The sequence below is a fragment of the Nicotiana tomentosiformis genome, chromosome 1 (genome assembly GCF_000390325.3).
Source record: "Nicotiana tomentosiformis chromosome 1, ASM39032v3, whole genome shotgun sequence".
In the NCBI taxonomy this organism is placed as follows: domain Eukaryota; kingdom Viridiplantae; phylum Streptophyta; class Magnoliopsida; order Solanales; family Solanaceae; genus Nicotiana; species Nicotiana tomentosiformis.
Window position 1 is genome coordinate 51,750,678 of NC_090812.1, and position 72,089 is coordinate 51,822,766.

Consider the following 72,089-nt stretch of genomic DNA (forward strand, 5'->3'; position numbering starts at 1 on the left):
ATCAGTTGGTATTAAATGAAATAATGTGTTCTTAGAACCTCATTATAAGTTTAATTGTTATCCAATTTAAGGGTAAACAGATTTAACATCCAGAAAAGAGAAATTAATCCTCTTAATGTTTATCTGACTGAATTTTATATAAGTATGGTCCCACCTTTCTTAGATTTATATTGACGAGGTAAGGCCTCACCTCCCTCTTGCTTGTATAAATGATAAATGAATTATTTTTAATAAACAACAACGGGTTTGCTTAGCATCTTCACAAGCACGAGCTAGCACTAATGTAGTAGCATTCTATAGAGCTTTTGATTAGTTTCACCGGTTTTGGGATATGAAATTGTGAAATTCTATTTACAGATGGTTCTATCCATTATTTAGCCACTTTCAGTATCTTGTATTTATACATTTGTTCAGTGGTTGCTATTTGTTAGGCTTACCTAGTCGTAGAGACTAGATTCCATCATGACATCCTTCAAAGGGGATTTGGGGTCGCGACACAAGCAAGAATGTTTTGGTTAACTAAGAAGAAAGGAAAAAGACTATCATTAAGTATGTATACGGTCGAAGTCGAGCTCGACTACAACTTGGTGGATTAGGCTTGGAACGTGGCGACCAAGAACTGAAGATCGACCTCGAGTCCCGTCGAGCTAGAACCCATGGTCGGAAAGCCTGCCTTCGAGGAACATTAAGTCTGGTGTCGTCCTTATCCTCGAACAAGCTCGGAGAACTAACAAAAATAAAAAATATTCGCGACAGGTCGGATATTACGGCGAGAATCTCGGCACGTATCAGCAAGGAACTGAATATCAGCGAATCATAAGATTTCTACCTTTTATAGGAATGTACCTAGAGTATGACTCCTCTACTATATAAAGGGGATCTGATAATTCATTCAACACACTATAACACGCATCACAAAGAAATATATTATTATTTCTAGTTCTCATTATCTTGTCATTCTGTTTCGGCATCGATAAAAGCATTTCTCACTCGAGGGTAACCAATCTTCAAGGCTAAGATCGTTCAACTTGTGTGGTTTGCATTTACTTCCTCATCATTTATTTTAATATTAATCCGATTTCTCATTTTGTATCAAGTTAGATCACGTATCCTTAAAACCACGTAAAAATTTAATTGTTATCCGATTTTGAGGGTAAATAGTTTGGTGCCCGCCGTGGGGCTAAGGATAATAGTGGTTATTTGATACAAATCTCAAATAACACACACTACTTTAGACTTGCCCTTTGAAGTGACTTTGATTCCAGGCTAAAATACAAAATGTCGAACTCTCAATCAGCACCCCTGCATGTTGAAAACAAGTCCGGTCATTAAGGTGAAAATAACAACATAGCTCCCATAAACGAGGTACCACATGCTACTCCCATTGGAATTCCGATCGCATACCCGATTGACGCTAATTCACATGTGGCTATCGATGCAAACTCGCCTACCAACCCCGAAAATAGCATTCGTGGTGGAGCCCAATCGGCAACTCGAAACACACAAAATGTTGAAGGAGATAGAATCAGTCTACAGGTATTTTCAAAATGTTGCAAGCTCAACAGGCGGCGATTGCTCAATTACAGAACCAAAGTCATGCACCGAGCAGGGTTGAGCCTGATCCGCCCCGAAAAGTCACCTGTAGGGATGGTCATCGAAAGGTCAAATGAACATGAATCGGGGGCTAACCCCTAGATTATAAATATGCTCGAGGAGCTGACAAAGCGGGTAGAATCAGGGGAGAAGAAAATCGAAGTTAACCACAAAAAAGTGGAGACCTACAACTCCAGGGTAGATCAAATCCCAAGAGCACCTCCCATATTGAAAGGACTGGATTCCAGGAAGTTCGTGCAAAAACCTGATCCTCCGAGCGCGACTCCAAAACCGATCCCCAAAATATTTCGTATGCCCAAAATATCTAAGTATAATGGAACGACCGACCCAAATGAGCATGTGACCTCTTATACATGTGCCATCAAAGGGAACAACTTTGAGGATGACGAGATCGAGTCTGTTCTGCTGAAAACATTTGGGGAGACACTGTCAAATGGAGCTATGATATGGTATCACAACTTAACTCCTAATTCTATTGACTCGTTTTCTATGCTTGTAGACGCTTTCGTAAAAGCACATGCTGGTGCCATCAAGGTCCAGACCATGGAATCAGAACTTTTCAAAGTTAAACAGAGGGTTAACGAGATGCTCAGGGAATTCGTGTCCCGATTTCAAATGGAACGAATGGATCTGCCGCTGGTCGGTCATGATTTGGTTGTTCAAGATTTCACTCAGGGAATCAATATTCGAAGCTCGGTGGCTTCACACCAGCTGAAGCAGAACCTGATAGAATACCCGGCTATTACATGGGCCGACGTGCATAACCGATATTAATCAAAAATCAGAGTCAAAGTTGATCAACTCGGGGCCCCTTCGGGGTCTATCTATCCCGTCAAAACCCTCGACAGAATCAAGAAAGACATTGATCATGAACTGAGGCCAAAGAGGGATCGGTACCAGCCATATAATGGAGATCAGAGAAGCAGTGGGTCTGGGTGTAACTCCATGAGAAACGAAAGGAGAAATGACCGAGGTTAAATCAACCGGGGACTTATGACCAAAATTGGCTTCGACAGGTCCGTCGGGCCTAAAGAAGCGTCGAGGCTATCGGAAGGTCCTTCGCCGCCATTGTATAAGCTATCGGTCGCATCAAAGATACCAAATGGCCTCGGCCCCTACAATCCGATCCAACCCAAAGGGATCCTAACTAGATGTGTAAATATCATGGCACTCACGGTCACAGAACGGAAAATTGTCAACAGCTGAGAGAGGAAGTAGCCTGACTATTCAACAATGGGAACCTTCGAGAATTCTTGAGCGACCGAGCCAAGAATCATTTCAGGAACTGGGATTCTAACAAACAAGCAGAACAAGAAGAACCTCAGTACGTCATTAACATGATCATCAGTGGGATTGATGTCCCACAGGGGCCGATGTTGAAACGCGCCAAAGTATCCATCACTAGGGAGAAACGAACTCGACACTACATACCGGAAGGAACTTTATATTTTAGTGACGAGGATGCGGAAGGGATCATACGGCCCCACAATGATGCACTGGTAATATCTGTACTCGTAAATAAAATTCAGGTGAAACGTGTGTTAATTGATCCAGGTAGCTCGGCCAACATCATTCGATCGATGGTCGTGGAGCATCTCGGTCTACAAGACCAAATCGTGCCTGCAGTTCAAGTTCTAAACGGATTCAACATGGCATGTGAGACCACTAAGGGCGAAATAACGTTACCAGTAAACACTGTCGGGACCATCCAGGAAACTAAATTTTATGTTATCAAAGGAGACATGAGATACAATGCTTTATTTCGTAAGGCCATGGATCCACAACATGAGGGAGGTGCCCTCGACACTGCACCAGTCACTGAAATGCCCAACACCTGGCGGAGTCAAAATATTATATGGTGAACAACCGGCAGGAAAGGAAATGTTCACGACCGAGGAGGTGATACCGGCATCTACAGTCTCAACATCGAAGGACCCAAACTAGATGGCTAGAAACGGGGCCAAATAGCAATCACCGGTACCATCCTCGGCAGATATGGACAAACAAAAGGAAGGCGAGGATGATGATTATAGGGTTCCTAGATCCTTTATAGCCCCCGATGATTCTGATGCCACTAAATCGATGGTCGAGGAGTTGTAACAAGTCATATTCCGAGAACGCTTGCCCGATCGAAAAGTATGCCTGAGCACGGGGTTAAGCTCCGAGCTCATGAAAAAAACTCATTCACTTTCTTATATCTAATGAAGATTGTTTCGCTTGGTCCCACCTTGACATGACAGGGATCCCCCCAGAGATAACCACTCACAAGCTAAGCCTGGACCCAGAGTTCCACCCGGTCAAACAGAAGAGGAGACCCTAGTCGAGATCAAGCATGCTTTTATCAAGGACGAGGTATCTAAACTCCTTAAAATAAGGTCTATTCGGGCGATTAAATACCCGGATTGGTTAGCAAATATAGTGGTAGTCCCTAAAAAGGGGAATAAACTAAGAATGTGTGTAGATTACAAAGATTTAAATAAGTCATGTCACAAAGACTCTTTTCCTTTGCCCAACATCGATCGTATGATCAATGCCACGACCGGCCATGAGATCCTTAGTTTTCTCGATGCCTATTCCGGATACAACCAAATACGGATGGACCCAGGTGATCAGGAAAAAACTTCCTTCATCACTAAATACGTCACATTCTGTTATAACGTAATGTCGTTTGGATTAAAAAATATCGGCGCCATATACCAACGCCTAGTAAATCGGATGTTCGAAGAACAAATAGGAAAATCAATGGAAGTTTACATTGACGACATATTAGTTAAGTCCCTGCGAGTAGAGGACCATTTAAAACATTTGCAGGAAAACTTTAGCATACTGACGTAATGCAATATGAAGCTGAACCCGAAAAAATGTGCGTTTGGAGTTAGGTCGGGTAAATTTCTCGGATTCATGGTATCTAATTGGGGAATCGAGATCAATCCCGATAATATCAAAGTCATCAAAGATATCACAGTCGTGGACAATGTAAAGGTCGTGCAAAGGTAAACTGGGCGCATAGCCGCCCTGGGGCAATTTATTTCGAGGTCATCCAATAAGAGCCACCAATTCTTCGAACTATTAAAGAATAAGAATAACTTCTTATGGACACCGGAGTTCCAATGAGCTATGGAGGAACTCATGAGGGACTTATCGAGCCCACCACTACTTCACACACCAAAGACAGACGAACAACTGTACTTGTACTTGGCGGTCTCGGAGATAGAGGTAAGTGGATTCTTAGTTCGGAAAGAGCAAGGTACGTAATTTTCAATTTACTATGTTAGTAGGACCTTAGGTGAGGCAGAAACTAGGTACCTTCACCTAGAAAAATTGGTGCTCGCTTTGCTAAGCGCCTCTAGAAAGCTAAAACCATACTTCTAGTGTCACCCCATATTTATTGTGATTACTTACCCATTGAGGAACGTTATGCATAAGCCCGAACTCTCGGGCCGATTGTCCAAATGGGCTGTAGAAATAAGTGGGTACGATATAGAGTACCGACCACGGGATCAAAACAGCAAAGCCGATGCCCTCGTTAATTTGGAGTCGTCACTCGAAGATAACGAGTTCAACTCGGGAGAAGTCGTATAGCTTATAAGATCGGTGGTGGAAGAAGGACACATCGAGATCAACTCAACGAGCCCAACTTTGGACTGGAAGAATAAGTACGTGAAATATCTCAGGATCGGTAAACTGCCCTCGGATCCAAAAGAATCGAGGTCCCTACGCACAAAGGCAGCCCGATTTAGCCTGTCTGAAGATGGAACATGTTCATAAGAACATTCAATGGCCCACTTGCAATATGTTTCGGGCCGGGGGGATACTGAGTACGTTTTGAGGGAAATCCACGAAGGTACCTGTGGAAATCACTCGGGCACCGAATCGCTAGTTCAAAAAATAGTCAGAGCCGGTTACTAATGGATCGACATGGAAAAAGACGCAAAGGAGTTCATTCAAAAATGTGATGAATGCCAAAGGCACGCTCCAATGATTCATCAACCCAGGGACCTGCTGCATTCGGTTTTGTCGCTATGGCCATTCATAAAGTGGGGAGTGGACATCGTTGTCCCCCTTCCATGTGCACTCAGTAAGGCTCAATTTATATTGTTTATGCTTGACTATTTTTCTAAATGGGTAAAAGCCCAGACGTACGAGAAGTTCAGGGAGAAGGATGTCATCAATTTCATTTTTGACCACATCATATGCTGATTCGGAAAGTCGGCCTAGATTGTATGCGATAATGAGAAACAATTCATCGGCAACAAAATAACCAAATTCCATGAAAACCACAAGATCAAAAGGATCCTGTCAACACCCTACCACCCTAGTGGGAATAGACAAGCTGAATCTACCAACAAAATCATACTCCAAAACCTTCAAAAGAGGTTAACCGATGCCAAAGGAAGATGGAAGGAAATACTACCCAAAGTCCTATGGGCACACCGTACGACCTCAAAGTCCAGTACCGGGGATACCTCATTTTCTTTGGTTTACGGCACTAAAGCTTTAATACCGGTCGAGGTCGGAGAACCAAGTATCAGATTCCGATATGCAATAAAGGAATAAAATAATGAGGCTTTGAGTACGAGCTTGGAGCTATTAGATAAAAGGCACGAAGCCGCCCTTGTCCGGTTGGCTGCCCAAAAACAGCGGATCGAAAGGTATTACAATCGAAGGGCCAACCTTTGACACTTCAATACCAGAGACTTGGTACTAAGAAAGGTCACATTGAGCACCTGAAACCTGAACGAAGGGAAATTAGGACCGAACTGGGAAGGACCGTATCAAATTATCGAGATCACCGGAAAAGGATCCTACAAACTCGGAACAATGAGCGGCGAGCAACTATTGAACAACTGGAATATAACTCACTTGAATCGATATTACTGCTAAGGTACGGCCCCGTTCTTTTTTTTATTTATATTTTAAACTAACTCTTGCAGGTAGCCAACAAGGGACGATACGAGATTTTAGGTTTTGTTTTTTAGCAAATCCACTAGGCAAGTTGCCAAGGGCTAGTTTTTTTATAAATAAAATCAAAAACAAGATAAAGTGCCATGAGGTCTTACAAGATGAAAGAAATAAACTTTGACGAGTACATAATTCCTATTATCACTGTTGAGGATTGTACTCAACACTGATATCACAATATGAAAACTACTAATAAATTTAGTAAAATAAACTAGCCATGCTAAATCTTGACAATTGAGTCCCATATGAATTCTTCTTGTTTTGCATCTTTGATCATCTTCCCATTGTTGTAGCCATTGTGAGAGCATAGAATCCAGTAGTAAAACATCCAACTTCTTTTGTAAACCTTCATCTGCATCTTTCTGGAGTATGTATCTGCTAAACTATCATGTATCAATCTCTAGTACAAACTTCTCTGCCTTGTCGTGTCCTTGATGTTTTCCTTCTCTTTTTCGCACATCATTTCCTTCTATATGCAAAAACTCCCCATATACTTCTGCATCTTGTTGCAACGACTTCCAAACATTAGCTGCATTCACATAATTGCTAGTACAACTATATGCACTCCTCAGTGAAGCTAAAGTCCAGAATTTTCGAGCATGTGTTTTGAGGAGTGATTCGTGTGATCTCTAGCTTTCATCTGTTGATTTTAGTGGTTAGCACCATACTTGGGATGTGGAATTAAGGAAATGCATTGGGGTAATATTCCATAATGCATCCATTGAGCCCATTTTTGAGTTCCAAAAGTCCAGTCATAACTGCATTCGACCAAAAAATTGGGGAGATTTCTCTTGTCTATGCCCTGTTTGATCACGTATTCGTGTGATCCCCAGCAGCCATTTGAGGTATCCATTTATTGGTACCATTCTTGGTATGTATATCCAATAAGATGCACTGGTGCTTTTTTATAAAATGTACCCAATGTTCCCATACTTGAGTCCCAAAAGCCCAGGTCATACAACACGATTCTGGGCAATGTTGTCCTTGCTTCCATGCTTGTGCCACCTATTAGTACTCCTTCAAGGGACTGAGCATCAAAGGCTAATACCATTCTTTGGATTTGTAGCCAATAGTAGGGCATGGATATAATATCTTTCCCTGCAAAAAAGAACCCAAAGTTAGCATAAACAATGATCCTCATGTCCTCCTCCGAAAGGATTTGGCTATGATGATCTGCAGCAAAGTGTTGTTCTGCACAGTTCATTATCTGGCTCCCTGTATGTGATATCCAAGTTATTGGATGTAGTGTCTTTTTCCACAACACACCCCTTGACCCTATTAAGTCCAGACTGCCCCAAATCCTCATTTGCTTCCAATGCCAAGCAAGTGTGCACCTTCATGCATTGTTGGTTTGCTAATGTTTTATTGAAAATTCTGGGCATCCTTCTGTAGTTTTTGATCCAGTAGAAGTTGTTGATCCTTTGTATACTGTTAATCCTCCAATCTTCCATGATTATGCTCACTAGTGACATCTCTTCCTGGGACTGATCACCTAGTGCTAATACCACCCATAGAAGATAAATCAATTGGTGAGGCATGGAGACAATATTTTTTCCTGCAAAAAAGAACACAATATTAGTTAAAAACCAGTGTACTATGACCTCCTCCAAAAGGATTTGATCACAACATTCCATAATATCTCCTCTCCCCCTTTTTATTCCAGAGTGAAGATAACGAGGATGCCGGGGGAAAGAAGGACGCATTATAAGGTGAAACGGCTCTATGAGATAAGCAATAGCTTGTGAATACTCTTTTTTTTAATACAAAATGGTGATATGCAGATAATGTACATATCCATAATGCTTTGTATAGTCTTGTATGGCCATAGGTTGGGTTTAACTGCTTGCAAGTTTGGCTAGTGTCCATTTTATAAGGGAAACTCAGCCGGAAATCTCCGTCGGAATCCACGATGAGTTAGACACCCCATAAACCCTTACATTCGAGGACGAATGTTCCTAAGGGGGAGAGGATGTTACAACCCAAATTCGCATATCATAGATCACGCCGTAAGGTAGTCGACGTAAATCCAAGAAGAGATTATCTTTGAGATGATAATAAGTTAATCCTATTGGTCTTAAACGATACAAGGGTGTATAAGAGTGGTTAACAAGTATTTGAAGTTAAGCTAATCAAGGATGTTGTAACCCGTATTTTCGGGTAACACTAGAGGTGATTAATTGTCCCAAGAGGTAATGTTTTAATGTATTTAAATCATATAATATCCGTATCATAAGTTTTGAAGTCAAGCAAGTTATGAAACAAAAGTCGATAAAAGTTGTCGCAACTTAGGTTTATAATTTAACTTAAACTTTAGGTTAAATGTTACTGCATTTTACTCCCAATGTGCTTGGAATTATGGGGTGATCTACCTATCAAATTGAATATCTATGAGTCTAGTTTCCAACGCATTAAACCGTTCGTCGATACGATCTCGGAATAGAGAGATATTCGCGTTTTCGCGAGAGTGCGCCAAGCTGCTCTCTATGGGGCCCACAAAGGCGGTTTAAGACATTTGGACATATATAAGATAACTCAACCCCGTTTTAAGTCATTATTTTTCAGTATATTCAGACCTTATAACCCTAAAAATATTCTCTCAAGGTTCTCTCATGATCCAAGACCCAAACAAAGGGCAAACAACACAAATCAAATGTCGGGAATCCCGTGGTGCTAGTAAGTTTCTTGTTTTTCTTGTTGTTGCTGATTTTTGTGTTGTTCCAGCTCGTGTGGGAGGTTGTTTTAAGTGCTTTATGTTCTGTAAATACACCTTCAAGTTTTTAATATCAACCCTAGGTGATTTCAAGTCTTCTAAAGTAATTCTAGTGCCGAAAAACCCGAATTAATTGCTAGTTTCGCTTCCTTGTTCTTGTGGCAGAATTGAAGGGATATTTCGTGGAAAATTAAGGTCAAATTGGAGTTGTTCTTTCTGTTTAAAGGTAATGAACCTCTTACTCTATATATATTTAAGATTATCCAAGTTGTGGCTAAGTCGTTGATGCTAGAACTTGTGAAATATATATCGAAAGGCTTGGTAGTAATGTTGTTAGTTGGTGGACTGTTTTGGAGGCTCAATATGATTATTAATGATGTTGTTTGGGCTGTTTGGTGATTGTATTGACTTGTGTGAAGTCATATAAATAGGGGAGGTGCTGTCCGTTTCATCGTAAAATAGGTTGCGGTCGATACATAATAGTTACGACGCTTAAACGATAATGATAGTGTCATTTCTTTTATTGTAGACTAAGGAGTCATGACATTTGCATAGCTTGAGGTTGGGCAGTATATACAAGGTATGTGAGGCTATCCCCTTCATTCTTTTGCACGACTCCAATTGTACATAATGTAATGAACGAGCTCCCAAAGATACTCTACTCTTAGAAGCTAGCAGTACTTACATTGCTGCCCTTCTTATGAAACGATTGATATTGATGTTACTTCTCTTATTCTTATATTATCAATGTTGTTGGTAGTTCCTGATTCTTATAAGATTCTTGATGAAGAGTTAATCCTAATAACGTGTATGAAGGATACCGACCTTACGTCACTCCGAAAGGTTCAAAATATGATTCCAACGAGTCCAGCATGCATCATATATATGTATCTATTTTACTCTACCGAGCCGCGCTATAGTCGGCCGGGTATGGCACCTATTGTGCAACCACTGATCAGTTGGGTTTTACCGAGCTCCACATGGCCGGGTACGATTCTACCGAGCCCTATGATGGCCGGGTACGTTTTACCGAGCCTATTATGGCCGGGTACGATATGATGATGATGATGCCCACAAAGGCATATGTTTTAAACGTTTATGTATATATATATGTATGTATCATGTATTTCATGTCAGTAGCCCTCAGAGGTACCCAGATGTCACAGGTTGTATATTCCCTATCACTGTTTACATTATTGTTCTTACTTATGCTATTCTGCCTTACATACTCAGTACTTTATTCGTACTGACGTCCTTTTTATTTGTGGACGCTGCATGTCGTGCTGCAGGTCCTGATAGACGGGTAGACGCAGCTCCCCCATCACAGTAGGCTATCCGGTTCAGCGTTATTGGCAAGATCCTTTCTCCGGACTTGCCGTGGTCTTGGTATGCATTTTTGTTATAGACATTATGGGTATGTCGGGGCCCTGTTCCGGCAATGTTGTAGCACTTATGTTCTTTTAGAGGCTCATAGACAGGTGTCGACTCATGTATGGTTTGGAATGCCTTGTCGGCTGATTTTTGTTGTATAGTCTTTCATGGCACCATGGTAGCTCGTACCTTATATATAGTTTCTTGACAGTCTTGTCGTCCCATGTTACGTATGTTCATGACATTATCTTTCATTGTTGGATGTTCATGATCCATGTCTTTCATTTATATTGGTCTTGTCGGCCCTTAAAGATAATAAGGAAGGTTAGATAAAATGTACGTTGGTGCTCGGCAAGTATGGCCCGGGTGCTAGTCATGACCCTCCAGTTGGGTCGTGACAAACTTGGTATCAGAGCAAGTCTATCCTAGGGGTTGTCTATGAGCCGTGTCTAGTAGAGTTTTGATTATGGATGTGTAGCGCGCCACATTTATAATCAGGAGGCTACATGACATCTAGGGTTGTTACCTTCTTCCTAAATCTAGATCGTGCGTAGAGTTGAGTTGTAAGTGTTCATATCTAATATTCACATTGTTTTCTTTCAGCGATGCCTTCGACTAGGAAGCAAGCGATTAGTAAACGGCTTGATACAGCTGTGGGCGAGGGTAACATTCAGGTCCCTCCAGCCAGAGCAGGCCAAAGTGAGGCTCAGAGTGAGATGCCGTCTCATACCTCTCCGTCTCCTCCAGAGGATATTAGGAGGCACCCAGTACATCCAGTTCCACCGTCTGGCACTACAGACCACGATATGCGCAGTGCAGTGCAGTTGTTGACTAGCTTGGTAGCTGCTCAGGCTCAGAGGCAGAATACCGGTGTTGCTGATAAACCGGTTAGTGCGAGAGTTCGTGATTTTATTAATCTAGACCCTCCAGTGTTTACCGGATCAGATCCCAAGGAGGACCCACAAACATTTATTGATCAGGTTCATCGTACATTGCGGGTTATGCATGCTAGTGATACGGAGGCAGTAGAGTTGGCTTCTTATCGGTTACGGGATTTAGCGGTTTTCTGGTATGATAGTTGGGAGAGATCTAGGGGTCCGAACGCTCCTCTAGCCGTGTGGAAGGAATTTTCTGAGGCCTTTCTTCGTCACTACTTGCCAGTTGAGATACGACGAGCAAGAGCTGATAAGTTCTTGAACCTTCGACAGGGTAATATGAGTGTACGAGAGTATAGTATACAATTTGATTCTTTAGCAAGGTATGCTCCCCATATGGTGGCCGAAATGAGTGATAGGGTGCATCTGTTCGTGAACGGGTTGGGACCACATCTGATAAATGAGTGCACAACAGCCTCCTTGGTAGAGGGCATGGATATTTCCCGTATTCAGGCTTATGCCCAGACCCTAGAGGATCGTAAGCGCCAGCAAAGGGCAGATAGGGAGCAGGATAGGGGCCAGCATAAGAGGGCGAGATTTGCAGGGTATTCTGATGAGTTCAGAGGCAGTATCAGGCCCCAATCTTCGAGGAGTTCGGCGCCACCTGTAGCTAGTGCTCCTCCACAGTTTCAGAGGCCTCGGTATGATCGATTTACCTATTCTGGTTCAGGTCAGAGTTCGAGGGCATCAGGTTCACAATTTCATAGAGATACGAGTTAGACGAGACCCCCAACACCTCGTTGTGATCAGTGCGGCAAGGCCCACTTTGGAATGTGCCGTCGAGGTTTCGATGCGTGCTATTCTTGCAGACAGCCTGGCCATATGATGCAGGATTGTCCTAACAGAGGAGGTGGTGGTATGGCTCGACCGACTGGATCTGTGTCTGGTTCTTCCTCATCAGTTCGACCTCCAGCACAAGGTTTTCAGCAGTCGACAGGTCGTGGTAGAGGTAGAGGTTCAGTGCCGAGTTCGAGTGGTGCTCAAAATCGAACCTATGCTCTAGTAGGTCGACAAGATCTCGAATCGTCTCCGGATGTTGTTACAGGTATATTGTCTGTGTTTTCTTATGATGTATATGCGCTAATTGATCCAGGATCTACCTTATCATATGTTACACCCTTTGTGGCTAATAAGTTTGGCATTGAACCTGAATTGATAAGTAAACCACTTGCGGTATCCACTCCGTTAGGAGATTCTGTGATTGCTAGAAGGGTATATAAAGGTTGCACTGTGATGATTTGTAGTCGTCAAACCTCGGCAAATTTATTTGAGTTAGAAATGGTTGATTTCGATGTGATAATGGGAATGGACTGGTTGGCCTCATGCTATGCAACTGTTGACTGTCGTACGAAGATGGTTAGGTTTCAGTTTCCGGGTGAACCCACCATTGAATGGAAGGGGAACATTGCTATGCCGAAAGGTAGGTTTATTTCCTATCTTAAGGCAAGGAAGATGATCTCAAAAGGTTACATTTATCATCTTGTTCGTGTTAGGGATGTGGAGGCGAAGCCGCCTACTCTACAATCCATCCCCGTGGTCAATGAATTTCCAGATGTTTTCCCAGATGAACTCCCAGGCCTTCCTCCTGAAAGGGAGATTGAGTTTAGCATTGATGCGTTGCCTGACACTCAACCGATCTCTATCCCTCCATACAGGATGGCCCCGGCAGAGTTGCGAGAGTTGAAGGCGCAGTTGAAGGACTTGCTGGATAAGGGTTTCATTAGGCCTAGCACTTCACCTTGGGGTGCACCAGTCTTGTTCGTGCGGAAGAAAGATGGGTCGTTAAGGATGTGTATCGATTATCGACAGTTGAATAAGTTTACAATAAAGAACAAGTATCCACTTCCAAGGATTGATGACCTGTTTGACCAACTCCAGGGTGCCAAGTATTTCTCCAAGATTGACTTGCGTTCAGGGTATCATCAGGTAAGGGTTAAGGATAAGGATATTCCAAAGACGGCCTTCCGGACAAGATATGGGCACTTTGAGTTCTTGGTGATGTCGTTCGGGCTAACAAATGCCCCAGCAGCTTTTATGGATCTCATGAATAGTGTATTCAGGCCCTATCTTGATGTGTTCGTGATCGTATTCATTGATGACATTCTGGTGTATTCTCGTTTGGAGGCGGAACATGCGGGCCACTTGCGGATAGTATTACAGACCCTTCAGGATCATAAGTTATATGCTAAGCTCTCTAAATGTGAATTCTGGCTGAACTCAGTAGCATTCCTTGGCCATGTGATATCTGATGAGGGTATTAGTGTCGACACTCAGAAGATCGATGCAGTGAAGAATTGGCCGAGACCTACAACACCGTCAGAAGTCCGCAGCTTCCTGGGGCTAGCAGGATATTATAGGCGGTTTGTAGAAGGGTTTTCCTCTATATCAGCACCATTGACTAAGTTAACACAGAAAGCTACCAAGTTCCAGTGGTCTGATTCTTGTGAACATAGTTTTCAGGAGCTAAAGAATCGATTGACATCTGCGCCAGTGCTCACTCTCCCAGAAGGAACAGAAGGTTATGTGGTATATTGTGATGCCTCAGGTATAGGTTTGGGGTGCGTATTGATGCAACGTGGGAAGGTGATTGCTTATGCATCACGACAATTGAAGAAGCATGAAAAGAATTACCCGACTCATGATTTGGAATTGGCTGCAGTAATATATGCTTTGAAGATATGGCGGCACTACTTATACGGCGTCCATGTTGACATCTACACAGATCACAAAAGTTTACAATACATCTTCAAGCAGAAGGAGTTGAATTTGAGGCAGCGTAGGTGGCTTGAATTACTGAAAGACTATGACGTCGAGATATTGTACCATCCTGGTAAAGCCAATGTTGTGGCAGACGCTCTCAGCCGTAAGTCAATGGGAAGCTTAATACATATTGAGGCAGGTAGACAAGGGTTGACCAAAGAGCTTCACCAGCTGGCCAATATGAGAATCAGATTGTTGGACTCTGATGACGGAGGTGTTACTGTACAGAATACAGCAGAATCATCTTTGGTAGCCGAGGTAAAAGCACGGCAATATGAAGATCCTACCTTAGTAAGATTGAGAGAGGGAATTCAGCAGTGTAAGATTACAGCTTTCAAGATCGGAGGAGATGGGACACTGAGATACCAGGGCCGATTATGTGTGCCTAGTGTGGCAGGGTTGCGAGAGAAGATTATGATTGAGATTCATCAGTCCCGATATTCTATCCATCCTGGCTCGACAAAGATGTATCATGACGTTAAGGAGCAGTATTGGTGGGATAACATGAAGAAGTCTATTGCAGAATTTGTAGCCCAGTGTCCTAATTGTCAACAAGTAAAGATCGAGCATCAGAAACCTAGTGGATTGATTCAGAATATAGAGATTCCGACCTGGAAATGGGAGGTGATTAATATGGACTTCATTATTGGATTACCTCGCTCTTATCATAAGTTTGACTCCATTTGGGTGATAGTTGATCGACTTACAAAATCTGCCCATTTTCTACCAGTTAAGACAACTTACACGGCTGAAGATTATGCGAAGTTGTATATCAAGGAGATTGTTAGGCTTCATGGTGTGCCGGTATCTATTATATCAGACCGAGGAGCTCAATTTACGGCTAACTTTTGGAGGTCTTTTCAGAAGGGTTTAGGCACACAAGTAAATCTCAGCACTGCATTCCATCCGCAGACTGACGGACAGGCTGAACGTACCATCCAGACGCTGGAAGATATGCTACGAGCATGTGTTCTAGATTTTAAGGGGAATTGGGATGACCATCTGGCACTTATAGAATTTGCCTACAATAATAGCTACCATTCCAGTATTAAAATGGCCCCGTATGAGGCACTGTACGGGAGGAGATGTAGATCACCAGTTGGATGGTTCGAAGTCGGTGAGACAGAATTATATGGGCCAGATTTGATTTACCAAGCCATTGAGAAGGTGAAACTGATACAAGAGCGGCTGAGGACGGCACAAAGCAGGCAAAAATCTTATTCCGATGTCCGACGTCGTGATCTGGAATTTGAGGTTGGTGATTGGGTTTTCCTGAAGATCTCGCCGATGAAGGGTGTTATGCGTTTTGGGAAGAAGGGTAAGTTGAGTCCACGGTATATTGGGCCGTACAAAATTCTTCGACGAATTGGACAGGTTGCTTACGAGTTAGAATTGCCATCTGAATTGGAATTTGTCCACCCGGTATTCCATGTATCTATGTTGAGGAAATGTATTGGAGACCCTTCTCGGGTCGTCCCTATCAAAGATGTACAAGTTACAAAGGATCTATCATATGATGAACTGCCAGTGGCTATATTAGATCGACAAGTCCGCAAGCTGAGAACAAAGGATGTAGCTTCCGTGAAAGTATTATGGAGGAACAAGAATATAGAAGAAATGACATGGGAAGCAGAAGAGGAGATGAAGTCTAAATACCCTTACCTATTCCAGAGTGAAAATAACGAGGATACCGGGGGAAAGAAGGACGCATTATAAGGTGAAACGGCTCTATGAGGTAAGCAATAGCTTGTGAATACTCTTTTTTTTAATACAAAATGGTGATATGCAGATAATGTACATATCCATAATGCTTTGTATAGTCTTGTATGGCCATAGGTTGGGTTTAACTGCTTGCAAGTTTGGCTAGTGTCCATTTTATAAGGGAAACTCAGCCGGAAATCTCCGTCGGAATCCACGATGAGTTAGACACCCCATAAACCCTTACATTCGAGGACGAATGTTCCTAAGGGGGAGAGGATGTTACAACCCAAATTCGCATATCATAGATCACGCCGTAAGGTAGTCGACGTAAATCCAAGAAGAGATTATCTTTGAGATGATAATAAGTTAATCCTATTGGTCTTAAACGATACAAGGGTGTATAAGAGTGGTTAACAAGTATTTGAAGTTAAGCTAATCAAGGATGTTGTAACCCGTATTTTCGGGTAACACTAGAGGTGATTAATTGTCCCAAGAGGTAATGTTTTAATGTATTTAAATCATATAATATCCGTATCATAAGTTTTGAAGTCAAGCAAGTTATGAAACAAAAGTCGATAAAAGTTGTCGCAACTTAGGTTTATAATTTAACTTAAACTTTAGGTTAAATGTTACTGCATTTTACTCCCAATGTGCTTGGAATTATGGGGTGATCTACCTATCAAATTGAAGATCTATGAGTCTAGTTTCCAACGCATTAAACCGTTCGTCGATACGATCTCGGAATAGAGAGATATTCGTGTTTTCGCGAGAGTGCGCCAAGCTGCTCTCTATGGGGCCCACAAAGGCGGTTTAAGACATTTGGACATATATAAGATAACTCAACCCCGTTTTAAGTCATTATTTTTCAGTATATTCAGACCTTATAACCCTAAAAACATTCTCTCAAGGTTCTCTCATGATCCAAGACCCAAACAAAGGGCAAACAACACAAATCAAATGTCGGGAATCCCGTGGTGCTAGTAAGTTTCTTGTTTTTCTTGTTGTTGCTGATTTTTGTGTTGTTCCAGCTCGTGTGGGAGGTTGTTTTAAGTGCTTTATGTTCTGTAAATACACCTTCAAGTTTTTAATATCAACCCTAGGTGATTTCAAGTCTTCTAAAGTAATTCTAGTGCCGAAAAACCCGAATTAATTGCTAGTTTCGCTTCCTTGTTCTTGTGGCAGAATTGAAGGGATATTTCGTGGAAAATTAAGGTCAAATTGGAGTTGTTCTTTCTGTTTAAAGGTAATGAACCTCTTACTCTATATATATTTAAGATTATCCAAGTTGTGGCTAAGTCGTTGATGCTAGAACTTGTGAAATATATATCGAAAGGCTTGGTAGTAATGTTGTTAGTTGGTGGACTGTTTTGGAGGCTCAATATGATTATTAATGATGTTGTTTGGGCTGTTTGGTGATTGTATTGACTTGTGTGAAGTCATATAAATAGGGGAGGTGCTGTCCGTTTCATCGTAAAATAGGTTGCGGTCGATACATAATAGTTACGACGCTTAAACGATAATGATAGTGTCATTTCTTTTATTGTAGACTAAGGAGTCGTGACATTTGCATAGCTTGAGGTTGGGCAGTATATACAAGGTATGTGAGGCTATCCCCTTCATTCTTTTGCACGACTCCAATTGTACATAATGTAATGAACGAGCTCCCAAAGATACTCTACTCTTAGAAGCTAGCAGTACTTACATTGCTGCCCTTCTTATGAAACGATTGATATTGATGTTACTTCTCTTATTCTTATATTATCAATGTTGTTGGTAGTTCCTGATTCTTATAAGATTCTTGATGAAGAGTTAATCCTAATAACGTGTACGAAGGATACCGACCTTACGTCACTCCGAAAGGTTCAAAATATGATTCCAACGAGTCCAGCATGCATCATATATATGTATCTATTTTACTCTACCGAGCCGCGCTATAGTCGGCCGGGTATGGCACCTATTGTGCAACCACTGATCAGTTGGGTTTTACCGAGCTCCACGTGGCCGGGTACGATTCTACCGAGCCCTATGATGGCCGGGTACGTTTTACCGAGCCTATTATGGCCGGGTACGATATGATGATGATGATGCCCACAAAGGCATATGTTTTAAACGTTTATGTATATATATATGTATGTATCATGTATTTCATGTCAGTAGCCCTCAGAGGTACCCAGATGTCACAGGTTGTATATTCCCTATCACTGTTTACATTATTGTTCTTACTTATGCTATTCTGCCTTACATACTCAGTACTTTATTCGTACTGACGTCCTTTTTATTTGTGGACGCTGCATGTCGTGCTGCAGGTCCTGATAGACGGGTAGACGCAGCTCCCCCATCACAGTAGGCTATCCGGTTCAGCGTTATTGGCAAGATCCTTTCTCCGGACTTGCCGTGGTCTTGGTATGCATTTTTGTTATAGACATTATGGGTATGTCGGGGCCCTGTTCCGGCAATGTTGTAGCACTTATGTTCTTTTAGAGGCTCATAGACAGGTGTCGACTCATGTATGGTTTGGAATGCCTTGTCGGCTGATTTTTGTTGTATAGTCTTTCATGGCACCATGGTAGCTCGTACCTTATATATAGTTTCTTGACAGTCTTGTCGTCCCATGTTACGTATGTTCATGACATTATCTTTCATTGTTGGATGTTCATGATCCATGTCTTTCATTTATATTGGTCTTGTCGGCCCTTAAAGATAATAAGGAAGGTTAGATAAAATGTACGTTGGTGCTCGGCAAGTATGGCCCGGGTGCTAGTCATGACCCTCCAGTTGGGTCGTGACAAACTTGGTATCAGAGCAAGTCTGTCCTAGGGGTTGTCTATGAGCCGTGTCTAGTAGAGTTTTGATTATGGATGTGTAGCGCGCCACATTTATAATCAGGAGGCTACGTGACATCTAGGGTTGTTACCTTCTTCCTGAATCTAGATCGTGCGTAGAGTTGAGTCGTAAGTGTTCATATCTAATATTCACCTTGTTTTCTTTTAGCGATGCCTTCGACTAGGAAGCAAGCGATTAGTAAACGGCTTGATACAGCTGTAGGAGAGGGTAACATTCAGGTGCCTCCAGCCATAGCAGGCCAAAGTGAGCCTCAGAGTGAGATGCCGTCTCATACCTCTCTGTCTCCTCCAGAGGATATTAGGAGGCACCCAGTACATCCAGTTCCTCCGTCTGGCACTACAGACCACGATATGCGCAGTGCAGTGCAGTTGTTGAGTAGCTTAGTAGCTGCTCAGGCTCAGAGGCAGAATATGATGTAAAGAACAGATGCTGCATAGTCTCCTCGTTTGGTTCAGTACAACACCAACACTTTGAAGCCATAAGATACCCCAATCTCCTGAAGAAATCATCCAAAGGCAGCTTGTTTTTCCACATTTTCCACATGAAGAAAGCAATCTTAAAAGGTAGTCCTTTCACCCAGATTTTCTTGTAAGCATTGGCAGGTTCATTTCTCCTTCTCAAGTATTCCCATGCTGATTTTACACTGAATACACCCCTTGTTTCTAGCATCCATTGAGGTTTGTCCAGAACATCGTGCACTAATAGAGACTTCATGTTCAACAGAATGTGATCTGCAAGTTCTTCTGGCAGTATCTCCCTTATCTTCTCCTCATCCCATTGATCATTCTCAACCACATTATATATGATGTGTATGGATTCATCACATAAAAAGTCTGGAGGTGTGACAAAGTATAGAGCTCCCAAACCTGTCCAGTTTCCAAACCAGAATAGTGAGGACCCCATCTTAGGCTGTCATAGTATCTGATATTCAATGATATCCCTACATTCCAACATTTTTCTCCAAACATGAGAACCATTTCTCCAAGGAACGATCATAGGGTTCAATTTTTTGCAATATTTTTGACTCATAAATGCACTCCACAAGCTAGGTTTTGTTCTAACGTTCCACCATAACTTATAAAACAAAGCTTTGGAGATATCATGTAGTGATCGAAAACCCACACCCCCCTCTTCACAAGGTAAACATAAAGTGTTCCAAGAGGCCCAATGCCTTTTTTCCACACCTATTGTATTGCTCCAGAAAAATTGAGCAAAAATTTTATGTAGCTTGTTAATCAAATAAGGTGGGGGATTTACAGAAGAAAGAAGATGTATTAACATACTTTGGAGAACATTAGAGATTAATACAACCCTTCCTCCTATAGACAACAACTTCCCTTTCCAATCATGCAGCCTATTCATTACCTTATTCATGAGATCTTGGTAATAATCCATCCTCCTTCTAGAATAGAAAATAGGACAACCAAGGTACGTAAATGGAAAATCCTGCTTAGTTATACCTGTAATCATTTGCACCTTATTCACTACTGCATCACGTGTTGAATGATGCATGTATATGGAAGATTTGTTCTTGTTTATGAGCTGGCCAGATGCACCCTTATAGGCTGCCAAAAATTCCATGATCAAACGCAATGACCTTGCACGAGAAGAAGTAAATATGATAGTATCATTCGTGTATGCTAGATGATTTATTTTGGGACTCCATTTGAGCAATCCTAATCCACAAAAGTATTGATTCCTATACAATGCATTCAACCCTCTTGATAATCAACAGCCAGTACAAATAAAGTAGGTGATAATGGATCACTTTGCTTCACCCCCCTTGTTGATTTAAAGAAACCATGCAGCTGCCCATTAAGTAACACTGAATACCAATTATTTGAAACAATTCCAAAAATCAAGCCAATGAACCTTTCTCCAAATCCCATCTTCCTCAATACCTTAGTTAAGAAAAGCCATGACAGTCAATCATAGGCTTTGGTCATGTCCAATTTGATCACTACATTAGGTCCTGCTTTGCTTCTAAGTCTGATGTATGTGATGATCTCTTGTGTTAAGAGAATATTTTTTACTATGCTCCAGCCTTTTACAAATCCAGCATGTTCTTCAGATATTAGATTTGGAAGCAACACTACAAGCCTTTCGTGCACAACTCTAGAAAAGATCTTGTTAACAAAATTACTAAGGCTAATTGGTCGCATATCAGAGAAAGTAACAACTTCCTTCTTCTTTGGTAGTAATACAAGATTAGTGTGAATGACATATCTGGGAAATTCATGACCACTGAATAAAGCCTTCACCATATCTACAATGTCATCACCAATTATATCCCAATAAGTATGGAAAAAACATCTAGTAAAGCCATCAGGACCCCCTGCACTTTCCCCATTTAGACCAAAAATAACTTATTTTACCTCTTCTTTAGTAGGGTGTTGTATCAATTCCAAGTTCTGAGCATTGTCAATCATTTTATGAATATGATCAAGGATGCCAAAGGATGTGGGAACAGTTTCTTCATGAAATTGGGCTTGAAAAAATCTCACAGCTTCATCATCCATCTCGGCACTATCCTCTAACCAATCACCATTAGAATTATGCACTCTCTTCAACTGCAATCTTCTTCTTCTGCTATTAACTTGTGCATGGAAGAATTTTGTATTCCTATCACCATCTTGGAACCATGACATTCCAGCTTTTTGCTTCCAAAATTCCTTCTCCAAAACTAAAAATCTGATCAACTCTGCTTGAACTTTCTGCAGCCTTTCTCTATTATGATATGTAGGAGACCTATCAAATTGAGCCTCATGCACTATCACAACCTCCTCCAGACTTGCAATTCTTTGAAAAATGTCCCAGTATGTTGCTCTACTCCATATTTACAAAGCTTTCTTCAATTTCTTGAGCTTGTGATTGAACACAAAAAAAGGATCTCCTACAAAGTCTACATTCCAGTTTTGTCCCACCACATCTTTGAAAGTCGGATGCCTACTCCAAAAATTCAGAAATTTAAAAGCCTTCTTGATTGGTGTAGCATCAGGGTTACTTTTCAATAACATGGGACTATGATTAGACCCTGTTTTAGATAAGTGAGTGATCTCTAAATTAGGCCACATCTGTCAAAACTTCAAATTGCACAGACATCGATCTAATCTTTTGAAAATGCAGTCATCTTCACCTCTACCATTCCACCAAGTGAAAATACTTTCGTTGAAGCATAGATCACATAGGTTACATGTGTTAATACAATGTCGAAAGTCATTTACCTCATTCAAAGACACTGGTAGTCCACCAAATTTCTCCTCCTCGCCCCATATAACATGAAAGTCCCCCCTACAAGCCAAGGTAAGGACATATCATTGGCCAAATTATACAAACTGTCCCACAGTTCTATACGCTCATTGACATCGCATTTTGCATACACAAATGTAACCATAACTTATAATTGACTATCCAGGTTTGTGAACTTCAAAGTAAGATGCTGCTCCAAGACATAAATTATATCAACTCCATGATCATCATCCACGAATACCCAGATTTTATTAGAAACATTAGAGAAGGCCTACAGCATTCCAATCCTCCTCCTATATCTTTCTAGCTTCTTCTTCTTTTGTTTTGGTTTCATGATTCCTATAAACTTAAAATGATGCTGCCTTTGAATGATGATAAGCCTCTCAAAGGCTTGCATTGTCTTTATTGACCTCACATTCCAAATGATGGCATTCATTATTAATTGTGAGATTTAGTTAGGGTCCTTCGAATTTGAACCCCAGGAACTATGCTTTGATTGTTATCTTTTGGTTGTTTCTTCTTCCCCCTTCCAAGTGATTTCCCTTTATCCATGTGCCTAGGTGAGAGATAAACATGCCTTGCAACATGCTTGAAGTTCTGATTAGTAGAATTAGATGTTGGTCTACAAAATGCATACACATAAACTTGCTACTGAACAAATTGATCTAGCAGATAGCTCTCAACTAGCTCTCAGCTTACTGAATGTTAGAGGAATTGTTAAGGATAACACCTTTATATTTGACCTGGAACCACTTCATGGCATCTTCCTTTGTAACCCTGTGCTGGATCCCAACCCGAGACTTGCACCTACGATGTCTGGCAACACGGTATCCTGGGTGTTCTAGGACAACATAGAAATTGATACCATAGATACCAGTCGAAGGGTCATACTTAATTCCAAGATCAATGTGCTCCTGAATACCAAATCCAAAGCAGCTAGTCTCACTGAAGTTCCTTCTCAATAACTCATACTCCTTGACCTTCAATCCACTCTCAAAGAGTTGCATAGCTTTATCCCCTCTGACAGTGACATAGTAGGGAATCTTTTCATTACGTCTGATTCCGAAGGATCGCACAGTATACCTTGCCTTGGAAAAAATAGGGGATTGGCCACTGAGTTGCTCCAATACCTTGGCAGCTCTGGTGAGACGATCTCCGCTTTCACTGATAGAGATGTTGAGAAAGAGCTTGTGGACTTTAATCTCCCTCATCGGATTGCTCAATTTCTACTCTGAAGCTATTGCGCTTCATTTGCAGCTACAGGGCAGGTAGTTAGGGTGCATAGGGAAGGGGAAGGGGGTGCATAGGGCAGGTAGTTAGGGTGCATAGGGCAGGTAGTTAGATTTTAGGTTTGAAAGCACACGTTGCACTCTTTTTTTCCTTGAACCGGTTTTGTCCCAAATGGATTTTACAGCAAGGTTTTTAACGAGACAACCAATAAATCGTGCTAACTTAGAATTGAAGGTCGGTTACGAACCGGTGACGATGATAACAATAGCATTCAATTCTTCTCTTCGATCAACCCCGAACACTGGGTGCATTACCCTCGGATATCAACTTTAGCATGGAAAGAGACTTCAGGATTGAAAGATCATATTGATCGGGGAGATTCATTGTAAGGGCCAAACAGTCAAATGAACTGTGCCCACATAGACTGCTCGAACCTTGGCACAAAGCACTAGAACCCTGGCACAAAGCATTGACACAAGTATAACTATTAAGCCCAAGAATAAAAAGAAGTCTCTTCCTTGCAAATATCTTATCCTTTAAAACATTTTCTTGCATTTCTTTAAGGAATTTCCAATATTCGATCCCCTAAAGGTATCGATCCCAAGGGCCGCCTTAACCCGAGTTCGAACAATCACTCTCTCACTCGGGTACAGCCATCCAAAAATAAACTCGGAAGGTCCAAGCTATTAGACCTCGGGGGCATAAGACCTATTCGGCAACGCCCGAATTTCAAAGGCCACAGCCGCCCTTACTTGGGGACTGTTATCTTAGGGAAGCCCGGATAACTTGGGATAGCAAGCCCATTGAGCAACACCCGAAGTAAAAAGGCTATGGACAAATTAACATGGCTCGAAAATGTCCGAGACCCGAAACAAAAACATGGCCTTCAAAAAATTTCATAACCGGTTCTAAAGGCTACCCTCGGCAAACTATAATCTAAACTACTTTGAGAAAACAGTTTCCAGTGATACCGAATCCCCACGATGCCTTAAAAAAATAATGTTAAAGAAAAGGTTTGTTTGAACCTTCGAACACAACCTAATTATTTCATGCTAAGGGAAAAAAGCTGTGAAAGGGAAAAAAGCCTTGTATATTCATATCCAAAATTTCTTTTTACAAGGGCTAAATAGCCTCGATACAAAATTTTACAAAGGCCGAATAGCCTTGAAAAGCAAAGACAAAAATATTTGAACGGATCCTAAGTGGCCTAGTCTTTGTCAGGGGACACATCATCATCTTCGGGGACTCCGCCACCTTCGGACTCACCCCGAATCTTCAAAACCCTCGGAATCTTCCTCCTTGGGATAAGCCAGCTTCCTGGCCTCAGCTTCGAACACCTTGGCATTCTCGATTTCAGTCAATAAGTCAAAACCCCAAGCATGAACTCCCTCGAGGGCCTCCCTTCAAGATTTCCACTTCGTATGCTACACTATATTTCACATTTGGTCCTGAGCCGCCTCGACATCGGCCTTGTGCTGGGCCACCCTCTTATCAGCCTTGGCCTTGACCACGATGACCTATGACTTGCCCGTATCAAGCTTCTTGGCCAGATTTTCTTGAGACTGCCGAGCTCAGCTCAGACTGGAGCTCCTCGATATTTTTGACATGTACCAAGGCCTTTTCCTTTGTAGACCAGAGCTTGACCTCAACCAAAGTCAATTATGCCCGGGCAATCTCTATTTCCAAGTCCAGGCGGTCCATGTTTCTTTTTCATTCTTCGGCCTCAGCTTTTACCGTATCCACCTCCACCTGGAGCTGCTAGATCTGGTCAAGTTTCTTTTGAACTTGCAGGTCCGGACCGTTAGCCACTGTGTTTGACTCATTGTCACTAACTTCAAAAACTCTTCTTACCTGCTCGACCAGGTCGGTATGCTCCTTCCGAGCCGCTCCTAACTCAGCCTGGAGTTTCTCACTAAGAAGCTTGTAAGCATCCCTTTTCTCAGTAAGCTCCCGAGTCTCGGCTTCGTGATGGTTTAACTCTTCCCGATATAGGAAAAAAAGTCTCGTGATGAAGCACCGAGGCCTGCAAGCACAAAGAAAAATACTACGATTGTTTACGACATAAACTAAGTACATAAAAGCGGCATCCAAAGTTACCCTATTTTAACACATGTTGTTCTTCGTTGAACAGGCAAAGCGCTTCCACCTCGTCCATCTTGGCTTGATCCTCTTCAATCACCAGGCACAGAAGATAACTAGCAACCCCCATGAGCGCGGAGAGAACCCGGGCACCCTACGGGACAGACATAATGATTGACCATTTTCGGTCAGGATCTGCACTCGAAGCTGGGAACCAATTAACTAATTTTGGACTTGAAGAAAGCCCGATTGCTCCATAGGATGATATCTTCTTTGGCACCGGTAACTCACCCAACCCGGTGACGTCCTCCGAGGTAGTAAAATCTAAGTCGTCAAAGAAATAGTTAAAAGACTCTCCCGCCCCTTGGGGCACCTCCTTTGGGCGTCCTTTCAGCATTCGGGCCTCGTTGATCATTGAATCAATAAATAAAGGTGACTCGGAGAGGTCTATCACCCCAAGTGCACCCTTCGGGGCATTATCCTCTGCCCAAAAAGCATCGGTCGTGGTCTCTTTATCGACCTCCCCAACTCGGGGTGAAACTACCTCGCCCCTTTCCGGCTCGGAGGCTTCGGCCACTGCCCCTTCATCAGCCATCCTGGTTTGAGGCAGTTCGATGCCACTTCTCATGGGGGTCATCAACTCGGAAGCTTCTTCTTCTTCCTCGGACACATCCCTCAGTCGATTGAGTGAGTCCGATGGGATTTCCCCAGCGCTGGTGTTTTCCTTGGATTTATGCACCAGCCTCTTTTTTGGTTTTTGCTTCTCCGAGTTCGGAAAACTCGGAGCCCTTTTCCTCACCCTATCTCGGAGCAGGGGACTCGGAGGGGCAATCCTCGCCACCAGATGGAGGCCTCATTGCAACATCCTTGGGAAGACCTGCAAAGAAAAGGAAAATGAGTAAGGGCTCAGGAATATGGGGAAAACCTAAGTGTTGTCCGCACGAGAACGGAATCTCACCGTGAGAATGGGCCTCTCATCGGTCATTCAAAAATTCATGCCATGCACGCTCGGAATATGGTTTTTGCGACACGATGCCCTCGACCCACTCCTTGAGTCGAGGAACTGCATTTGGCATCTGAGCAACAGCTGCACCACCACAAAACATCTATGAGAAGGGAGGAAAAGGAAAAGCGATAAACAAAATCTTAATGGAAAGATTATACTTACGTTTCATTTTCCATTTCTTAGGAAATGGCATATCCTCGGCCGAGATTAAATCCGAGGTCTTCACTCGAACGAATCGGCCTAACCAGCCTCAGTCCCGATCCTTGTCGATGCTCGAGAATGGGGCCTTACTGGCCCGACGGGCAAGTTTTATTAATTCCCCTCGATAGAGTCGGGGACTATACAGACGCATGAGATAATCGATGGTGAAGGGAAACCCCTCGATTTTGTTATAAAGAAGAGGAGGAGAAATACTATCCTCCAGAAAGAAGGATGAATTTGACCGAGGGTCACCTCGTACCTCTTACAGAAGGCGATGATGACCGGATCCAAAGGGCCCAATGTAAAGGGATAAGTGTAAACACTTAAAAAAAACCTCCACGTGGGTAGTAATCGCTTCCTTGGAGAGGAAGCTATAGGTGACCGAGCATATATATCTCGAGACCGGTTCACACCAACCCAGTACCGAGGAGGTTTTCTCGATCTTGAAATCAGCACCGGTCGGGCACCCTACAGGAACGAACATCTTTAGGGGAGGCTCCGATGTCGGTTCCTCAGTAACAGCAGACGAAACTTTTTCCTCTTCAGCCGGTCACGAGGCAGAGGGAGTTTCTTTTTGGGGAACAGATTTTGAGGTCTTCGCCATTTTGGAAAATGAAGGAAAAAGAGGAAGTTAAAAGAGTATGCTTGATGGTTTGAGATAAAAGAAAAACAAAAGTTCTTATAAAGGATTTCAGAGTAACCAGAAAATAGATGCTTGGGAGTGTTTAAATTTCTAAGGTACGAGGGCAGAAGGTTTGAAAGTAAAGTTTGAATGAACTAATGAGGGGATATTTATAGTCTCTCAGCGACTGGTCACATCTGAGAGTGGTCAACCAACAACTGACAGGCATTTAATGCCTTTAAGACTTGACTGACAAGCTCGGAAATAACTAACAAAAAATTGAAATATCCACAACCGGTCGGATATTACAGTGAGAATCTCGGCACGTATCAGCAAGGAAACGACAATCAGCGAATCAAGAAATTTTTACCTTTTATAGGAATATACCTAGAGTAGGACTCCTCTACTATATAAAGGGGGTATGATAATTCATTCAACACACTGTAACACGTATCACAAAGCAATATATTATTATTTCTAATTCTCATTATCTTGTCATTATGTTCCGGGATCGATAAAAGCATTCTGACTCGAGGGTAACCAATCTTCAATGCTAAGATCGATCAACTTGTGTGGTTTGCATTTACTTCCTCATCGTTTATTTCAATATTAATTTGATTTCTTATTTTGTATCAAGTTAGATCACGTATTCATAAAATCAAGTACAAATTCAATTGTTATCTGATTTTGAGGGTAAACAAAGTACTTAGAAGAAGAAAGGCCTTTGATAATAACTTCTAACTAGCTCAATCTAGAGATTATGACTACTGTGATACGATATTTTTGCGTCGAGGGTTATTTTTGTGTTGATCCTACCTCTCCAAAAATTAAAACTTATATGCTACATTTTTTGGGTTCGTAGTGAGGACCAAAGTTGATCTGCATAATAAAGAAGGCTTTATGAAGAATAAAACAATTAATTAAATTTAAACATCTAAAATAAATTTGACCATGTTTGTTGAGGTTCAAAATAATGAAAATATTTAATTCCGCAACTATTCGAATGAAAGAATAGGAAATTATTATTTTTATTTACAAGGTAGGAGTACAGGTCAAACCCCCCACCTCAAGACAGATTTAATATAAAAAAAAGAAAAATCACATGTCTAGCATCAAACAATTAGTACATGTTCGGACTGCCTTATTAGCAAGTCTACAAGATTTAATACATAAGTAATTAAGATTTTTTATCAGGTCTCTAATTGATAATTATCATAATGTCACGACCCAAAATTTCCTACCGACGGGACCGTGATGGCGCTTAATATTTCACTTGCTAGCCAAGCCGACGTTAGAGAATCATTAAATCAATTCCTTATTTTCATTCAGTAATTAACAATAATTAAGTAAGATGAAATATAATAAATACGGAATATCATAAAACTATATTAATTACTACCACCCGGATCTGGAGTTACAATTCATGAGAATTCTAGAATTTACTACAAGTAATAATCTGAAAGAAATACAACTGTCTGAATGAAAGATACAGTAGAACAGAAAAGATAGGCAAGGACTTCAAGGTCTGTGAACGCTGACAGATCTACCTTGAGTTTCCGGACAGCGGACCAATAGCAAAATCTCGATCAACCCGAACCGATATCAAAGTCTGCACAGAAAGTGCAAAGTGCAGCATCAGTACAACCGACCTCATGTACTGGTAAGTGTCGAGCCTAACCTCGGTGAAGTAGTGACGAGGCTAGGGCAAGACACCCACATATAACCTAAACAGTATAATCATGCTAGTGTCAACAACAATAAATAAAGAAATAACGTAGAAATAATGGGAAGAGAACATACAGCGGGGGAATACAACATAAAGACTGAGAATAATGAAAAGACAGAATTAAACCAAAAATCCTTAAACGAATTGAGCAGTTAAAACAACAAGTAAAACTTCACGGTATCACCCTTCATGCTTTTACTCTCAACCTCACCAAATAAATAAATAGAATGGCACGGCATCACCCTTCGTGCATTAAACCTCTCATAATATACACGGCATCACTCTTCGTGCTTTAAACCTCTCATTATATACACGACATCACCCTTCGTGCTTTAAACCTCTCATAATATACATGGCATCACCCTTCGTGCTTTACACTCTTCCTCACCATATAAATAAATCACGCACGGCATCACCCTTCGTGCTTTACACTCTTTCTCACAATTCACAGAATCAATAACAACGGATAGAGAGAAGTTTCACAAAGAAATCAATATTTCATCAATGATTACTTTCACAATTTAACATCTCAACCGCGAATCAATATTCACAATTTAATCAACCTTGGTGGAGTGGACACAAGTCTCCCAACATTTCAACAACAACAATAAGCATGGATAAAAAGATTTAAGACTACAAATTTGCAAGAATGGAATTTCACTCTCATGCTATGACTTAACCACAATGCGTAGATGCTCGCCACCTCAACTATTCATCGTATTCAACAACAAAACACGCAGCATTTACTCATACAATACCTATTCCCTCAAGCTAAAGTTAGATACAATACTTACCTCGCTCCGAAGGCCACTTAATTCTCAATCACAGCTTTTTCTTTGGAATTCACCTCCAAACCACTCGTATCTATTCAAAAATGACTCAATAATATCAAACATTGCTAAAGGAATCAACTTTAATGAATAATTACTGATTTCCCAAATTTTTCTCCAAAAAGTCGAAAATCGACCCCGGGCCGCTTGGTCAAAACCCGAGGTTCGGACAAAAATTCATTTACCCATTCACCCCCGAGCCCGAATATGTAATTAGTTTTGGAATCCGACCTCAAATCGAGGTCTAAATTCCCGAATTTCCGAAATCCCTAGTTTTTACCCTAACCCCTAATTCTACAATGAAAACTCTAGATTTTAGGTTGATAATTCAAAAAATGTAATGGGTAATTGAAAGAAAATGGTTTAGAATCACTTACCAACACTTTGGATAAGAAATGACTCTTGAAAAATTGCCTCACACCGTTTGGTTTTTGAGAAAAATGAATTTTTGGCCAAATCCCATGTTTGGAATCTGTTAAGTGCTGGGCGACAGAGTTTATCGCGTTCGCGAGAGCACTGTCACGTTTGCGAAGAGTATAGGCTGCCAAGCCTTCGCGTTCGCGAGGCAGTGCTCGCGTTCGCATAGGCTACCCTTCCCTGGTCTTCGCGTTCGCGAGTCATTGTTCGCGTTCGCGATGAAGAAAAAGTTGTCTCCCCCTCCCCTGTGCCTAATACTACGCGTTCGCGATGGTCGTGTCGCGTTCGAGAAGGGTAATGCCCCCATCGCTTCGCGTTCGCGACCAAGCCTTCGCGTTCGCGAAGAAGAAATCCCAGCCTCATCAGTTTACCCTTTGCGTTCGCGAGAGGACCTTCGCGAACGCGAAGAAGGACATGCCAGAACCCAGACTCTGCAGAAACAAAACCAGATTTCCAAAGTTCAAAACATCTTGTGGCCTATCCGAAACTCACCCGAGCCCTCGGGGCTCCAAACCAAACATGCACACAAGTCTAAAAACATCATACGAACTTGCTCGCGTGATCAAGTTGCCAAAATAATACCTAGTACTACGAATTTAGTACCAAATCAAATGAAATTCTCAAGAACACTTTAAAATTCATATCTTCTCAATTGGACGTCCGAATCACGTCAAATCAACTCCAATTCTCACCAAATTTCACAGACAGGTCTTAAATATCATAATGAACCTGTACCGGGCTCCGAAACTAAAATACTGACCCGATACTAACAATGTCAAATATCAATCAATTCTTAAAAAAAAAATAATTTCCAAACTTTTAATTTTTATCAAAAATTTATAACTCAAAGTAGGGACCTCCGAATTCGATTCCGGGCATATGCCCAGGTCCCATAATTCAATACGGACCTATCTGGACTGTAAAAGCACAAATCCGGGCCCGTTTACCAAACATGTTGACTGAAATCAACTAAAATTAACTTTTCAAGGCATAAATTCTTATTTTCATCAATTTTTCACATAAAAGCTTTTCGGAAACCTACCCGGACTGTGCACGCAAATCGAGGAGGGTGAAAATGAGATTTTTAAGGCTTAAGAGTGCAGATTCAAGTTCTAAAATATAAGATGACCTTTTGGGTCATCACACATAAAAATTATTTTTTTAGCATAAAAATTTATTTGTAATTACCTAATAAGTGATCTTATTGTTAAATATATTTTACACCGTTAATGCGTGTAATTAAACTCTTTCTAGTGAGATACTTTTGTCATGCTAATATTTATTGAAGATTATTTTAACTTTTAAAGGATAAGTGTTGAGAAATTTTAGGTTATCATTGAAATGAATATTCTCTTAGGGGAACTTTACTACCAAATCACTTTACCATCACTTACTAACCACACCCATAACTCACTCCTTCCAGTGGATTTGGAAGTTAAGGATACCTCCAAAAATCAGACACTTCCTATGGCTTTGCGGCCACCAACGCTTGCCCACTAAGGCGTACTATCACCGCATTGGCATTCCCAATAATGCCACTTGTGTCCACTGTCACACTACTACGGAAACCATCCACCATCTCCTTGTAGAATGCCCGGCATTCAGACACATCTGGTCTGATTTTCACATGCTTCCGACAATTGCTGAACTTCCTACTTTTGAAACTAATCCACTCGAATGCCTCAAACAATTTATCTTACACATGGATACTCCCAACCCCCTTAATATCCCCAATTCCATCCTCATACCCTTATGTCTATGGCATATATGGCTCACTCGAAACGCTATTGTCTTTCGCAATGCCCACAAAACGCTCTCTTCGTCCCATATCATAAATTTGGCAGCTGAATTTTTCTACCTAGCAGGAATGACTGCTCGCTCAGCCAGTCGCATGCTCCTACATCTTAAATGGGACCCACCGACCACTACACCGTTGAAGCTAAATACTGATGGTTCGGTACACCTAGATACTGGACAGGCGGGGTTGGGAGGTGTCATACGTGACTCCGCAGGAAATTGACTTACGGGTTTTGCGGGGCCCACATCTCTCATGGTAGTGTGGAAACTGAATTATGAGCGCTCTATCATGGATTACAATTAGCTGTTAATCGTGGCTATAAACCTATTGAAAAAAACACTGATGCCCAAGCAGTTACTACACTTTTACAGACCTCCCAACCTTTATATGCTAATATCATAAATGATTGAAGGTTTCTTCTCGCGAGACTGGATGATCCTACTATTCTTTTGACTTACAAGGAGCAAAACCAAGTAGCAGATCTATTAGCTAAGTTTGGATGCAACATGGGCCCCACAGTCGGCATCACTGTTTTTTGTACAGTCACCACCTTTTATCCAAACAGCTTTGAAAGACGATCGCTCAGGCACACTTTTTTGTCAAAAGGGTTCCCTCTCAAACCCTACAGCAGTCACTCAGTTTGCAACGTCCCCTTGGACCATATTTTTGTATCTCCCGTGACACGGGAATCGGTAGTGGTAGCTTTAGTTACCCGAACCTCCCCTATGTAATGACCCAGTAAGTGGTCAACCCCTTAGATTAGTGTTTTCGTGTTTACGTGCTCCCGGTACTCATCCGCCTTAATATAATATAAATAGTTATCTTTTGAACAAAAAAAAAGAATATTCTCTTAGGTTTTATAAATTAACCAAATCAAAATGAAGAAAGGAATACTTAAATATCTGTTATTCACCGACAAATTGCCGATTTTTTGGGGGTAAATGACAAGCTGTCAAGTGATCAAGACTAATATGTGAGTAAACGATCAAATATCAATTACTACGTTTAAGTTTCAAAATAAAAATGATGAAAGAAATATGAGATCAAAATGCAAAATTGCAAGTGAAGAAATGTAATGATCAACAATACATTTATGGGCAGAACTAGTGTGTTTTCCTTAAGGTGGCTACTTTTGCTGCAACATATAAATTAATGGAAATGTAACTTCTTCTCTTGTTTTTTTTCCTGCACTTAAGCAATAAGCATGTTCTACTGACTGAATTGACTTGCAAATGTAATCCATGAGCTAAAATGGTCTCAGTTAACTGCTAAATACAAGTCCACTTACTTGAAAACAAACACAAGATTAGTACTTACAAAGTCATAGTAGGACTACTCTATACACACACAAAAATGATAGTAAAACTAAAAACAAGAAACAAGACCACAAAATTTTCTTGCTAATTATGGTCAATATCATGTATATGAGCAATGATTCAAATCGAGAGGTTAAATGCAGTCTAGTAATATATTCACGTAAGACAGAGTTTGGTTAGATAATTTGATAAGCCATGATTTTTTCCGTATTTCAGAATACGGTTAACATATTAACTAATTGTTATGATAAACTAAATTGATTTTTTGCTATATGTTTTCTATAGTTCCTCGACGTGACATGAGAAAATGCGTTTGTTTACAAATTAGTGCATATGCGGATAAGGAAACAACTTTAAGGTTTATACATTTTTCACCGCACAAATAATGAAACAAAATTAATTTAGCCATGCAATCAAAAATTAAATTCAGGTTTTGGTAGGTTTATAAGTTAGGTATAATTTTGAATTCTGAAATCTAATTGTAAAGCATTATAGAAAGTTATTTACAAGCTTCCCGTATTTTATAATTTTGGGATTCTTTTCAACTCTAGCATGCCCTCCTCAAACCAACTATAAAAGACCCCATCTTTGTTCCTTTGTTTTCATCCACACTCGCATTCTCTACTTTCTCTCTTTACCTTTCCTCCATTTTGCAAATGATATTTGAGTTTTTTTTTTTCAATGTCATATAAATGGTCCAAAGAAAATGTTGAATGGAATTGCTCTCTTCATTTGGTAGAGGCATGGGCAGTGGCATGTCCCCTCCAGGATTAGGCATCGGGGTACCTTCGATTGTAGTCATTTCAAATATGTCGCAACTTCTTTAGTCAACTCGTTCAACACTATATTAGGTTCTTTCACAATCTTATCAGTCAAATTTGAAAAATGTGCATGATTTTCTAGATCTAGTCGCATAACTATGATGAAAAATCATGCACATTCTACAAATGTTGTTGACAAGATTGTGAAGTTACCTAATGTAGTAGTAAACGAGCTGGCTAAAAAAGTTGCAACATGCTTAAAACGGCTCCAATCTAAGGTCCCCCTATTCAAAATCTTGGAGAGGACATGTCACTTACTATGCCTTTTAATGTTGATTACACCTTGGCTTTCAATATGTTCGTATCTGTCATAATACGGAATTCTCACCGTCGGGACCGTGATGGCGCCTAACATTTCACTTGCTAGGTAAGCCAACGTTAGAGAATCATTTAAACCAATTCTTATTCCATTTAGTAAATAACAATAATTAGCTAAGATAAAATATAATAAGTGCGGAATAATATAAAACCTGTATTAATTACTAACACCCGAATCTGGAGTCACAATTCACGAGCATTCTAGAATTTACTACAAGTAATAGTCTGAAAGAAATACAATTGTCTGAATGAAAGAAACAGTAGAACTAAAAAGATTGACCGGGACTTCAAGGTTTGCGAACGCCGACAGATCTACCTTGAGTCTCCGGATAACGGTCCGATAGCAAAATCTCGATCAACCCGAGCCGGTACCAAAATCAGCACAGAAAGTGAAGAGTGCAGTATCAGTACAACCGACCCCATGTACTGGTAAGTGTCGAGCCTAACCTCCACGAAGTAGTGACAAGGCTAAGGTAAGGTACCTACAAATTAACCTATACAATTTAACAGTGTATATACAAGTAATAATAATGAAGAGCTAGACAGGAAGTATCGGGAGGGGGAAATATGCTGGGGGAAATACGAGATAAGGAAACTACAGCAGAATGATAACTGGAACAACCAATATACTATGAATCAGCAGAAACAACAGATACAGTAAAGGAAAAGCGCACGGCATCACCCTTCGTGCTTTTACTCTCAATCTCACCATAAATCAATAGAAACGGTACGACATCACCCTTCGTCTTTTTACTCTCAATCTCACCATAAATCAATAGAAACGGCACTGCATCACCCTTCGTGTTTTTACTCTCAATCTCACCATAGATCAATAGAAACGGTACGGCATCACCCTTCATGCTTTTACTCTCAATCTCACCATAAATCAATAGAAACGGCACGGCATCACCCTTCGTGCTTTTAACACTCTCCCTTACTATAATGCAATGCATAAATAACAACAGGGAGATAGAATAACAAGTACAATCCTTACTTTATTATTTGGTTCCACAATATCAATCTCAACTTTGAAATAAATTCTCAATTATCACCAGAAAATCTGTAAACATGATAAGAACGATCAATTTAACACTAGTATAAACACGTAGCAATTAGGCGTAGGAAAGAGACAATATAAGAAAAATGAAAGAAACAGGGAAAACAGGTAAATTGGAGGCGCATAAGTACTCGTCACCTCACATATACGCCGCTCACATGAATTTCACATAGCAAATAGTCTAACGTTCCTAATTCCCTCAAGTCAGGGTTAGACACAACACTTACCTTACTCTGAAAGTCACTTAATTCTCAATCACAGTTTTTTCTATAAAATTCACCTCCAAACCACTCGTATCTATTCAAAAACGACTCAATAATATCAAATATTGACAAAGGAATTAATTACATTGCATAAATTTAGATTTCCCAACTTTTCTCCAAAAAGTTAAAAATCGACACCGGGTCCGCTTGGTCAAAACCCGAGGTTCGGACTAAAATTCATTTACTCATTCACCCCCGAGCCCTGATATATAATTGGTTTTGGAATCTGACCTCAAATTAAGGTCTAAATCCTTAAATTTTCGAAATCCCTAATTTCTACCCTAACCCCTAATTCTACCATGAAAACTCTAGATTTTAGGTTGATAATTTATAAAATGTAATGGGTAATTGAAAGAAAATGGTTTATAATCACTTACCAACACTTTGGGGAAGAAAATGACTCTTGCAAATCGCCTCTCACCGTTTGGTTTTTGAGAAAATGAATTTTTTTGGCTGAATCCCGTGTTTGGATTCTATTAAGTGCTAGGCGACAGTGTTCATCGTGTTTGCGAGAACACTGTCGCATTCACGAAGGGTATAAGCTACCAAGCCTTCGCATTCGCGAGACCATGTTCGCGTTCGCCTAGGCTACCCATCCCCCTGGCCTTCGCATTCACGAGACATCGCTCGCGTTCGCGATGAAGGAAAGGCTGACCCCCAAGTGCCTAACACTACGCGTTCGCGATGAGCTTGTCGCATTCGCGAAGGGTAACCCCCCCATCGCTTTGCGTTCGCGACCAAGCCTTCGCATTTGCTAAGAAGAAACTTCTGGCCCTCCTGTGAACGCGAAGAGTAACGCCCCCATCGCTTCGCGTTTGCGACCAAGCCTTCGCGTTCGCTAAGAAGAAAATTCCGGCCTCACCAGTTTACTCTTCGCGTTCACGGGAGTACCTTCACGAACGCGAAGAAGGACATGCCAGAACATTCCGTGGCCTATCCGAAACTCACCCGAGCCCTCGGGGCTCAAACCAAACATGCACACAAGTATAAAAATATCATACGAACTTGCTCGCGCGATCAAATCGCCAAAATAACACCTAGAACTACAAATTTAGCACCAAATCAAATGAAATTCTCAAGAACACTTTAAAATTTCTATCTTACTAGACGTCTGAATCACGTCAAATCAACTCCCTTTCTCACCAAATTTCACAGACAAGTCTTAAATATCATAATAAACCTGTACCGGGCTCCGAAATCAAAATACGGACCCGGTACTAACAATACCAAACATAAATAAATTCTTAAAAATAAATAATTTTTTGACTTTTTAATTTTCATCAAAAATTCATAACTCGAGCTAGGGACCTCCGAATTCGATTCCGGGTATACGCCCATGTCCCATTATTCGATACACACCCACCGGGACTGTCAAAATGTAGATCTGGGCCTGTTTACCAAAAATGTTGACTGAAATCAACTAAAATCAACTTGTAAGGCAAATATTCTTATTTTCAACATAAACGTTTTCCGGAAACATGCCCGGACTGCGCACGCAAATCGACGATGGTAAAAATGAGATTTTTAAGGCTTAAGAGCATAGAATCGAGTTTTAAAACATAAGATGATCTTTTGGGTCATCATATTCTACACCTCTAAAACAACCGTTCGTCCTCGAATGGACATAGAAAAGGACCTGAGCTGGTGAAAAGGTGTGGATATCTACTCCGCATATCGGACTCTGACTCCCAAGTAACTGCCTCAACAGGTTGACCTCTCCACTGTACTCGAACTGAAGGGTAACTCTTTGATCTCAACTAGCGTACTTGTCGGGCTAGAATAGCCATCGGCTCCTCCTCGTAAGTCGAATCCTTGTCCAACTGGACAGAGTTGAAATCTAACACATATGACGGATTGCCGTGATACTTTTGAAGCATGGACATATAGAACACCGGATGAACTGATGATAACCCTGGTGGAAATGCAAGCATGTAAGCCACCTCTCCCACTCTCTCCATAATCTAAAAAGGTCCGATATACCTAGGGATCAACTTGCCCTTCTTTCCGAACCTCTTTACACCCTTCATGGGTGATACCCGAAGTAACACTCTCTCCCCAACCATGAATGCAACATCACGAACTCTACGGTCGGCATAACTCTTCTGCCCAGACTGAGCTGTGCAAAGTCGATCCTGAATAATATTGATCTCATCCAAGACATCCTGTACTAATCCTGTGCCCAATAACCGAGCCTCCTCCGACTCGAACCACCCAGCTGGCGACCGGCACAACCTACCATATAATGCCTCATAGGGAGCCATCTGAATGCTTGACTGGTAGCTGTTATTGTATGCAAACTCTGCAAGGGGCAAGAACTTATCCCTTGATCCTCTGAAGTCTATAACACATGCGCGGAGCATATCTTCCAAGATCTGAATAGTACGCTCGGACTGCCCGTCCGTATGAGGATGGAATGATGTGCTCAACTCAACCAGCATACCCAACTCACAATGTACTGCCCTCCAGAAGTTCGAGGTGAACAGCATACCTCGATAAGAAATGATAGACACGGGCACACCATGAAGACGGACGATCGCACGAATGTAAATCTCTGCCAACAGCTCCGAAGAATAGGTAACTGCCACGGGAATGAAGTGCGCTGACTTGGTCAGCCTGTCCATAATGACCCAAACTGCATCGAACTTCCTCTGAGTCCGTGGGAGTCCAACACCAAAATCCATAGTGATACGCTCCCACTTCCACTCAGGAATCTCTAACCTCTGAACTAAACAACCAGGTCTCTGATGCTCACACTTTACCTGCTGGCAATTTAACCACTGAGATATATAAGCAACTATATCCTTCTTCATTCGCCTCTACCAATAATGCTGCCGCAAGTCCTGATACATCTTGGTGGTGCCCGGATGAATAGAATATCGGGAACTATGGGCCTCCTCAAGAATCAACTCACGAAGTCCATCCACATTAGGCACACAAATACGACCATGCATCCTCAAAAATCCATCATCTCCAACAGTTTCCTGCTTGGCACCACTGTGCCGCACTGTGTCTCTAAGGATAAGTAAATGAGGATCGTCATCCTATCGACCTCTGATTTGCTCAAACAAAGAAGACCGAGTAACTACACAAGATAGAACACGGCTGGGCTCAGAAACATCCAACCTCACGAACTGATTGGCCAAGGCCTGAACATCCAATGCATGCGGTCTCTCACCAACTAGAATATAAGCAAGGCTACCCATACTGACTAACTTTCTACTCAAAGCATCGGACACCACATTGGCCTTCTCGACATGATACAATATAGTGATATCATAGTCTTTCAATAGCTCCAACCACCTCCTCTACCTCAAATTGAGTTCCTTCTACTTGAACAAATACTGCAAGCTTCGATGATCCGTGAATACCTCACATTGTACGCCATAAATATAGTGCCTCTAAATCTTCATCGCGTGAAAAATGGCTGCCATATCTAGATCATAAACAGGGTAATTCTTCTCGTGAACCTTCAGCTGTCGTGAAGCATATGCAATAACCTTGCCACCCTGCATCAATACCGCACCCAGACCAATACGAGATGTGTCACAATATACTATATAAGATCCTGAAACTGTGGGTAACACCAATACCAGTGCCGTAGTCAAAGCTATCTTAAGCTTCTGGAAGCATGTCTCACACGCGTCTAACCACCTGAATGGGGAACCCTTCTGGGTCAACCTGGTCAACGGGGCTGCTATGGATAAAAACACCTCCACAAATCGACGGTAGTAGCCCGCCAAACCCACAAAACTACGGATCTCTATAGCGGATGTAGGTCTAGGCCAGTTTTGAACTGCCTCAATCTTCCTAGGATCCACCTGAATGCTCTCTACTAATACAACGTGACACAAAAAAGCAACTGAACTCAACCAAAACTCACATTTTGAGAACTTAGCATATAACTGGCTATCTTTCAGACTCTGAAAAATGATCTGAAGGTGCTGCTCATGTTCCTCTCGGTTGTGGGAGTAGACCAAGATATCATCAATAAACACAATCACAAAGGAATCCAAGTAGGGCTTGAACACTCAGTTCATCAAATCCATGAATGCTGCTGGGGCATTTGTCAGCCCAAATGACATAACTAGAAACTCATAATGGCCACACCAAGTTCGAAAAGCTGTCTTGGGACATCGGATGCCCTTATCCTCAACTGATGGTAGCCAGATCTCAAATCAATATTTGAAAATACCTGGGCACCCTGAAGCTGATCAAATAAATCATCAATCCTCGGCAATGGGTACTTGTTCTTCATGGTGACTTTGTTCAACTGCCGATAATCTATACACATCCTCATCGATCCATCTTTCTTCATCACAAACAACACAGATGCACCCCAGGGTGAGACACTATGTATAATGAAGCCCTTATCAAACAAATCTTGTAACTGTCCCTTCAATTCTTTCAACTCTGGCGGGGCCATGCGGTATGATAAAATGGAAATGGGCTGAGTGCCCGGAGCCAAATCAATGCAGAAATCAATGTCCCTATCGGGTGGCATCCCCGGCAAGTCACCAGGAAACACCTCTGGAAACTCACGAACAACTGGCACTGAATCCATGGAAGGAACCTCTGTACTAGAATCACGGACATAAGCTAAATAAGCTAGACACCCATTCTCGACCATATGCCGAGCCTTCACATAAGAGATAACCCTACTGGCGGAATGGCCAAGAATCCATCTCCACTCTAATTGAGGCAACCACTGCAAGGCTAAGGTCACCGTCTTGGCGTGACAATCTAATATAGGTTGACCTCTCCACTACACTCGAACTGAAGGGTAACTCTTTGATCTCAACTGGCGTACTTGTCGGGCTAGAATAGCCATCGGCTCCTCCTCGTAAGTCGAATCCTTGTCCAACTGGACAGAGCTGAAATCTAACACATAGGACGGATCGCCGTGATAATTTTGAAGCATGGACACATGGAACACTGGATGAACTAATGATACCCCTGGTGGCAATGCAAGCATGTAAGCCACCTCTCCCACTCTCTCCATAATCTAAAAAGGTCCGATATTCCTAGGGCTCAACTTGCCCTTCTTTCCAAACCTCTTTACACCCTTCATGGGTGATACCCGAAGTAACACTCTCTCCCCGACCATGAATGCAACATCATGAACTCTACGGTCGGCATAATTCTTCTGCCTGGACTGAGTTGTGAAAAGTCGATCCTAAATAATCTTGATCTCATCTAAGGCATCCTGTACTAAGCCTGTGCCCTACAACCAAGCCTCCCCCAACTAGAACCACCTAGCTGGAGACCGGCACCACCTACCATATAATGCCTCATAGGGAGCCATCTGAATGCTCGACTAGTAGCTATTATTGTATGCAAACTCTGCAAGGGGCAAGAACTTATCCCTTGATCCTCCAAAGTCTATAACACATGCGCGGAGCATATCGTCCAAGATCTGAATAGTACGCTCGGACTGCCCGTCCGTCTGAGGATGGAATGATGTGCTCAACTCAACCAGCGTACCCAACTCAGAATGTACTGCCCTCCAGAAGTTCGAGGTGAACAGCGTACGTCGATCAGAAATGATAGACACGGGCACACCATGAAGACGGACGATTGCACGAATGTAAATCTCTGCCAACCGCTCCGAAGAATAGGTAACTGCCATGGGAATGAAGTGCGCTGACTTGGTCAGCCTGTCCACAATGACCCAAACTGCATCGAACTTCCTCTGAGTCCGTGGGAGTCCAACACCAAAATCCATGGTGATACGCTCCCACTTCCATTCAGGAATCTCTAACCTCTGAACTAAACAACCATGTCTCTGATGCTCACACTTTACCTGCTGGCAATTTAAGCACTGAGATACATAAGCAATTATATCCTTCCTCATTCGCCTCTACCAATAATGTTGCCGCAAGTCCTGATACATCTTGGTGGAGCCCGGATGAATAGAATATCGGGAACTGTCGGTCTCCTCAAGAATCAACTCACGAAGTCCATGCACATTAGGCACACAAATACGACCATGCATCCTTAAAAATCCATCATCTCCAACAGTTTCCTGCTTGGCACCACTGTGCCGCACTGTGTCTCTAAGGACAAGTAAATGAGGATCGTCATCCTGTCGATCTCTGATTTACTCAAACAAAGAAGACCGAGCAACTGTACAAGATAGAATATGGCTGGGCTCAGAAACATCTAACCTCACTAACTGATTGGCCAAGGCCTGAACATCCAATGCATGCGGTCTCTCACCAACTAGAATATAAGCAAGGCTACCCATACTAGCTAACTTTTTACTCAAAGCATCAGACACCACATTGGCCTTCCCGACATGATACAATATGGTGATATCATAGTCTTTCAATAGCTCCAACCACCTCCTCTACCTTAAATTGAGTTCCTTCTACTTGAACAAATACTGCAAGCTTCGATGATCCGTGAATATCTCACATTGTACGCCATAAAGATAGTGCCTCTAAATCTTCATCGCGTGAAAAATGGCTGCCATATCTAGATCATGAACAGGGTAATTCTTCTCGTGAACCTTCAGATGTCGCGAAGCATATGCAATAACCTTGCCACCCTGCATCACTACCGCACCCATACCAATACGAGATGTGTCACAATATACTGTATAAGATCCTGAACCTATGGGTAACACCAAACCAGTGCCGTAGTCAAAGCTATCTTAAGCTTTTGGAAGTGCATCTCACACTCGTCTGACCACCTGAATGGGGCACCTTTCTGGGTCAACCTGGTCAACGGGGCTACTATGGATTAAAACACCTCCACAAATCGACGGTAGTAGCCCGCCAAACCCACAAAACTACGGATCTCTGTAGTGGATGTGGGTCTAGGCCAGTTTTGAACTGCCTCAATCTTCCTAGGATCCACCTGAATACTCTCTGCTAATACAACGTGACACAGGAAAGCAACTGAACTCAACCAAAACTCACATTTTGAGAATTTAGCATATAACCGGCTATCTCTTAGACTCTGAAGAATGATCTGAAGGTGTTGCTCATGTTCCTCTCGGTTGTGGGAGTAGACCAAGATATCATAAATAAACACAATCACAAAGGAATCTAAGTAGGGCTTGAACACTCGGTTCATCAAATCCATAAATGCTGCTGGGGCATTTGTCAGCCCAAATGACATAACTAGAAACTCATAATGGCCACACCAAGTTCGAAAAGTTGTCTTGGGGACATCAGATGCCCTAATCCTCAACTGATGGTAGACAGATCTCAAATCAATCTTTGAAAACACCTGGGCACCCTGAAGCTGATCAAATAAATCATCAATCCTCGGCAATGGGTACTTGTTCTTCATGGTGACTTTGTTCAACTGCTGATAATCTATACACATCCTCATCGATCCATCTTTCTTCATCACAAACAACACAGATGCACCCCAGGGCGAGACACTAGGTATAATGAAGCCCTTATCAAACAAATCTTGTAACTGTTCCTTCAATTCTTTCAACTCTGGCGGGGCCATGCGGTATGATAGAATGGAAATGGGCTGAGTGCCGGAGCCAAATCAATGTCCCTATCGGGTGGCATCCCCGGCAAGTCACCAGGAAACACCTCTGGAAACTCACGAACAACTAGCACTGAATCCATGGAAGGAACCTCTGCGCTAGAATCACGGACATAAGCCAAATAAGCTAGACACCCCTTCTCGACCATATGCCGAGCCTTCACATAAGAGATAACCCTATTGGCGGAATGGCCAAGAATCCATATCCACTCTAATCGAGGCAACCCCTGCAAGGCTAAGGTCACCGTCTTGGCGTGACAATCTAATATAGCATGATAGGGTGACAGCCAATCCATACCCAGTATGACATCAAGATCAACCATATCAAGAAGTAGAAGATCTACACGAGTCTCAAGAATCCCAATGGTGACCACACATGAACGATAAACACGATCTACAACAATAGCATCCCCCACTGGCGTGGACATATACATAGGAGAACTCAAGGAATCACGGGGCACAACCAAATATGAAGCAAAATAGGATGACACATAGAGTAAGTAGTCCCCTGATCAAATAGAACTAAAGCATCTCTACTGCAAACTAAAACAGTACAAGTGATAACAGTGTCAGATGACTCAGTCTCAGGCCTGGCTGGGAAAGCATAACATCAGGGCTGGGGCCCACCACCCTAAACTACGTCCCTGGGATGGCCTATAACTGGCTGGTCTCCACCTCTAACGACCTGACCTCCACCTCTAACAACCTAGCCTCTACCTCTGGCTGCCTGACCCTTGCCTCTGGCTGGCTGAGAAGGTGGTGCAGCAACTGGTGCCGGAACCATGGCACGAGAACTCTGATGCTATGAGCTACCCGTTTCTCGAGGGCAAAATCTAGCAATGTTCCTCGGATCACCACAAGTATAACATAACCTCGGCTGTTGTGACTGTTGACCCTGAAACTGACCCTGTCGACCTGAGTAACCACCCTGATAACTCTGGGGTGGATGTGCACTAATAGGAGCTGATAGTGCATTGTAGGATGGCTGGTCAGAATAAGGCATATGAGGACCACGACTACCTGAGGCACCGTGGGATGCCTGGAGTGCTGAATGAGATGGCCTGGGAGTATGGCCTCTACCAAAAGTACCACTTCCTCTAGATGAGGCACAGCTGAACTCACCGGAGTAACGAGGCCTCTTATCAGACCCCTGACCTCCCTGAGCAAGAACAATCTCGACTCGTCTTGCGACATTAGCAGCCGCATGAAAAGAAATTTCACTCCCAGTCTCCTTAGCCATCTGCAATCTGATAGGCTGAGCAAGTCCATCAATAAACCTCCTCACCCTCTCTCTCTCTTGGTGACATGGGTATTGCGCTCGTCTGGGCCACACTCTCCATAAGGCCCACCAAACAGACCAAAGCGTCCTGAAGTACTGGGGTGGCAATGAACCCCTCTGGAACCTGAGCTGGTCCGACAGGAACAGTCTGTGCTGGAACCTCCTCGTGGAGCTCTATCTGAGGCTCCACTTCTGGGGCTGCTGCTCGGGCTCTGGACTGAGCCCCGCCCCTACCTCGGCCTCGACCTCTGCCCCGCGTAGGAGCTGCCACTAGAGGCTTTGGTTGCTGCTCAGATGAGGAAGTGGTACGTGTTCTCGCCATCTGCGAGAGAACAAGAGTAGAAGAGTTCAATTAGTATTGAGAAAACAACATCGCGATAGAGGAGAATAGAAGTGAAATTTGTTCCTAAACTTCATAGCCTCTAGAAGATAAGCACAGACGTCTATGTACCGATCCAGACCCTACTAGTAGGATTTTATTCGGTTGTTGTTGTTGTTATCTCCGTACCGATCCTCCAGACTCTATTAAGCTTTCTCGTGAATCGTGAGACCTAGGTAACCTAGTGCTCTGATACCAATTTATCACGACTCAGAATTCCCAGTGTCCGGGCCATGATGGCGCCTAACATTTAACTTGCTAGGCAAGCCAACGTTATAGAATCATTTAAACCAATTCTTATTCCATTCAGTAAATAACAATAATTATCTAAGATGAAATATAATAAGTGCGGAATAATATAAACATTGAATTAATTTTACCACCCGGATCTGGAGTCATAATTCATGAGCATTCTAGAATTTACTCCAAGTAACAGTCTGAAAGAAATACAATTGTCTCAATAAAAGAAATAGTAGAACAGAAAAGATAGACGGGGACTTTAAGGTCTGTGAACGCCGACAGATCTACCTTGAGTCTCCGGTTAGCGGTTCGATAGCAAAATCTCGATCAACCCGAGGCGGTACCAAAATATACACAGAAAGTGCAGAATGCAGTATCAATACAATTGACCCCATGTACTGGTAAGTGTCGAGCCTAACCTCGACAAAGTAGTGACGAGGCTAAGGCAAGGCACCTACAGATCAACCTGTACAATTTAACAGTGTATATAAAAATAACAGTAATGAAGAGCCAGACAGGAAGTATCGGAAGGGGGAAACATGCTGGGGGAAATACGAGATAAGAAAACTACAGCAGAATGATGACTGGAACAACCAATATACTATGAATCAACAGAAACAACGAATACAGTAAAGGAAAAGTGCACGGCATCACCCTTCGTGCTTTTACTCTCAATCTCACCATAAATCAATAGAAACGGTACGGCATCACCCTTCGTGCTTTTACTCTAAATCTCACCATAAATCAATAGAAAGGGCACGGCATCCCCCTTCGTGCTTTTAACACTCTTTCTTACCATAATGCAATGCATAAATAACAACAGGGAGATAGAATAACAAGTACAAGCCTTATTCAACATTTGGTTCCACAATATCAATCTCAACTTTGAAATAAATTCTCAATTATCACCAGAAAATCCATAAACATGATAAGAACGATCAATTTAACAACACTAGTATAAACATGTAGAAATTAGGCATAGAAAAGAGATAATATAAGAAAAACGGAATAAACAGGGAAAACAAGTAAATTGGTGGCGCATAAGTACTCGTCACCTCACATATACGCCGCTCACATGAATTTAACATAGAAAATAATCTAAGGTTCCTAATTCCCTCAAGTCAGGGTTCGACACAACACTTAACCTTGCTCCGAAGGTCACTTAATTCTCAGTCACAGCTTTTCCTCTAGAATTCACCTCCAAACCACTCGTATCTATTCAAAAATGACTCAATAATATCAAATATTTCCAAAGGAATTAATTACATTGCATAAATTTAGATTTCCCAACTTTTTCTCCAAAAATTTAAAAATCGACCCCGTGCCCGCTTGGTCAAAACCCGAGGTTCGGACCAAAATCCATCTACACATTCACCCCCGAGCCTGGATATATAATTGGTTTTGGAATCCGACCTCAAATTGAGGTCTAAATCCTTAAATTTTTGAAATTCCTAGTTTCTACACTAACCCCTAATTCTACCATGAAAACTCTAGAGTTTAGGTTGATAATTCATGAAATGTAATGGGTAATTGAAAAACAATGGTTTAGAATCACTTACCAATACTTTGGGGAACAAAATGACTCTTGAAAATCGCCTCTCATCATTTGGTGTTTGAGAAAATGAATTTTTTTGGTTAAATCCCATGTTTGGATTCTATTAAGTGATGGGCGACAGTGTTCATCGCATTCGCGAGAACACTGTCGCATTTGCGAAGGGTATAGGCTGCCAAACCTTCGCGTTTGCGAGACCATGTTCGCGTTCGCGTAGCCTACCCCTCCCCCTGGCCTTCGCGTTCGCGAGACATCGCTCGCGTTCGCGATAAAGGAAAGGTTGAGCCCCCCCCCTCCCCCAGTGCCTAACACTGTGCGTTCGCGATGAGCTTGTTGCGTTCGCGAAGGGTAACGCCCCCATCGCTTCGTGTTCACGAACAAGAAAATTCCGGCCTCATCAGATTACTCTTCGCGTTCGCGGAAGTACCTTCGCGAATGCGAAGAAGGACATGCCAGAACACCTGCTGCAGCAAAATACCAGGTTTTCCCAAATCCAAAACATCCTGTGGCCTATCCGAAACTCACCCGAGCCATCGGGGCTCCAAACCAAACAAGTACACAAGTCTAAAAACATTATACGAACTTGCTCGCGCGATCAAATTGCCAAAATAACATCTAAAACTATGAATTTAGCACCAAATCAAATGAAATTCTCAAGAAAACTTTAAAATTCCTATCTTCTTAACTAGACGTCCGAATCACGTCAAATCAACTCTGTTTCTTAAAAAATTACACAGACAAGTCTTAAATATCATAATGAACCTGTACCGGGCTCCGGAACCAAAATACGGACCCGGTACTAACAACGTCAAACATAAATCAATTTTTAAAAACAAATAATTTTTAGACTTTTTAATTTTCATCAAAAATTCATAACTCGAGCTAGGGATCTCCAAATTCGATTTCGGGCATACGCCCAGGTCCCATAATTCGATATCGACCCATCGGTGCCGTCAAAACATGGATCCGAGCCCGTCTACCAAAAATGCTGACTGAAGTCAACTAAAATCAACTTTTAAGGTAAAAATTCTTATTTTCATCAATTTTCAACATAAAAGTTTTTCGGAAATACGCCCGGACTGCACATGCAAATCGAGGAGGGTAAAAATAAGATTTTTAAGTCTTAAGAGCGCAGAATCGAGTTCTAAAACATAAGATGACCTTTTGGGTCATCACAGTATCTCTACACTTTCTTTGTTTGTGTAAATGTATTTCTAAAGAAAAAAAAGTCTAGGAAAATAGAAGATATTGTACTCTGAGATGTATTTTTACAGAGCATAGCTTGAATTATGATGAAATATTAATGCTTCTGATTATGGATGTACAAAAAAAACCGATAATTCGAATTAAATCGGGAAAAAAAATCGATTGTGGTTTGGTTTGATTTGGTTTGGTATTGAAAAATAAAACCCGACCATAATTGGCTTGGTTTGGTTTTAACTAATAAAAGTCAAACCGAAACCAAACCAATCTGATAGTACATTTATACAATTTTTAAAAATATTTTATACAAATAAATATTTATTGTAATGTAATTTATAAATATTGATTAAACTTTTTCACAGTTTTATCTTTTAACGCATTATTTCAAGTTTGGACTTAACATTCTTGAATGGTAAATAATATTGTAGCTCATAAATGTGGTAACTCAAACAAAGTTCAAATCAATACTAATATTAACAAAAAAAAAAATCAATTCAGCACTAGGAATGATGATAGTGTTGGTTGGATATCTATTTCTTAGTTTTACATTGGCTTATAATGAAAATGCATAACTTAGTTTATCTTTTTCTTTAGTGCTTAATTATGTAATTAATAGTACTTGTTAGCTATGCCTCTTTTAGCATGACCTATTTAGTATTTTCAGATTACGTTAATTTTCATTATGACTTATTAATTAGTAATATTTATTTTATGCAATTTTATTATCTTTGTTATTGAATATTTTAGTATAATGCTATGACTTATCTCATATTATCGTGTTATTTTCTTGAAAAATACAATACAGTTGTATCTTACTAGGACTAAAGAAATATTTGAAGCACAAGTTACATATTTTTTGTTATTAAGACTTTACCGGGAAAAAACCCGAAAACTCAAATAAAATCGAAAAACCAGAGAAAAATCGAGTCGAAAAACCCGACTTTGTTTGTTTCGTTTGGTTTATAGATTTAAGAACCCGATACCATTGTGTAACGACCCAACCTGTCATTTTGAGAATTAGCATTTCGTTCGGTGGCTTAAGGTCTCGAACAGCTTTGAAATGTGTATTATCACTTGCGAGGGTGGTCAAGTTTGGTTTTCGGATGATTCAGGATTTAATTGAAAGAATAATTCTTCTTTTGGAAGCTTAAGTTGAAATAATTGACCGGATGGTGAATTATGTGTAAATGACTCCGGAATGGAATTCTGATGGTTCCAATAACTCTGTATGGTGATTTCGGACTTAGGAGTGTGTCTGGATATTTATTTTGATGTCCGTAGCTAAATTAGGCTTGAAATGGCGAAAATAGGAAATTTAAGTTTGGAAGTTTGACTGGGCAGTTGACTTTTTGATATCGGGATCAAAATCCGATTCTGGAACTTAAAACAACTCTGTTATGTCATTTATGACTTGTGTGCAAAATTTGAGGTCAATTGGAGTTAATTTGATAGGTTTCGGCATCAAATGTAGAATTTGGAATTTCTTACTTTCATTACGCTAGAATTGGGGTGCGATTCGTGGTTTTAGTGTTGTTTGATGTGATTTAATGCCTCGACTAAGTCTGTAATATATTTTGAGACTTGTTGGTATATTCGGATGGAGTCCCTAGGAGCTCGGGTGAGTTTCGGAGTAGTTTCGGACCATTTCTAGGCCATTTTTAACTGTTGGTTTCTTTTGCTATAGCAGTGTGCATCGCAGATATTTCTGCTACACAGGACTGACTTTGGAAGCTTATATCTCGTAATCTATAAGGAATTTTGCGATGATCCAAAAATGAAAGTTGTAGCCTTTATATCTAGTTTTCAGAAATTTAAATTGTTTGGCAGTTGGAGTTGGGTACAAGAAGTTATGGCTGATACACTACATGTTGTCGGGAAAGAGTTTTGGAAGAGTTTGATATTTTTAGCATATGCATGTAATGATCCAAAGGTCCATTTTTAGTTCTAGAGAATCGAAATTTAATTTTGAAGCTTCCGGGAGTTTGATAATGAATTATAGGAATGATCTGGAAAGTTTGGTCTAATTTCATCAAGTCTCGATTGGGTTTTTAGCGCAAAATATGAGTTAATTGTTTAACGAGTGAAATTTGTATCGCAATGAGCTCCGAATTGAGTTTCAATTGAAGGACTAGGTTCGTATTATTATTTGTGACTCATAGGAATAAGAATCGTCGAATTCCGAGTTCGTGTGATAGAGTTAGAGCCTTTTTAGTAAAAATAAATATTGCTAGTGCAACAGGTTCTGGTGCGCACCTTTAGCGATCAGATTTAGCACTTTTAGCGACGGGAATTGGGCTTTTAGCGACCACAATAGTGTTTTTATTGAGCAGTTCTTTTTTTAGTTTATTTCAACATTTTTGGACGAAAGAACGCGGCTTGGGGCGATATTTGAGCAAGCAATCACGGGAAATCTTGAGATAAGTCACTTGTGATCATTTCTACTCCTTAATATTGAATTATCATCGAATAATCCAACTAGATTACATAATTTTGAGGTGTAAATCGGGGATTTGGACCTAGGGATTTGAAAATAAGATTTGAGGATTTGGAGGTCAAGTTGATGTTCGGAATTTGGTAAAATTGGTATGGTTAGACTTGTGGTTGAATGGGCTTTCGGATTTTGTAACTTTTGTCGAGTTCCGATACGTGGGCCCCATGGGAGAGTTTTGGGTGAAATTTTGGATTTTGATGGGAAATCTGTATTTTCATATGGCATTAATTCCTATAATTTGTTTTGACTGGATCGAATTATTTATGACTAGAATTGAGGCGTTTGAAGGCCGATACGCGAGGCAATGGCATTGCAGTGTAAAGAATTACACGGTTTGAGGTAAGTAACACTTCTAAACTTGGTTATGAGGGTATGAATTCCTGAATTAGTGTTATATAAATTGTTTGGAGGTGACGCACATGATAGTTGACGAGCGTGTGGACGTGCACCACAGAAATTGTGACTTGAATAAATCCTGTGAAGTTGTAAAATTAAAGAATCATGTTATTATCCGAATATTCTCCACGTGTTAGGAAAATTGAGCTGAGACTGGTATTAAAGATCATGATTGGGCTACGTACCGATATTTTGGGACCCACCGGGTCGTGTTGCTATTGAATTAAATATTTTAAAAATGTACATTTAACACTCAGTCATATTCGTCCATTGAGAGGATATTTATGGGATCGAGCTGCGTGCCGCAGCATGCCATATTGGCTTTATATATATTATTATTATGGGATCGGGCTGCACGCCGCAGCAGGCCTTATAGGCTTTATTATTCTGGATCAGGGCTGCACGCCGCAGCAGGCCTTATAGACTTTATTATTATGGGATCGGGCTGCATGCCGCAGCAGGCCTTATAGTCTTTATTGTTCTGGATCGGGGCTGCACGCCACAGCAGGCCTTATTGGCTTTATTATTATATGGATCGGGGTTGCCCACCTGCAACAGGCCACATCGACTTTATATCACGCTTGGGCTAAAGGAGCCCCTCCGGAGTCTGTACACACCCCCAGTGAGCGTAGATGATTATATATTCGGGATGGACTTCTCGGGGCATGGACTTGCCTTACTTATTTATATTGTGATGAATTTTCCCTCGACATGGATCTTGTCTGTATCATTTATATTTGGGGATAAATTACCCCAGGGCTGGATGGGTCTTATACGGTACTGAGTGACTGACTGTTAGTCGATGTGTATATCTATACGGGATAGAATATTCCTGGGCTGGATTGGCCATAAACAGTACCGAGTGACCGAACGATTAGTGACCAGTAGTACATGAGGTCTTTCCACTGAGATGTCACATTCCTCATATCATGCAGAATTGATCTATTTTGCGAGTACTGAGTTTAACTATTGAACTTGAAAGCATGCTTACATTTCTGTACCATTATTTATGTACTGGACAGTACCAGCGGAGCTCGTCACTACTTTCAGCCAGAGGTTAGTCTTGTTACTTATTGAGTTGGTTATACTCATACTACACTCTGCACCTCGTATGTAGATCCAGGTGCTTTCGGACACGGCGACTGTTAGATCTCAGAGTACTATCACTTGGAGACTATCAAGGTAGCTTCCTGGCATCTGCTGACCTTGACTCTTTCTTTCTCTTAGTTATTGTACTGTTCTATACTATCAAATGGTGTTTTTATCAGTCAGACTTTGTATTCATATTGGGTGCTCATGTACTCAGTGACACCAGATTTTGGGAGTGTTTATATCTATATTTGTGACATTCCTTCCGCTGAATTTAAATATTATGTTTTCAAATTTAAAAGATGTGGTATTTTATTGAGATTGTCGGCTTGCCTAGTATTGATATAGGCGCCATCACGACATGTGAGATTTTGGGTCGTGACACATTGGTTTGGTTTGGTAATAAAAACATTCTGGACCAATGTGAACCATATATACCCCTACTTCTGATTCTTGTATGTGACTAAATAGATAAATATTTGTTTTCTCTTTACTTATTTTTTACCTTTTGTCACGACCCAAAACTAACCCCTGTCGTGATGGCGCCTATCGTGGAACTAGGCAAGCTGACTCATTTTCAAAACAAACCAATATTTTTATTTTAAAGATAATTTCAAGGTTATTTAACATAAAAACCTTCGTAAAGGAGTTCCAATCAAAATAAAAGTTCGGAAAGAAAAGCTTGACATCGGGGTATCACTAGTCATGAGCATCTACTACAATCTGTCTAACAATATCAAGGCTAACTCAGCCTGGAAAATAGCTAAATACAACTAGAGGAAGATAAGAGGGAGAAGAGCAGGGGCTGCGATCGCCAAACAGCTACCTTGCTATCTCTAAGAAAATCTGCAACCAGAACACTCAATAACCGCTACCGTGACCAGCTACACCTGAATCTGCACACAAGGTGCAAGGAGTAACGTGAGTACGCCAACTCATAAAGTAACAACAATAAATAAATACTGAGCAGTAGTGACGAGCAATAAATCATATAACATTCATATCGGGAAATCTCAGTAAAATACCACATGCTTTTAAAAATCAGGATTTGAATCAAAACATCTCGTTTAACCCAGATCCAGTAAAAATCATTTAAAGATATTTTTCAACAACTTTCAGACAGGGAAAAAATGCAAATGTGAGCAAAAATGATGAAATCATAAACAGCCCATCGGGCAAATCATCACTCATAAACAGCCCCTCGGGTAAACCTCACAGTCACTCATGCCACTTGGGCATACCTCAGAATCACTCTTCCCACTCGGGCATACCTCACAATCACTCATGCCTCCCAGTCACTCAGCACTCAGTAGGTACCTGCACTCACTAGGGTGTGTACAGACTCCGGAGGAGCTCCTTCAGCCCAAGCGCTATAATCTGCACGGACAACTCAAGTGCTGCACGGACAACTCACGTGCCATAATAATAAAGTATGATGCAGGTGGGCGGCCCCGATCCACACTCATCCTTACAAATCAGGCCCTCGGCCTCACTCAGTCATAAACCTCTCAAACTACTTGGGCATTTCAGTAAAACATGGCATTCGGACCAAAACATTTATATGCATCAAAATAGAGTCATAAAACTGAGTTATGCGGTAAACAAGTATAAACATGGCTGAGTATAGATTTTCAATCAAAAATAATGAGAGGATGGTAAGAAACAGCCCCTAAGGGTCCAAACAGCATTGGCGCAAGGCCCAAACATGGCATTCAGCCCAATTTACAGAAATTCTCTCTAAAACATATAAGTATCATATGGTTTCAACAAAGTATGCAACTTTACAGTTGCTACGGGATGGAACAAGTCACAAATCCCCAATAGTGCACGCCCACACGCGCGTCACCTAGGATGTGCGTCACTAAAAATAGTAGAATGATAAAAAATCCGGGGTTTCATACCCTCAGGACTATATTTACAATTGTTACTTACCTCAAAACGGTCAAATCTCTACCCCGCAATGCTCTTGTCTCTGGACTCGGCCTCCAAATGCTCCAAATCTATTCACAATCAGTACAATACCATCAATATACGCTAATGGAATGAATTCCACAAGAAAAGCTTCAAAATTAGACCAAAACCCGAAATTGGCTCAAACCCGGTCCCCGGGCCCACGTCTCGAAATCCGACAAAATTTACAAAACTAGAAAGCTCATTCACTCACGAGTCTAACCATACCAAATTCATCAAAATCCAACATCGTTTGGTCTTTCAAATCCTTAAATTACTTTCTAAATATTCCAAGCCCTAACCCCTCATTTTCACTAATTACCATGATTAAACAAAGGAAAATCACCATATATACAAGTATTAGGGCTCAAGTAACTTACCTCAACGAAACCCCCCTTGATTCCCTCTTCAAATCTATCCCAAAAGCTCTAAAAACCGAATAGAAATGGTGAAGAATGCACCAAAATCGTGAAGGGTTCTATTTATGGTTTCTGCCCAGGTTATTTCACACCTGCGGCCATTTTCTCGCACCCGTGCGACCGCAGCTGCGGTCCAAGGAGCCGCACCTGCGCCACTCACTTAATCCCCCAGCTTCCGCACATGCGGACTCGCATATGTGGTCTTTGGTGCGCATCTGCAAAACCAACCCAAAATTCTCATCTCTGCATCTGCGCTCAAGGCCTCACACCTGCGGGCTCGCATATGCGGCCAATTCTTTGCACCTGCATTCCCAGCCTTGGCCCAGCGTTGCCCGCACCTGCGCACTCCCCACGCGTACCAGCGGACTCACACCTGCGAGGCTTTCTTCCGCAGGTGCGAAAATAGCAGTAGCAGCAGCTCCAGCTGCAAATTCCAACTTTGACAAATCTGTTAACCACCCAGAATCACCCCGAGGCCCTCGGGACCTCAACCAAAAATACCAACAAGTCATATATCAACATACAAACTTAGTCGAACCTTCGAATCACTCAAAACAACATCTAATCATCAAATTACCCTCGGATTCAAGCCTAAGAACTTCTAAATTTCCAAATTCGGCAACCGATGCCGAAACTAACCAAACCACGTCCGAATAACCTCAAATTTTGCACACACATCACAAATGACATTACCAACCTACTCCAACTTTCGGAATTCCACTCCGACCCCGATATCAAATTTTACACTGTCGACCGAAATCGCCAAATTTTCAATTTCGCCAATTCAAGCCTAATTCTACCACGGACCTCCAAATCATATTCCGGACGCACTCCTAACTCCAAAATCACCTAACGGAGCTAACAGAAACATCATAATTCAAATCCGAGATCGTTTACACATAGGTCAACATCCGGTTGACTTTTCCAACTTAAGTTTCTACTTAAGAGACTAAGTGTCTCAATTCACTCTGAAACCACTCCGGTCCCGAACAAACTAACCCGACATAACATAATATAGCTGAATAACACAAAAAGAAGTAGAAATGGGGAAAACGAAGCTATAACTCTCGAAACGACCGACCGGGTCGTTACATCCTCCCCCTCTTAAACATCCGTTCGTCCTCGAACGGGTCTAGAAACATACTTGGAGTCTCGAATAGGCGTGGATATCTGCTTCACATCTCCCGCTCGGTCTCCCATGTGGCCTCCTCCATAGGCTGACCTCTCCATTGCACCTTCATTGAAGCTATATCCTTTGACCTCAACCTTCAAACATGCCGATCCAAAATAACCACCGGCTCCACATCATAAGTCATATCACCCTCCAACTGAACCGTGCTGAAATCCAAAACATGGGACGGATCTCCAATATACTTTCAGAGCATGGAAACATGAAACATTGGATGCACACTCGACAAGCTGGGTGGCAAGGCAAGCTTATAAGCCACCTCCCTTATTCTCTGAAGCACCTCAAAAGGCCCAATGAACCGGGGGCTCAACTTGCCCCTCTTCCCAAACCTCATAAAACCCTTCATGGGTGATACCTTTAGCAAAACCTTCTCCCCAACCATAAAAGACACATCACGAACCTTCCTATCCACGTAGATCTTCTGCCTAGACTGCGCCGTGCGAAGCCGCTCCTAAATCAATTTCACCTTATCTAATGCGTCCTGGACCAAGTTTGTACCTAAGAGCCTAGCCTCACTCGGCTCAAACCATCCAACCGGAGATCTACACCTCCTCCCATATAAAGCCTCGTACGAAGCCATCTGAATACTCGACTGATAACTATTGTTATATGCAAACTCCGCGAGTGGCAGAAACTGGTCCCATGAACCCCCAAAGTAAATGACACAAGCATGCAACATGTCCTCCAATATCTGAATAGTGCGCTCGGACTGCCTGTCTGTGTGAGGGTGAAAAGCTGTGCTCAACTCAACCTGAGTACCCAACTCTCGCTGCACGACCCTCCAAAACTGCGATGTGAATTGAGTACCCCTATCTGAAATGATAGAAACTTGGACACCATGCACGCGAACGATCTCTCGGATGTAAATCTCAGACAACCACTCTGAAGAGTAAGTAGTACCAACTGGAATGAAGTGCGCGGACTTGGTCGGCCGATCCACAATAACCCAAATAGCATCGAACTTCCTCGAAGTCCGTGGGAGCCTAACTACAAAGTCCATGGTGATCCGCTCCCACTTCCACTCCGAGATCTCTAACCTCTGAAGCAAGCCACCCGGTCTCTGATGCTCATACTTCACCTACTAACAGTTGAGACACCGAGCCACAAACCCAACTATAACCTTCTTCATCCGCCTCCACCAATAGTGTTGCCTCAAATCCTGGTACATCTTCGCGGTACCCGGATTGATGGAATACCGCGAGCTGTGGGCCTCCTCAAGAATCAACTCTCGAAGCCCATCTATATTAGGCACACATATCCGGCCCTGCATTCTCAGCATGCCGTCATCACCAATAGTCACATCTCTAGCATCACCTCTCCGAACCCTGTCCTAAAGAACGAGCAAATGGGGGTCATCATACTGACGCTCCCTAATACGGTCATAAAGAGAAGACTTGTAGACCACACAAGCCAATACCCGATTAGGCTCCGAAATATCCAATCTGACAAGCTGGCCTGCTAAGGTCTGAACATATAATGCCAAAGGTCTCTCTGCTGCTGGAATATATGCTAAACTCCCCAAACTCTCTGCCCGGCGACTCCGAGCATCGGCTACCACATTGGCCTTCCCCGGATGGTACAAAATAGTGATATCATAGTCCTTAAGAAGCTCCAACCATCTCCGCTGACGCAAATTAAGATCCTTCTGCTTTAACAGATACTGTAGACTCTGGTGATCTGTATAGATCTCAAAATGAACCCCATACAAATAATGATGCCAAATCTTCAAGGCGTGAATAATGGCTCCTAACTGAAGATCATGGACAGGATAGTTCTTCTTATGGGTCTTCAACTGGCGTGAGGCATAGGCAATCACCCTACCCTCCTGCATCAAAACACAACCAATGCTTATCCTCGAGGCATCACAATACACGGTGTAAGAACCTGAAGCTGATGGTAGAACTAACACTGGAGTTGTGGTCAAAGCAGTCTTCAGCTTCTTAAAGCTCTCCTCACACTCATCTGACCACCTGAATGGAGAACCCTTTTGGGTCAATTTGGTCAAGGGCAATGCAATAGATGAAAATCCCTCCACAAAGCGACGATAGTAACCCGCCAAACCAAGAAAGCTCCTAATGTCTGTGGCTGAAGACAGTCTAGGCCACCTATTCACCGCCTCTATCTTCTTTGGATCCACCTGAATACCCTCGCTGGACACCACATGTCCCAAGAATGCTACTAAACTGAGCCAAAACTCACACTTGGAGAACGTTACATAAAGATTCTCCACCCTCAATCGCTGTAATACAATCCTCAAATGCTGAGCGTGCTCCTCCTGGCTACGAGAGTACACCAGGATGTCATCAATGAATACAACGACGAATGAGTCCAAATAGGGATGGAATACACTATTCATCAAATGCATGAACGCTGCTAGGGCATTGATCAGCCCAAAAGACATCACCAAGAACTCATAATGGCCATATCGGGTCCTGAAAGGTGTCTTAAGAATATCTGAATCCCGAATCTTCAGCTGATGATAACCGGACCTCAAATCAATCTTAGATAACACCCTCGCTTCCGGAAGCTGGTCAAATAAATCATCAATACGAGGCAAAGGATACTTGTTCTTGACTGTGACCTTGTTCAACTGCCTGAAATCAATACACATTCTCATGGAACTATCCTTATTTTTTACAAATAGAACCGGTGCACCCCAAGGTGACACACTAGACCGAATAAACCCATTATCAAGGAGTTCCTGAAGTTGTTCTTTCAATTCCTTCAACTTCGCCGGTGCCATACGATACGGTAGAATAGAAATGGGTTGAGTAACCGGCACCAAATCAATACCAAAGTCAATATCCCTATCAGGCGGCATGCTCGGTAGGTCTGTAGGAAACACATCCAGAAAATCACGTACCACTGGAACAAAATCAATGATAGGAGTCTCTGCACTAACATCCCTCACAAAAGCCAAATAAGATATGCAACCCTTCTCAACCATGCGCTGAGCCTTCAAATATGAAATCACCCTACTTGGTACATAATCTACAGAACCGCTCCACTCAACCCTCGAAATTCTCGGCATAGTCAATGTCACCGTCTTAGCATGACAATCTAGAACAGCATGAGATGGAGATAACCAATCTATACCCAATATCACATCAAAGTCAACCATACTGAGCAACAATAGATCCACTCGGGTCTCCAGACCCCCAATAGTCACCACACATGACCAATATACGCGGTCCACAATAATAGTATCGCCCACAGGAGTAGATACATGTACAGATGAAACTAAGGACTCACGGGGCATATCCAGAAAATAGGCGAAATACAAGAAAACATATGAATACGTGGAACTAGGGTCAAATAATACTGAGGCATCTCAGTGACAAACTGAGACAATACCTGTAATCACAGCATCTGAAGCAATAGCGTCTGGTCTAGTAGGGAGAGCATAGAAACGGGCCTGACCAGCCCCTGATTTGCCTCCCCCTCTAGGGAGACCCCTAGCTCACTAACCTCCATCCCGAGCTGACTGGGCGTGTGGTGAGGTAACTGGTGCTGTATTCAGAGGCTGACTCCTCTACTGAGATAGAACTCCATGACGACGAGGACACTGCCTCCACATATGCCCAAGCTGCCCACACTCAAAATAACTCCCTGGTGCTGGCGGCAAAAACTGAAGAGAACCCCTAGCACCGGGATGACTGGTACAAGAACCTGGCATGGAAGAGCCCTAAACAGGTGGAGCACGGGACAAACTCTGAACTGGAAGGGCACTAAGTGATAAGTGGCCCTGATGAGAACTGTGAGAACCATGGCCAGATGATGCACCCCAATGAAATTGCCGAGCTGATTGAGCCTGCCTGAAATGACGACCTCTACCGTGCGGGAACTGATCCCCAAAAGGAGCACCACTGAATCCACCCTGACCACGAGGCCTCTTGGCCTCTCTCTCAACCCTCTCCTGACCGCGAACCATCTCAATCTGCCGAGCAATGTCAACAACCTCATCAAAGGTAGCACCCAAAACCCGCTACCTGGTCATGAGCAACTGTAGCTGATAAGTGAGGCCATCAATAAATCTCATGATCCTCTCTCTATCCATGGGAACCAACCAGATAGCATGATGGGCCAACTCAGATAATCGCATCTCAGACTGTGTCACAGACATATCACCCTCGCGAAGCCGCTCAAATTGTCTGTGCAGCTCCTCTCTGCGGGATCGAGGCACGAACTTCTCCAAAAAGACCACGGAGATTTGCTGCCAAGTAAGGGGTGTTGCGCCAACAGGCCTTCGCCTCTCGTAAGTCTCCCACCATCTAAGTGCAGCCCTAGAAAACTTAAAGGTAGTGAATGAGACCCCACAAGTCTCCAGAATACCAACAGTACAAAGTATCCTCTAATACCTGTCCAAAAAGGTCCTGAGCATCCTCTCTCTCTGTGCCACTGAAAGGTGGTGGCGGAAGTCTCCCAAACCTCTCCAACCTACGCTGATCATCCTTAGGCATAGTAGGAACCACATAATTCTGAGAAACGGCAACCGGTTAGGCTGGTGGTGCCTCCGGTGTCTGAAGTCCCTAAATAACCTGCTCGGGTGTGCGAGCGATGGGAGTCTGAGTGCCTCCCCTGGCCTGAGAAGTGGCTGCGGCCGTCTAAATAGAGACCGCCTGAGCAAGGCCAGTACACGCTGTCAGAATCTGAGCAAGGGCCTCCTGAAGGCCTGGAATCACAATAAGCACAGGTGGTGCCTGAGCTGGTGCATCAACAACTGGAACCTGATCCTGATCTGGGACAACCGGTGGATCTGCAGGTACTGCCCCAGCTGCTGTATTGGCTGCACCTCTACCCCTACCATGGCCTCTACCACGGCCTCGACCTCTCGCGGCCCGGGCTGGTGGTACTGGTGGCTGGCCCTCCTGACCGGTAGTATGAATCCTCACTATCGGTGAGAGAATGAAACAACAGATGTTTAGTTACTAGAATCAACAGATTCGCACGACAAAAATTCAAGAATGTGGAGTTTCCTAAAGGTTCAGCAGCCTCCTGAAGATAAGTACAGACGTCTTCGTACCGATCCGCAAGACTCTATTAAACCCGCTCATGACTCGTGAGACCTATGTAACCTAGGCTATGATACCAATCTGTCATGATCCAAAACTAACCCCTGTCATGATGGCGCCTATCGTGGAACTAGGCAAGCCAACTCATTTCTAAAACAAACCGATATTTTCATTTTAAAGATAATTTCAAGGTTATTTAACATAAAAACCTTCGTAAAGGAGTTCCAATCAAAATAAAAGTGCGGAAGGAAAAGCCCAACATCGGGGTGTCACTAGTCATGAGCATCTACTACAATCTGTCTAACAATATCAAGGCTAACTCAGCCTGGAAAATAGCTAAATACAACTAGAGGAAGATAAGAGGGAAAAGAGCAGGGGCTGCGATCGCCAAACAGCTACCTTGCTATCTCCAAGAAAATCTGCAACCAGAACACTCAATAACCGCTACCGTGACCAGCTACACCTGAATCTGCACACAAGGTGCAGGGAGTAACGTGAGTAAACCAACTCAGTAAGTAACAATAATAAATAAAGACTGAGCAGTAGTGACGAGCATTAAAGCATATAACATTCATATCGGGAAATCTCAGTAAAATACCACATGCTTTTAAAAATCAGGATTTGCATCAAAACATCTCGTTTAACCCAGTTCCAGTAAAAATCATTTAAAGATATTTTTCAACAGTTTTCAGACAGGGAAAAAATGCAAAGGTGAGCAAAAATGATGAAATTATAAACAGCCCCTCGGGCAAAACATCACTCATAAACAGCCCCTCGGGCAAACCTCACAGTCACTCGTGCCACTCGGGCATACCTCACAATCACTCTTGCCGCTCGGGCATACCTCACAATCACTCATGCCTCCCAGTCACTCAACACTCGGCACTCGCACTTATTAGGTACCTACGCTCACTGGGGGTGTGTACAGACTCCAGAGGGGCTCCTTCAGCCCAAGTGCTATAATCTGCACGGACAACTCACGTGCTGCACGGACAACTCACGTGCCATAATAATAAAGTATGCTGCAGGCGGGCAGCCCCAATCCACACTCATCCTCATAAATCAGGCCCTCGGCCTCACTCAGTCATAAACATCTAAAGTCACTCGGGCATTTCAGTAATACAGGGCATTCGGCCCAAAATATTTATATGCATCAAAATAAAGTCATAAAACTGAGTTATGCGGTAAACAAGTATAAACATGACTGAGTATAGATTTTCAATCGAAAATAATGAGAGGATGGTAAGAAACAGCCCCTAAGGGTCCAAACAGCATTGGCGCAAGGCCCAAACATGGCATTCAACCCAATTTACAGAAATTCTTTCTAAAACATATAAGTATCATATGGTTTCAACAAAGTATGGAACTTTACAGTTGCTACAGGATGGAACAAGTCACAAATCCCCAACAGTGTACGCCCATACACCCGTTACCTAGCATGTGCATCACTAAAAATAGTAGAATGATACAAAATCCAGGGTTTCATACCCTCAGGACTATATTTACAATCGTTACTTACTTCAAACTGGTCAAATCTCTACCCCGCAATGCTCTTGCCTCTGAACTCGGCCTCCAAATGCTCCAAATCTATTCACAATCAGTACAATACCATCAATATACGCTAATGGAATGAATTCCACAAGAAAAGCTTCAAAATTAGACTAAAATCCGAAATTGGCTCAAACTCGGCCCCCGGGCCCACGTCTCGAAATCTGACAAAATTTACACATACTAGAAAGTTCATTCACTCACAATTCTACCATACCAAATTCATCAAAATCCGATATTGTTTGGTCCTTCAAATTCTTAAATTACTTTCAAATATTCCAAGACCTAACCCCTCATTTTCACTAATTACCATGATTAAACAACGAAATATTACCATATATATACGTATTAGGGCTCAAGTAACTTACCTCAACGAAACCTCCTTGATTCCCTCTTCAAATCTCTCCCAAAAGCTCCAAAAAACGAATAGAAATGGTGAAGAATGCACCAAAATCGCGAAGGGTTCTATTTATGGTTTCTGCCCAGGTTTTTTTGCACCTGCGGCCATTTTCTCGCACCCGCGCGACCGCACCTACGGTCCAAGGAGCCGCACCTGTGCAAATCACTTAATCCCCCAACTTTCGCACCTGCGAACACCTTTCTCGCACATGTGGACTCGCATCTGCGGTCCCTGGTGCGCATCTTCGAAACCAACCCAAAATTCTCATCTCCGCATCTGCGCTCAAGGCCTCGCACCTGCGGGCTCGCACATGCGGCCAATTCTTTGCACTTGCATTCCCAGCATTTCCCGCACCTGCGAACTCTCCACACACACTAGCAGCCTCGCACCTGCGAGGCTTTCTTCCGCAGGTGCGAAAATAGCAGTAGCAGCAGCTCCAGCTGCAATTTCCAACTTTGACAAATCCGTTAACCACCCGAAATTACCCCAAGGCCCTCGGGACCTCAACCAAAAATACCAACAAGTTATATATTAACATACAAACTTAGTCGAACCTTCGAATCACTCAAAACAACATCCAATCATCAAATTACGCTCGGATTCAAGCCTAAGAACTTCTAAATTTCTAAATTCGGCAACCGATGCCGAAACCAACCAAACCACGTCCAAATGACCTCAAATTTTGCACACACATCACAAATGACACTACGAACCTACTCCAACTTCCGGAATTCTATTCCGACCCCGATATCAAATTTTTCACTGCCGACCAAAATCGCCAAATTTTTAATTTCGCCAATTCAAGCCTAATTCTACCACGGACCTCCAAATCATATTCCGGACGCACTCCTAAGTCCAAAATCATATATCGGAGCTAACAGAAATATCAAAATTCAAACCCGAGATCGTTTACATATAGGTCAACATTCAGTTGACTTTATCAACTTAAGTTTCTACTTAAGAGACTAAGTGTTTCAATTCACTCTGAAATCACTCCGGTCCCGAACTAACTAACCCGACATAACATAATATAGCTGAATAACACACAAAAAAGTAAAAATAGGGAAAACGAGGCTTTAGCTCTCGAAACGACCAGCCGGGTCATTACACCTTTACAGTTTGCACCATGATCTATCTCTACTTATTTGAACATTGCACGCAAATCATTATCGGTCCTAAGCTAAAAAAAAATATTAAAAGAAAAGAAAGAGAATTGTAATAAATTGATGGTTAGTGTATATATAGTGTCTAGTTATGCTGAATATTCAATGTGCGCATAGTATGTATTCCTAGAAAGAGGGGAATGACTATAATAAGATTCATATAACCAATTGATTTAAAATTAAATAGTAATTATCTTATTAACTTTAAAATTTTACGGTTTACTCTATATTTAACTTATCACATGTTTGGATGAATTTTCTTCTTTGGGTTTTCTTGTTAACTAAACTAAGTAGCGAATAAGGAGAGAAGTGGCTTTACCTCCAAACATCTCTCTAAAATTATTTCTCTCTCCGTACAATTAGCCGTTAACACCCAAAAGACGGTAGCTTAGGTGCGTCTTTGTTACGCGTCGCCTCATGGCACCGTCGGACGGATCTCCACAAGAGCATACTACTAATCAAAATGATCTCCCAATGTCATCACACCCATCTACTGAAGCAATTTCAAAGAATCCTACCTATGCCAACACTATCGCTGCTGCTACTCAAATTCAGGCTACCAATACATATCATCCCAGAGAAACAGTCATTGTTATACATACCACCCACAATGATATTCCGGCGGTGATCTTCAAAGCCAAGGATTATTACAGAATCATGGCTGATGAATGTAGACTCACCATTGTTAGGCGATTCCTAGCAATACACACAAGACAGTTGACCACCCAATGCAAGACTCTTCCCTACATCAAAGTATACAGAGAACTGAGCAAAGTAAATAGAGAAACCAAGACAAAGGCAACTATGAAGAAGAAGAGTATCTCCAAACATAAAGGGGAAGAAGTAGAACAAGAAACTCAAGCAAGGGTAACAAAAATAGATATGCTACCTCTGTAAAGAGAAAACAAAAGAAAGATACTCTCTCCCCAAATATATCATGATCAATACAATCTTTTGAGATATTAGGGCAGTGAGGCCAAAAAAGGCCATTCATAGGCTAAAACAACATATAGACATTAACAACATTCTTTACACTTCAATAATGGAACCCATGGTTGGAAAGAAAAAAATTGAAGGGTAAAGAAAATTCTTGGGCTATCAAGAATGCATTTTCAATTATAATGGAAAGATATGGTGCTTCTGGAAAAATATCAGCAATACCTCTATTATTGCAAATGATAAGCAACAAATTTCTATTAAAATTGAAAATGGTTCAGACAACCACTCCATCATTATCACTGCTATATATGGCAAATGTACTGCTTTGGAAAGAAGAGATCTATGGAGTATCCTGGAGAACATCAACCTAAATATTAATGGTCCTTGGTGCATTGGAAGTGCCTTCAATGTTATTCTTGACCCCGGAGAGAAGCTAGGTGGTAAACCTCATATGATGCACAGGAGTCTGGAATTTCAAAATTGTATGGATATTTGTGGTACTACAAATATTGGCTATACAGGTCCCAAGTTCACCTGGTGTAATAACATAGGGCCAAGGAAAAGAATTTGGAATAGGCTTGATAGAGTCTTTATTAATGATAAATGGGCTAAAAAATTTCAAAACACTACCGTGAGACATTTGCTTAGGATTAGTTCAGATCACAGGACTACTCATGAAATCTTCAAACTCTACTAACTCTCACTTTAAGTACTTCAAATTCCTTAACTTCTGGACTTCACAAGAGGGTTTTCGCAATCTAGTTAAGGAATTTTGGAGTACTAAGATCAATGGTAATAGCATGTGGAGACTTCAGTCCAAATTAATGCTCCTTGTAATGAGATTGAGTAAAAGGTCTAGAGAAAAAATTGGAGACAACCGGTGGATCTGCAGGTACTGCCCCAGCTGCTGTACGGGCTGCACCTCTGCCCCTACCATGGCCTCTACCACGGCCTCGGCCTCTCGCGGCCCTGGCTGGTGGTACTGGTGTCTGGCCCTTCTGAGCGGTAGTACGAGTCCTCACTATCGGTGAGAGAATGAAACAACAGATGTTTAGTTACTAGAATCAACAGATTCGCCCGACAAGAATTCAAGAATGTGGAGTTTCCTAAAGGTTCTGCAACCTCCTGAAGATATGTACAGACATCTCCGTACCGATCTGCAAGACTCTACTAAACCCGCTCATGACTCGTGAGACCTATGTAACCTAGGCTCTGATACCAATCTGTCATGACCCAAAACTAACCCCTGTCGTGATGGCGCCTATCATGGAACTAGGCAAGCCGACTCATTTCCAAAACAAAACGATATTTTTATTTTAAAGATAATTTCAAGGTTATTTAACATAAAAACCTTTGTAAAGGAGTTCCAATCAAAATAAAAGTGCGGAAAAAAAAGTCCGACATCGGGGTGTCACTAGTCATGAGCATCTACTTCAATCTGTCTAACAATTTCAAGGCTAACTCAGCCTGGAAAATAGCTAAATACAACTAGAGGAAGATAAGAGGGAGAAGAGCAGGGGCTGCGATCGCCAAATAGCTACCTTGCTATCTCCAAGAAAATCTGCAACTAGAACACTCAATAACTGCTACCGTGACCAGCTACACCTGAATCTGCACACAAGGTGTAGGGAGTAACGCAAGTACGCCAACTCAGTAAGTAACAACAATAAATAAAGACTGAGCAGTAGTGACGAGCAATAAAGCATATAACATTCATATCGAGAAATCTCAGTAAAATACCACATACTTTTAAAAATCAGGATTTGAATCAAAACATCTCGTTTAACCCCGTTCCAGTAAAAATCATTTAAAGATATTTTTCAACAGTTTTCAGACAGGGGAAAAATGCAAAGGTGAGCAAAAATGATAAAATTATAAACAGCCCCTCGGGCAAAACATCACTCATAAACAGCCCTTCGGGCAAACCTCACAGTCACTCGTGCTACTCGGGCATACCTCACAATCACTCTTGCCACTTGGGCATACCTCACAATCACTCATGCCTCCCAGTCACTCAGCACTCGGCACTCGCACTCAGTAGGTACCTGCGCTCACTGGGGGTGTGTACAGACTCTGGAGGGGCTCCTTTAGCCCAAGCGCTATAAGCTGCACGGACAACTCACGTGCTGCACGGACAACTCACGTGCCATAATAATAAAGTATGCTGCAGGCAGGCAGCCCCGATCTACACTCATCCTCACAAATCAGGCCCTCGGCCTCACTCAGTCATAAACCTCTCAAGCCACTCGGGCATTTCGGTAAAACAGGGCATTCGGCCCAAAACATTTATATGCATCAAAATAGAGTCATAAAATTGAGTTATGCGGTAAACAAGTATAAATATGACTGAGTATAGATTTTCAATCGAAAACAATGAGAGGATGGTAAGAAACAGCCCCTAAGGGTCCAAACAGCATTGGCGCAAGGCCCAAACATGGCATTCAACTCAATTTACAGAAATTCTTTCTAAAACATATAAGTATCATATGGTTTCAACAAAGTATGCAACTTTACAGTTGCTACGAGATGGAACAAGTCACAAATCACCAACAGTGCACGCCCATACGCCCGTCACCTAGCATGTGCGTCACTAAAAATAGTAGAATGATACAAAATCCGGGGTTTCATACCCTTAGGACTAGATTTACAATCGTTACTTACCTCAAAACGGTCAAATCTCTACCCCCGCAATGCTCTTGCCTCTGGACTCGGCCTCCAAATGCACCAAATCTATTCACAATCAGTACAATACCATTAATATACGCTAATGGAATGAATTCCACAAGAAAAGCTTCAAAATTAGACCAAAATCCGAAATTGGCTCAAACCCGGCTCCTGGGCCCACGTCTCGAAATCTGACAAAATTTACAAAACTAGAGAGCTCATTCACTCACGAGTCTAAACATACCAAATTCATCAAAATCCGATAACGTTTGGTCCTTCAAATCCTTAATTTACTTTCCAAATATTCCAAGCTCTAACCCCTTATTTTCACTAATTATCATGATTAAACAACGGAAAATTACCATATATATAAGTATTAGGGCTCAAGTAACTTACCTCAATGAAACCCCCTTGATTCCCTCTTCAAATGTCTCCCAAAAGCTTCAAAAATCGAATAGAAATGGTGAAGAATGCACCAAAATCCCGAAGGGTTCTATTTATAGTTTCTGCGCAGGTGTTTTCGCACCTGCGGCCATTTTCTCGCACCTGCGGTCCAAGGAGCCGCACCTGCACAAATCACTTAATCCCCCAGCTTCCGCACCTGTGGACACCTTTCTCGCACCTGTGGACTCGCATCTGCGGTCCCTGGTGAGCATCTGCGAAACCAACCCAAAATTCTCATCTCCGTATCTGCGCTCAAGGCCTCGCACCTGCGGGCTCGCAGATGCGGCCAATTTTTCGCACCTGCATTCCCAGCCTTGGCCCAGCGTTGCCCGCACCTGCGCACTCCCCACGCACACCAGCAGCCTCGCACTTGCGAGGCTTTCATCTGCAGGTGCGAAAATAGCAGTAGCAGCAGCTCCAGCTACAAATTCCAATTTTGACAAATCCGTTAACCACCCGGAATCACCCCGAGGCCCTCAGGACCTCAACTAAAAATACCAACAAGTCATATATTAACATACAAACTTAGTTGAACCTTCAAATCACTCAAAACAACATCCAATCATGAAATTACCCTCGGATTCAAGCCTAAGAACTTCTAAATTTCCAAATTTGCCAACCGATGCCGAAACCAACTAAACCACGTCCGAATGACCTCAAATTTTGCACACACATCACAAATGACACTACGAACCTACTTCAACATCCAAAATTCTATTCTGACCCTGATATCAAATTTTCCACTGCCGACCAAAATCGCCAAATTTTCAATTTTGTCAATTCAAGCCTAATTCTACCACGGACCTCCAAATCATATTTCGGACGCACTCCTAAGTCCAAAATTACATATCGGAGCTAGCGAAAATATCAGAATTCAAATTCGAGATCGTTTACATATAGGTCAATATCCGGTTGACTTTTCCAACTTAAGTTTCTACTTAAGAGACTAAGTGTCTCAATTCACTTTGAAACCACTCCGGTCCCGAACCAACTAACCCGACATAACATAATATAGCTAAATAACACAAAAAGAAGTAAAAATAGAGAAAACGAGGCTATAACTCTCGAAACGACCGGCCGGGTCGTTACACCTTTGCAGTTTGCACCATGATCTAACTCTACTTATTTGAACATTGCACGTAAATCATTATTGGTCCTAAGCTAAAAAAAAATATTAAAAGAAAAGAAAGAGAATTGTAATAAATTGATGGTTAGTGTATATATAGTGTCTAGTTATGCTAAATATTCAATGTGCGCATAGTTGTATTCCTAGAAAGAGGGGAATGACTATAATAAGATTCATATAACCAATTGATTTAAAATTAAATAGTAATTATCTTATTAACTTTAAAAATTTACGGTTTACTCTATATTTAACTTATCACATGTTTGGATGAATTTCCTTCTTTACTCATTGTTTAAGTTATTTTTGTAAGAGGTTTTCTTGTTAACTAAACTAATTAGCGAACAAGGAGAGAAGTGGCTTTACCTCTAAACATCTCTCTAAAATTATTTCTCTCTTCGTACAATTAGCCGTTAACACCCAAAAGACGGTAGCTTAGGTGCGTCTTTGTTACGCGTCGCCTCATAGCACCGTCGGACGGATCTCCCCAAGAGCATACTACTAATCAAAATTATCTCCCAATGTCAGCACACCCATCAACTGAAGCAATTTCAAAGTCTCCTACCTACGCCAACACTGTCGCTGCTGCTATCCCAATTTCGGCTACCAATACACATCATCCCAGAAAAACAGTCATTGTTATACATACCACCCATAATGGTATTCCAGCGGTGATCTTCAAAGCCTAGGATTATTATAGAATCATGGCTGATGAATGTAGACTCACCATTGTTAGGCGATTCCTAGCAATACACACAAGACAGTTGACCACCCAATGCAAGACTCTTCACTACATCAAAGTACACAGAGAACTGAGCAAAGTAAATAGAGGCACCAAGACAAAGGCAAATATGAAGAAGAAGAGTATCTCCAAACATAAAGGGGAAGAAGTAGAACAAGAAACTCAAGCAAGGGTAACAAAAATAGATATGCTACCTCTGTAAAGAGAAAACAAAAGAAAGATACTCTCTCCCCAAATATATCATGATCACTACAATCTTTTGGGATATTAGGGCAGTGAGGCCAAAAAAGGCCATTCATAGGCTAAAACAACATATAGACATTAACAACATTCTTTACACTTCAATAATGGAACCCATGGTTGGAAAGGAAAAAATTGAAGGGTACAGAAAATTCTTGGGCTATCAATAATGCATTTTCAATGATAATGGAAAGATATGGTGCTTCTGGAAAAATATCAGCAATACCTCTATTATTGCAAATGATGAGCAATAAATTTCTATTAAAATTGAAAATGGTTCAGACAACCACCCCATCATTATCACTGCTATATATGGCAAATGTACTGCTTTGGAAAGAAGAGATCTATGGAGTATCCTGGAGAACATCAGCCTAAATATTAATGGTCCTTTGTGCATTGGAGGTGATTTCAATGTTATTCTTGACCCCGGAGAGAAGCTAGGTGGTAAACCTCATATGATGCACAGGAGCCTGGAATTTCAAAATTGTATGAATAATTGTAGTACTACAAATATTGGCTATACAGGTCCCAAGTTCACCTGGTGTAATAACATAGGGCCAAGGAAAAGAATTTGGAAGAGGCTTGATAGAGTCTTTATTAATGATAAATGGGCTAAAAATTTTCAAAACACTACTGTGAGACATTTGCTGAGGAGTAGTTCAGATCACAGGACTACTCATGAAATCTTCAAACTCTACTAACTCTCACTTTAAGTACTTCAAATTTCTTAACTTCAGGACTTCACAAGAGGGTTTTCGCAATCGAGTTAAGGAAGTTTGGAGTACTAAGATCAATGGTAATAGCATGTGGAGACTTCAGTCCAAATTAAAGCTCCTTGGCAAGAGATTGAGTAAATGGTCTAGAGAAAAAATTGGAGATATTCATGAGCATGTTACCAAGTGGGAATAAAAGATCCCGAATTTAGAGAAAATTTAAATCTCTAACAATACTGACATCGACAGGGAAGAAACCAGCAAGGCACATACTGAATACATCAAATGGATGGATATGCAAGACTCTCTATTTACCCAAAAAAAATAATGCCAAATGGTTTGAGGAGGGCGACAGAAACACCAATTATTTTCATAGTAAGCTTAGAGAAAAAGGAAGCTCCGATTGAAGAGAATAAAAAAATATAAGGGCAAATGGATAAAAAGAGAGGAGGAAATTGCAAAGACAGTTATTCGGCACTTCAACTCCATGTTCAACCTTCCTGCACCTCACCTGAATTCTACATTTCTGAATTGTATTACTAAAAATATCACTGAAGAAGACAGAGATAAGCTAGATGAAGAACCTAGTAAGGAAGAAATCTGACAGGCAATTTTAGTCTGTCTGCCTCTAGTGCAGCTGGTCTAGATGGTTATAATGGTACCTTCTTCCACAACTGTTGGGATATCATTAAAGAAGACATTAGTGCTTTTATTTGAAAAATTTTCAAAGGTACTCCTCTTACCAAATTCTATACTCATACTTGTTTGGTTTTAATTCCTAAGTTGCATGCCCCTACCTTATTTAGTGAGTTTAGACCTATCAATCTATCTAATTTCACTAACAAAATTATTTCTAAAATCCTATCAATTAGACTTACTCCTTTGTTGACTAGTCTAATCTCTCCTAATCAGAGTGACTTTGTTAAAGATAGACTCATCTCTGAAAATATTCTACTAGCACATGAAATAGTTCAATCCATTTGTCTAGGTAATCAAGGTGGTAATTTAGTCCTTAAATTGGATATGGCTAAAGCCTATGATAGAATGTCATAGAGCTTTGTAACCTCTATCCTTAGGAAATTTGATTTCTCTGAATCATGGATTTATAAAATTATGAATTTTTTGTCTAGATTTTGGTATTCTATCATAGTCAATGGTAATAGAAAAGGCTTCTTCTTATCCAGTCAAGGTCTTAAACAAGGGGACCCCTTATTCCTTTCTATTTTCATCCTGGCTGATGAGGTTCTTACTTGCTCTTTGAACAATTTATAATCTAATGATAATTTTATTCCTTTCTCTATGCCATAAAGGGGTCCTCGGATCAATCACCTTGCGCATGCTGATGATATTGTTATCTTCACTAGTGGTAGTAACGCTTATATTAATCTATTTATGGACACCATTAGGAGATAAGAGAATAGCTCTGGCCAAAAGGTTAATAATGATAAAAGTTTCTTTTTAACTGCTCCTAATACTTGTACTATTAGAATCAATTGAATCAGGAATGCTACAGGTTACATGGACAAGAACTTCCACTTTACTTATCTAGGTTGCCTTATTTATATCAGAAGAAAAAAG

General features: G+C 41.7%; 1 protein-coding gene across 1 annotated transcript; it reads right to left on the reverse strand.

Annotated features, from left to right (window-relative positions):
* Window positions 1-22,760: 22,760 nt before the first annotated feature.
* Window positions 22,761-23,439, reverse strand: LOC104109787 (large ribosomal subunit protein uL5z-like). Its single transcript, XM_009619147.4, has one exon. It carries the CDS (start codon window positions 23,355-23,357, stop codon window positions 22,842-22,844), a length of 516 nt encoding a protein of 171 aa, XP_009617442.1. The 5' UTR covers window positions 23,358-23,439; the 3' UTR covers window positions 22,761-22,841.
* Between the last annotated feature and the right edge of the window lie 48,650 nt (window positions 23,440-72,089).

What these genes read in the sequence shown, in the direction of transcription:
- LOC104109787 (XM_009619147.4), bottom strand. Translation starts at nt 23,357, where the DNA reads ATGAGGGAGATTAAAGTCCACAAGCTCTTTCTCAACATCTCTATCAGT.